Source organism: Esox lucius, chromosome 18, assembly GCF_011004845.1.
Source record: "Esox lucius isolate fEsoLuc1 chromosome 18, fEsoLuc1.pri, whole genome shotgun sequence".
Classification (NCBI taxonomy): Eukaryota; Metazoa; Chordata; class Actinopteri; order Esociformes; family Esocidae; genus Esox; species Esox lucius.
This window is the reverse complement of record NC_047586.1, coordinates 4,865,432-4,923,225: the sequence shown is the minus strand read 5'-3', so window position 1 is coordinate 4,923,225 and position 57,794 is coordinate 4,865,432. Positions and strand designations below refer to the sequence as shown.

General features: G+C 44.8%; 2 protein-coding genes across 5 annotated transcripts in view; both read right to left on the bottom strand.

Moving 5' to 3' along the window:
• Positions 1-6,054: 6,054 nt before the first annotated feature.
• On the bottom strand, positions 6,055-40,540 carry LOC105023108 (CCR4-NOT transcription complex subunit 2). Of its 2 annotated transcripts, none has more exons than XM_010892037.5 (15): positions 40,411-40,540; positions 26,571-26,693; positions 22,106-22,178; positions 20,757-20,901; positions 20,175-20,360; positions 18,276-18,355; positions 17,872-17,997; positions 17,601-17,725; positions 15,122-15,242; positions 14,757-14,913; positions 12,600-12,661; positions 12,450-12,499; positions 12,175-12,275; positions 9,484-9,628; positions 6,055-7,805 (listed from the first exon to the last, which is right to left on the bottom strand). In XM_010892037.5, the coding sequence occupies exons 1-15, from the start codon at positions 40,519-40,521 to the stop codon at positions 7,719-7,721; spliced, it is 1,692 nt and encodes a 563-aa protein (XP_010890339.1). In that variant the 5' UTR covers positions 40,522-40,540; the 3' UTR covers positions 6,055-7,718. The 2 variants fall into 2 exon arrangements, with proteins under 2 accessions (XP_010890339.1, XP_010890340.1); XM_010892038.5 differs by lacking the exon at positions 40,411-40,540 and adding an exon at positions 40,057-40,386.
• Positions 40,541-50,373: 9,833 nt separating this feature from the next.
• The window catches only part of LOC105023107 (myelin regulatory factor like), an 18,070-nt gene continuing 10,649 nt past the window's right edge, over positions 50,374-57,794 (bottom strand). For all 3 annotated transcript variants that reach the window (XM_020056020.3, XM_020056021.3, XM_010892036.4), the window contains exons 12-24: positions 57,463-57,681; positions 57,136-57,290; positions 56,539-56,623; positions 56,341-56,429; positions 55,548-55,616; positions 55,356-55,405; positions 54,704-54,877; positions 53,234-53,281; positions 52,401-52,485; positions 52,231-52,305; positions 51,335-51,443; positions 51,156-51,230; positions 50,374-50,984 (exon numbers count right to left, since the gene is read on the bottom strand). In XM_020056020.3, coding sequence (XP_019911579.2) covers positions 50,898-50,984; positions 51,156-51,230; positions 51,335-51,443; positions 52,231-52,305; positions 52,401-52,485; positions 53,234-53,281; positions 54,704-54,877; positions 55,356-55,405; positions 55,548-55,616; positions 56,341-56,429; positions 56,539-56,623; positions 57,136-57,290; positions 57,463-57,681 — 1,320 coding nt within the window. In that variant the 3' untranslated portion in view covers positions 50,374-50,897. The remainder of the gene's footprint in view (positions 50,985-51,155; positions 51,231-51,334; positions 51,444-52,230; positions 52,306-52,400; positions 52,486-53,233; positions 53,282-54,703; positions 54,878-55,355; positions 55,406-55,547; positions 55,617-56,340; positions 56,430-56,538; positions 56,624-57,135; positions 57,291-57,462; positions 57,682-57,794) is intronic.

Here is a 57,794-nt window from a genome sequence, read left to right as displayed (position 1 = left end):
CAACTAAAAACTTGACGTGAATGCTGTCGCTCTCTTCTCCGTAGTTTAGCTAGACACAAGCTGTTAGGCTTAAATAGCCACAGACCGATAACCTCCGCTTTGTGGATATAGACGCTATCATGGCTTTGGCAAGGTCCCAGGTTTACAAATATCGGACATAATCAAGGCTGTTAACAACATTACGCTGATTGGACAGTATTGATTCAAAGCATCGTACATATTGCACAGGCTGATAAAGTAGACCAGGTAGTTACTCTCAAAATATTAAATGACACAGATGTGACACGTCTCGTGGCAACTAAGATTGGTGTACTTATCTTAAAGGTTACAGGGGGAAAAAAGTAGCCATCATGTGGCTTTCATCATGTGTGATTTCAGCATGTATGGTTGTTACAGTTACGGTTCTGAATGATGCTCGGTGGCGCAGGTGCACATTCATATAGACGTGAGCAATAATAATGGACTTTCTGCAATGAGACAAACCCAGAGCAGAGGCCCAGGGCCAGTCAGTGAGAGCAGTTTAAATGCACTGGGCCCCACATGGACCTAAAGTAAATATTCCCGAACATACAGGGTTCTGCATCCAAGGACCCGTGGATATTTGGTGACGTGTTCTGCATTCAGGGATGCCTAGATATTTGCCAGTGGGGTTCTATATGGTGTTGCACACCAGTCCTATAAAGAATTGTTACTAAAATAAACTAAAACCTGCACATAGAGACCATTATGACCTCCAGGAATTATATTCATTGTATGTATTAAGAGTGATAGTTAAATGTTGTGTGAAAAGAATTGTCTGAGAAATTGTTGGAGCACACTTCAGGAAACTCTGATTTGGAGGATCTTTGAAGTAAGAAATGACAAGTTTAGCATCTGTAGTGTTAAATAATGGAAACTAATTTTATAAAAGCAGACGCTGAATAATATTTGCCTAAGGCAAGAAGGTTTTAGAGATGCAAGGTTAAAGCAACTTTACTGTACCTTCTATCTACACCATCAGCTTTGCTGTAATCATGCATCTGAACCTTGTTTGAGGGATCAGTTTTTTCTGATCTAAGAAACTCCTGGGGATTACTTTTTTGCACCCCTTTCACAATCTCTATGTTTCCTACCTCCTCAGGAAATCTGTTAATACAACACAGTCTGTTTCGTCCCAGCTTAAACAGACCGATGTGTTTTTAACATGTTTGTTCAAAATATATTTCCATAATGTTAGTGAACTGCAGGTAGGCGATGTGGCCTGAACAGTCAGCATTCCAACTGTTGGACTTATACCATAATGCAGTGGTTCTCAACCCACTCCCTCTGAGACACCCAGACGTTCCGCAGCTTAGCTGTAGCCCTGAAGTAGCCACTGAAATTCAACACTACTGTTGTTTGCTCCTTGGGGTTTAGGGCCGGGTGTCTCTGTAAAAGCACTTTGTGACAACTGCTGTTGTAAAAAGGGCTTTATAAATACATTTGATTGATTGAAGTAGCACAGCAGATTCACTAATCAAGGGCTTGGTGGACACTAGACAAGTTGGATCCGGTGTGTTACCTCAGGAGCGGTTCAAATACCCAGAGCGGCCGGGGGTCCCCGAGGAGTGCAGTAAATGAGCAAGGCTCATGCGGCCTTGTGTTCATGCCAGGGATGTGGATTTGAACCCAATCAGGCGCACGATGAGAGGGCACTGAGCAACATTCGGCCCATTACGGCTCGTCCTGGACCGGGTCGCGTTACATGACAGGGAAGCTCTGGGGAGGATGTCAGGCAGAGGTGCTGACGTTATTTATTCACTCCATCGATTTCTCAGTAAGTCTCTTAATTTGTCAGATGAACATAACGACCTACACAGAGGGAATGGACCTAGATAGACAGACGTTTGTGCAGGATGAGACCACCCCCCCCCCCCCCCCCCCCCCCAAATATGTAGAAAAATACATCAGCTAGAGGAAAACTCCTCATTTCCCATAATTACCCATAACCTAAAAGAGCCACCCCAAGGGGACCAAGGAGACCAGAGAGTTAAAAAGTGTGTCCCAGGTCAATACTATTGGACCTGGCCAGCATTATGTGAAATGCCAATGCCCTGTAGCGTGCTAACAGAGCACAGGGGGTTGCGGTCCGAATGGCAGCCTATTTTCTAAATAGCGCACTACTTGGAGCCCCAACCCACTGGTCTCCGGTCAAATGTAGTGCACATTTGACCGGATTTGCGATAGGTTGCGATTGGGACACCAGGACAGGGTTGTGTTGCAGTATTGATGGGTTGGCCGATTCTAGGAACATATTGCAAATGAGCTTGCAGCTATTTCTCGCTGTTATTTGGGTCAACAGTTTCTCCCCACAACCTGCTCTCCAAAGTTTTTTTGGGGCTCTGGTCATTAAAAAAAATTACACAAACAACCCAGTTATCGGAACTACTGGGGAGCGACGTATGGTGTGTGTGTGTGGTTTATGGGGGTTACACATTCCTGACAGTAGCCAAACCTTTCGTGAAATAGATCAAGTTTAAAATAGTGCCCTGAATAGATCAAACAACTCTCACCCCCCATGGTCCCCTCACATCCCCTTCTCGCATCACACAAGGCTGGGGAAGAGTTGCCCTGTCGGCCCAGCTCATCCCCATCGTTCCTCCGGAGGCTGTCCCACATAACAGCCTTCCTCCCGGTCTGTCAGAAGGCAGAGACCGAGGCAGGCTGATGGGCGGGGCCGTGAGGCTGCTCGGACAGAAATCAACGCTGCGGTTGTGAAATCCAGCACTTTTTATTTTTTGCTGTGCTGGCTGCTTGTCCCTAGCTGCGCTGACAGAATGCCTAATTTATCCTTTGGTTTTAGAGGCATGCATATCCAACGAAAAAATCTGCTGTCAGTGTACAGTGTATTATCAAACTGTGTTTTAGGCTCCTTACATTTTATGTAAGCCTTGTGGACACGAGAACATCCCCCAACTCATTTTTCTGTAACGTGTGTGTGTGTGTGAGGGCGCTCGATGTACAAGCCCATTCAGAAGAAAGATGGTTGCATGGCCTCGTTTTAATAATAAGACACTAAATTATACAGCGTGGAGTGAGTTGATGCTGAGAAGCAGAGAAAAGGCTTCAGTGGTTAAGAAATAAGAGGACAGTTAAAGGGGATGTTCACCAATGTTTTAATGTGACATTTTCATTGTCGTTATGGTTTTTTAAATGTACAGCAACAGTCCCTACTTCACACTGCAGTTAGTTGATGTGACAGGGGACTATGATCGGTGTAATATATATATATATATATATATATACACATACACACACACACTGAGGTGTCCTTTTGCTTTTTATGGTGTCCTGTTGGAAGTTATGGACCTGGACCATGCATTGGGCCTGATGCCTTGTGGCTGTCCCTGTCCAAAGTCCACCTGCTTGTGTTGCAGATGTAGTCGCTGCCTAACGACTGCCCACCTGGTCGTCCTTGTCCATGTGGTTTTGCAGCTGATCTGGATTCTGCCTAAAGGCTTCGGAAACAGCCCCTCTGTATTTACTGACTCTCTGGTCATCTGAACATGAAAACACAGTTGTGGTGCAGATAGGTCACATAATCATGACTGGCCACCCCCCCGAGAGTCTGGTTCCTCACTAGGTTTCTTCCTTGGTTTTGTGTAGAAGGTCTATAAAATAATCAGTTATACTGATTCAAAGAACGCATTTCGTATGGTTCTCTGAGTAGCAAGTATAGTTCTATACAGTACCGTTTGCTATAATAAGGGACCCCCCATTCCATTATACATTTTGGTCATCCAACACCAAGGGGCCATGCTAACATGACATGACATGTTCGTGCAAAAAAAATAGAGAAGGAATAGAAAAATCTTCAGGGGAACAGTTCACATTGAAGCACAAAGATATTTAAAATAAGTCCACAATAATTATAATAAGTGCACATTAATGACTGGAAGTATGCTGGAGGAGAAAAGGGAGGACAGGAAATGAACGGGTTGGTTGTTGAGGAAGAAAGATGGGAGAGAAGTGTACAAGAGGGCCATTTAGTTGGTCCTTCATTAGCCACCACTATATGAGAGGCTGTCCTTTCCTCTCCTGCTGCTGTGTACATAGTAAGGTCACAAATTGCACCCTAATCCCAATTCAGCCCTATGGGCCACGATCAAGAGCCCTTTAATAAATAGGTTGCCATTTTGGATGCATTAGAGTCTACTCAGAGGCTGGCTTCTAATGCTGCAGTCATATTGATAACCACCCTGATGGGAGAATAAAATATTAAAACAAACTGGGCATGAAATAAATATGAAAACTCCCAGCAGCCACTGTGAGGGTTAGGCGAGCATCGATTGAAGATCCTTAGTTAGTCAATTAGAAGGGAATTATGTGCCTCTCAAACAGCGTCGGTCTGTGTGCTTTTTAAAGGTGGCGAGATTTTTGTATTGCAGTGACAAGTTGTGTAACCAAATGCTGTAGTTTTAGCGGCGGTAGGTTCTATCAGCCACGCTCTCATAATTTATGTTGGCTTCCTTTTGACAGGTAGATCCAATTCGGATCGGTTAATCTCACTGAATGGAGGGGATGTGATTGGTGAAAAGACTAATTAGTTGAGGAAAATATCAGAATTGCTTTGCCAACCCTAATGTGTTTGCCTCAGTTTTATCCGGCAAGGATTTGGAATTAACGTTTTCAACGGCGGCCACAGAATGGTGTAGCTGTGAAGTCACTGATTTAGCCGTGCCATTGCGAAACCAGGATTTAAATCCTGCTTGCAGAATAATCCCGGAGTGCAATTGGCTGGGGTGTGGGGGGGGGGGGGGGGGGGGGCGGGGGTAGTGATATAATATGGTTTGTGATAGGCCAGAGAATGCATTTCCTTATGATGTGTAAACATTACACTCTAGACTTCCTGGTTAAGCGAGCAGTGTCAAAAGAACCACAAGGGCATTGGATGTGCCTCGAAAGACACATCTCGACATCGATTGTACTGAGCCTGCTGGGAGTTACAAAGATATTGGCCTTCATCACCGATATCATGAGAGAAAAACTGGGTAAAAGTGAAAACAAACTAAAGCATGTATTATAAATACTGAAATGTACAATTCTAAGATGAGCTTCCGTCTGCTTGTCATATTCTCTTAACTTAAAGATGAAGACGTGTTAGTATCTCCATTGATCTGGCATATGTTCATTGTTTCAATATTTTATCCAGGCGACTACTTTTATCACCATATTATATTTTTATGGGTCTCACCTTGGCTTTGGTATAAAAGTGCGGTCTGCAAATCAAACCTTGACACACAAGGTTCTAGGTGAAGTTTATCGTCTGTGGCTGTGCGTTCTGTAAAATCACCCACTGTAGCTGTGCCAATTCTCATCATTTAATTTCATCCCGTCTTGGCTGCACTTTTAGAAAGTGATTTAGGACAGGGAAAGAAATGGGTTTTGCCATAATACCCAAGACATGGTCTTCCTAACTTTGACGTAGTTTTTTGAGGTAATTTTAGATTACATGAATTATGTACTTCCTCTATACTGTTACAGGAGTTCATTTCCCTGAAGATGTCCTGAGACCAGCTGTGCAATATCTCAATGTTACACAACAGCTATGAGCCAATCCCCTTTCTTACCTAAGAGCAAAACACTCAAAACTCGTTCGCTACACGGATTTGAAAGGAAACGGAGGATGAAAATTTAGGTAAGACCTCCCACTAGCCCATAGATTTTTCTGAGATGCACCAATAACTTGAAAGCACAAAACATATACAGTGAAATTGTGCTTTTTGTCCACAAGGTGGCAGCGCACAACTAATAATTCTTCATTTTCACATCAAGTAACATGAACACCCTCCTGTGGAAGATCTTGGGGATAGTACCCTTGAATTTGAAAACCAATCTATACATTTTTCTTAATGCGTATTTTGTTGGGTAAAACGTAGCAACAACCAAGACAAAACAATCAAATAATGCATTGAATGTCCAAAAAGAATGCAACACACAAAACAACAAACACTGTGCCCCACAACCCCACCACACACGCGCACACACACGCACGCACACACACACACCACTAAAATCAAACCCCACACTGCAGCGTACAGGAGAAAGCCTTTTCTACTTTATTATGAAGAGAAGCAGCTTTTGTTTAAAGAACTTGATCAGAAAATACAAGATCAATAGGTTTTGTTTTCATTATCATAATTTTTTTTATTGGGTTTTTCTTTTCCTATGAAATGCTGCTGTTGAAAACAGCCAAAGTGAAGTGCCTCAGTCCACATCTTCCTCCAATCGTATCCCCCATCTAAGACGCTATCACATGGGTACGGATATCTTTTATTGGCTCAGAGATCCTATCTGGTACACAATTGGTTGTATGTGTTCGGTTGTTGTCCTTTAGTCGTTTGGGAGGTTGTCGAAATCAAAGTGCCTAGGCCAGTGGCCATCGTCACCCCTTTATCCACCAGCTCCAGTACAGTCCTGCTTTAATCCACATCACCCATGGTTGTTGTTGAGAGGCATGGTCCCCGGTAATCCTGTTTCATCCGTGTCGTATGATAACATCCAGAATTGTGTCACACCGTACTCACCTCCAAAAAAATGAGGTACAGCCGGGCAACATTCTAGACTTCTCGTTTTTTCTTTTTCTACCTTCTCCAAAATAGATGTCATATATATAATATATACACATTCGTACATACATATCTTTATTGTTTTGTGATGTGAGTCCCCCAGAAAAAGAATTAAAAAAGGAAAAAAAAAAAAAGTACACTTTTATTACAAAATTGCAATAAAGACTTGGACAGTGCTTTTCTCCCTTTCTCTGTTCTGTTCATCCTGGAATAAGGGAAGATGCTCTGAATCTGGAGACATGAATGTCCTGTCACTATAACAGTCACTGATTGGTTGATATTTATTGTATTGTGGCTAGGCAGAGACCTGCCAAAAGACAGTATGGAGAAATGGTGGAATAGGGGAGGAGCTGACGAATGAACAGGGAATGGGCGGAGAAATAAAAAGAGGAAAAAAAACCTGTGCTTGGGAGAGTTCCTGGATCGGTCAAAACTGTATTACGGCCTTCACATATTAATAAATCCACAAACATATTTTGTGTTCTTTTATTACGAAATAGTGCTACAATATGAACATTGCATTTTCTCCTGGCCTCTAGTCTGCCTTTGCTGTAGTTTGAGGTCTGATTGTATTATTCACGACACTGTCTCTAAACACTTTTCGGGGTAACTGTAAGACCTTGTCCTGTTGAGTGTGTGTTGAGTGTCAGGTCTGAGTTTACTGGCATGTGTGATGGTGAATTATTACATCACTGTACCTCATGACCAGAGAGGAGGTCTGAAAACATGAAGCGCAAATGAAAGGTTGAGAATGTTTTGAAAACGACAACCACAAAACGAATGGAAAAGGACCAAAATAATAAAGGAGGGAAATAAAACAAATGTATTAAAAAGAGATAAACGAGCGTCTGTTTTCGGTTCGGGTGAGGCTTTTCAGGAAGGACCCGCTCTGAACCAAAATGGCTGTTGGGTTTCCCTCCCTTTGGCCTAAAGTCAATAAGCCGGATCGATCGTCGAGGAATAAAAAGCAGGATGCCTGTTGAGCCAGCCACACCGGCGTTCGCTGTCTGCAGGTCTGTTTGAGTGGTTAACCAGGACTAGAACCGGGACAGCCAGGCCCTGATGGTGAAACCTGGGGAAGAAGTCAGCCATACTCCCATGGTCGATAGAGCAGGAGGGGAAGGAAGTCTCTCAGAAGGCTTGCTGAGCTGGGTTGTAGTTGAATGTGGAGGGCACATGGGGCCTTTCTTCTAGCTTGTCATATTCCAGGTGGAACTCCTGGGGCGGGGGTGAAAAACATTAAAAAGTTAGTTCAAGATTAGGCCCACCAATTCATCCAAGGTAACCATATGGTCGCATCCCTTGTTTCCATTGCCATTTTTGTGGAAGAAGCAAAGATCCTTTTGGATTTGTGGACCTTGGTAGGAACAGCTGGTCATGTTTAGATGGCAGGGGGCAGAGGATGATTAAGTGTTTGCCTTGGGATTTTTACTGATGCAGCACAGCCGACTCATATAAACAGCCTGAAGCATTGGGTAGTTAATCAAATATACCTACGGCCCTCTTTGGCCCAAACCTTCAGTAAAACAACTCCTTCACTATCATCAGAGCCTAGCTAACCTGACCTGAAATCTCTTGTCCTTAATACTTTTCCTCGACACTGGCTTTCTCTGCTTTTGAAAATACAAATGATGTCACTGATGTCAGGGTGGTTGCGATTGGTGGGTATCTGTTGGGCCCTGTTCGGGGCCTCCCCCGGGTAGGGCCACAGTGTCGCGGGACCCCCCCGTCTCAGTCCCAAGGTCTTACGCTGCTATACTATTGTGCTGGGGGATTGGGTCAGTTCTCCTTCCCCACCAAGTTCTCCTTCTCCACTATAAATCATTGTTGATATGAGGAATGCATTTTTTGAATTTTCCCAGTCTCCTCCCGTTTTAGAATTTAGGAGGACATGAGTTCCTGGTCCACACCTGCGGAGTACCTGTTTTGGGGGGCCCGTTGCTGTCCCTGTCCTTGTCCATCTGGTCATGCTTCTGACCTAGTCTAAATTTAAATAGACTCTGGATTTAGCCCACATGCATTTATAAATTATTCCAATTGGACTCTTAATATGTCACCGGCACAGCCAGAAGAGGACTGGTCACCCCTCTGAGCCTGGGTCCTCCCTAAGTTTCTTCCAAAATGTCAGCCTTCTTAAGGAGTTTTTCCTAGGCACTGAAATTCAACACTACTGTTGTTTGCTCCTTGGGGTTTAAGGCAGGGTGTTTCAGTAAAAGCACTTTGTGACAACTGCTGTTGTAAAAAGGGCTTTATAAATACATTTGATTGATTAATCATGATAAGCATCGGCCAGCTAAGACTACGCAGTTTTGAGGAAGTTTCAGACAAGTTTATAGCAGGGAAGCACCAAATAATCAATAAACCCGACAACGGCAATAAAAATGATTTTGCATAGAATAGCAACAGTGAATGTTGACCAGGCTACTAAAAATGTTACTTGGAACGACTGGGGACGGTGTATTAATTTGGTGTCACGCCATAAATTGCGTGTTGAATGGTGCATTAATAACGTTTACAGCAGCACTGCAAAAACTGCAATTCAATCAAGTTATGGAAAAATATGGAACAACCCTCATTTAACATAATAAATGAAACTAGCATTTAATCCTGGGACGGATCTTTGGAATTTGATTTGTCACAATAGAAATCGACATATTGATCAATTATCAACACGGCTGTTAGTTGCAGCCCTGGTTCCTGATATTACGGCTGTCTACACATACATGGATGCAGAAATGCACATCACACATGACAGATGACTGGCGACATTTTCAGCAACATGTCAGGACTGGCTTTTAAGACCAACGAGGAGGCTCTAGTGTCCCTGTTAGACTTGTTGTGGACTTTCTGACAGCAAGTCGTGCCTCGGAGACTTAACATCTTGGACAACACTTACCTTGGCTACTTTCCTCCAGTTAAGACAATCAAAGAAGTAGTAGGTCCCCCTCTCGTAGGCGTTGGTCTTGAGAGTGGGCTCCATGCCTGGTGCGCGAGTTATCCAAACCCGCTCCTCCTTGTGGTACCGCCAATCCCGGTTGAATCTGAGGTGAAAGGTCACAAGTCACCAGTGGACCCAGGGTCAAACGTCAGTGAGTCTGTGGCAATGGACCTAGTTCTTATATAAAAGGTCAGTAGAACAAAACTTGAACAGCCGTTCATTGGCAAAAGCTTCCTTGTGGGATTATTAGGTTGTCCAAGCACGGTTATCGTCAATCTAACATTTTATAATGAAGAAAAACTTGCTCATAACAATCGAGACAAACGACATGGTATAAAAGCGGAGTTAAGCTCAGAGGAGGACGCTTAGTGGGTGTGGGTGTGAGAATGTAAGTGGGTATATCCAAGTGCGTGTGTGTGTATATGAGAGTGCGTGTGTAGGTATACAGTGGATATAAAATGTCTACACACCCCTGTTAAAATGCCAAGGTCTTGTGATGTAAAAGAACGAGACAAAGATAAATGATGTCAGAACTTTTTCCACCTTCAATATGACTTACAACGTGAACAATTCAATTGGAAAAAAAAAACAAATCTTTGAGGGGGAAACATTTTATATAAAAACACACAATAATCTGGTTGCATAAGTGTGCACACCCTGAAACTAATACTTTGTTGAAGCACCTTTTGATTTTACAAACCCGATTCCAAAAAGGTTGGGACACTGTACTGATTGTGAGTAAAAAAAGGAATGGAATAAATTACAAATCTCATAAACTTCTATTTAATTCACAATAGAATATAGATAACATATCAAATGTTGAAAGTGAGACATTTTGTAATGTCATGCCAAATATTGTCTCATTTTGGATTTCATGAGAGCTACACATTCCAAAAAAGTTGGGACAGGTAGCAATAAGAGGCCGGAAAAGTTAAATGTACAGATAAGGAACAGCTGGAGGACCAGTTTGCAACTTATGTCAATTGGCAACATGATTGGGTATAAAAAGAGCCCCTCAGAGTGGCAGTGTCTCTCAGAAGTCAAGATGGGCAGAGGATCACCAATTCCCCCAATGCTGCCATGAAAAATAGTGGAGCAATATCAGAAAGGAGTTTCTCAGAGACAAATTGCAAAGAGTTTGATGTTATCATCATCTACAGTGCATAATATCATCCAAAGATTCAGAGAATCTGGAACAATCTCTGTGTGTAAGGGTCAAGGCCGGAAAACTATATTGGATGCCTATATTTCAAATCAACTTATTTTTCCCTTAATGTGATACATTTTCTCAGTTTAAACATTTGATATGTCATCTATGTTGTATCCTGAATAAAATATTGAAATATGAAACTTCCACATCATTGCATTCTGTTTTTCTTCACAATTGTACAGTGTCCCAACTTTTTAGGAATCGGGTTTGTATTACATCACTCAGTCTTTTTGTGTAGGAGTCAATTAGCATGGCACATCTTGACGAAGCAATAATTGCCCACTCATCTTTGCAAAAGGGATCCAAATCTGTCAGATTGCGAGGACATCTCCTGTGCACTGCCCTCTTCAGATCACCCCACAGATGTTCAATTGGATTCAGGTTTGGGCTCTGGCTGGGCCATTCCAAAACGTTAATCTTCTTCTGGTGAAGCCATGCTTTTGAGGATTTGGATGTGTGCTTTGGGTCGTTGTTGTGCTAAAGAATTTCTAACGGATGCCTGAAGGTTTTGTGCCAAAATTGCCTGTTATTTGGAACTGTTCATAATTCCCTCCACCCTGACTAAGGCCCCGGTTCCATCTGAAGAAAAACAGCCCCAAAGCATGATGCTGCCACCACCATGCTTCACTGTGGGTATTGTGGTCTTTGGGTGATGTGCAGTGCCGTTTTTTGGATGAAACATACCTTTTGGAATTATGGCCAAAAAGTTCAATTTTGGTTTCATCAGACCATAACACATTTTCCCATGTTGTTTTGGGGGACTTGATGTTTGTTTTTGCAAACTTCAGCCGGGCTTGGATGTTTTTCATTGTAAGAAAAGGCTTCCGTCTCGCCATCCTACCCTATAGCCCATTCATATGAAGAATACTGGAGATTGTAGTCACATGTAGCACACAGCCAGTCCTTGCCAGAAATTCCTGCAGTTCCTTTAATGTTGCTGTAGGCCTCTTGGAAGCCTCCCTGGCCAGTTTTCTTCTCGTCTTCTCATACATTTTGGAGGGACGTCCAGTTCTTGGTAATGGCTCTGTTGTGACATATTTTCTCCACTTGATGATGACTGTCTTCACTGTGTTCCATGGTATATCTAATGCTTTGGAAATTATTTTGTACCCTTCTCCTGACTGACATCTTTCAACAATGAGATCCCTCTGATGCTTCGGAAGCTCTATGCGGACCGTGGCTTTTGCTCTGAGATGCAACTAAGAAAATGTCAGGAAAACCCTACTAGAACAGCTGACCTTTATTTGTGATTAATCAGAGTCACCTTTCAATGATGGCAGGTGTGTAACGACGCCTATTTAACATGAGTTTGAATGTGATTGGTTCATTCTGAACACAGCCACATCCCCAGGCATAATAGGGTGTGTGAATGTGAGTGTGCGCGCGAGTGCGTGCGCACTTGTGTGTGAGAATGCGTGTGTGTGTGTACATATACGTACAGCTCTACCGCCGCTAGCAGCTGTAGGAGGTCTCCTCCGTTCATGTAGTACAGATAGAAAAGTAAATCTTCTCCATACCGAGACAGTTTTATTGCAGCAAGCTAAAAGGAGAGAAGAGGTAAAAGAGTGGGAGAGGAGAAATAAGTACGATGGAGAGAGAGAAGAGAGGGGAGAGACAGCATGTGGTTCGGGAGGGATTTGATGTCAGACCAAGTAGGGAACGGTCAAAACGTTGGCCAACAGTAACCTCACCCTGGGTGAGTCGCAGTACATACCTTGTCCCGTATGTGAATGTTGGTTAGGTACTCAGAAGGAACGTGGAAGTCTAAAAGAGAACCAACAGAGACGGAGTTTAGGTGGAGCCAGAGGGGACCTGGCAGAACGTACCCCACCTCCACATCACCATGGCTGGGTAGTCTACATACCGATGTCCTGGGGTCGACACGGCGCTGACGCCCACGGAGATGCAAACTTGGGGTACAGGTTTCTGTTTTACAGAGAACAGACGCATTATTTCCTGGACCCACGTATGGAAGACTACGTAATTTAAATAGGACACACACACACATTATCTGCAATATGTACAGCCCCCAAAACTCAACGCTGGACCGCGACACAAGATCCACTTATCTTTTCCATTCCAACCCCCTAATCAGGGATTACCAGATGTCCCACGTCACCAGGTGGACAAAATTATTGATCAGGTACAAGCAGTAGGGCTCCGGACCAAGTAGGTTAAGAGTTCAATACCCCTAATCTACAACATATTGATATGTATACAACATTTTTTTTAAAGAATGGGCCCAGGACCGGTGCAACTGCATCATGGGTAAGATTCTGGCCTACTATCATTTCAGCAAGTATCTCCCCTCTATCCCGGCGATCTTAAAAGGCATCCACACAGGGCCTGCAGATTGACCAGCATTGCCCGAGGACGAAGGAACGCTGACAGAAAGGCTTTCCTAGTCTCAGGAGGGTGTGCCCTGGTCGACACACGTGACGTCTGGTTTTCCGCAGAGTGGTAAAACAAAAAAAAGCGTAATGACTTGGTGTGGATGCCCAGGGTCAAAGCTGTCATCAAATCACCCCCTATCCCCGTACGGCCGGCCCCTATCCCCGTACGGCCGGCCCCTACCCCCCTACGGCCGGCCCCTACCCCCCTACGGCCGGCCCCTACCCCCGTACGGCCGGCCCCTACCCCCGTACGGCCGGCCCCTACCCCCGTACGGCCGGCCCCTATCCCCGTACGGCCGCCCCCTATCCCCGTACGGCCGCCCCCTATCCCCGTACGGCCGCCCCCTATCCCCGTACGGCCGCCCCCTATCCCCGTACGGCCGCCCCTATCCCCGTACGGCCGCCCCCTATCCCCGTACGGCCGCCCCTATCCCCGTACGACCGCACCCTATCCCCGTACGGCCGCCCCCTATCCCCGTACGGCCGCCCCCTATCCCCGTACGGCCGCCCCCTATCCCCGTACGGCCGCCCCTATCCCCGTACGACCGCACCCTATCCCCGTACGACCGCACCCTATCCCCGTACGACCGCCCCCTATCCCCATACTCCAGCCCTCCGTCCCAAGTGACACTGAATGCTGGTCTCCAATTGGCTGGTGAGGACAACTAGCCAAGCTCTGACCAAACAGCAGAGCGGGTGACCCGTAGGGGCGGGAGCCACATGCCGAGTAAGTATCTCGACTGCACAGGTGGCGACTAGCGTTCGGTGTATCCGAAACATGGGCACCTACAGAAGCCCAAAGACGTCCACAGACAGGTGTGGATGTGTAGATAAGGGACAAAGAGAGCCCTCTTTCCATCTCCCCCACACACGTGCCGAAGGAATTTCCTGTGACATGTGCAACAATCGTTCCAAACAAGGCTCCGCAGTCTGTGGCACATTAAAGGGGGAAGGGGGTGGGGGGAGGGGTGCGGTCAGGCTTTGAGAGCTTTGACTTGAGCACTAACAGAGTCAGACAGGGTGAGGACAAAGTTAGCAGCTATAACAGACTGTTCGTCTAATGGCTGGTGACAGGCAGCAGACATCTGTCAGGAAGAGAAAGATGTGACAGACTAAGTCTGGTGTCGCGCCGTTGGGCAGACCAACCCCCTCCTCAGGGACCACCAAACATTGGCCATATCTCATCTAATTAGGTGTGGCTTGGCGATAGTTGATTCGTTAAATCCAGTGTGGCAGTTTGGGGGTAAAGAAAATAAGAAGCATCTGGATGGAATCGGGAAAACCTTCACTAGAAGCCACACTGCATGCAGTAACAGATTTACTCTGACACGTTTAGGTACTTTCAATGGGACCCATCGAGGTAAGGTGACTCTGGTGTAGAGTAAACGTTGAAGGTTGAGTTGAGGTAAGAACCTTGAATTAACTTACTTTGGTGATTTGAGGTAAGATTGAGGCTTAAGCAGCTTGAGTTAACTTACTGTGGTGATTTGAGGTTAGATTGAGGCTTAAGCAGCTTGAGTTAACTTACTCCGGTGAGTTGAGGTTAGATTGAGGCTTAAGCAGCTTGAGTTAACTTACTGTGGTGATTTGAGGTAAGATTGAGGCTTAAGCAGCTTGAGTTAACTTACTCCGGTGAGTTGAGGTTGAGGCCTAGCGTCGTAAGGTCACTGCCCAGTGCCAGGTGCACCATACCCGGGTCCGTCTCTGCTGCCCGGATGAATGTTAACAAGCCAATCATCCCAAACTGGTCTGTCACCATGCCCCCGGGAATGTTCGTCACCCGACCTGAAAAGGACAAGACAGACATTGTCGCTGACGGACCAGGAACATGCCTGCGTTTTCACCACAACCGCGTGACCTCTCCTTAAGAGCTACTGGGTGCATGACATTCCCACCGCCTGGCGATAATACTTCACAAGGTCCAGACCAAGATCAAAACCAGAGAGGGAAGGAAAAACAGAGTTAGAGTATGGGAGAGAAAGAAACCTCTCACCGTCTGGTAACACCTGTATGCCTTTCTTCTGCTGGTTGTTGTTCTGGGGTGTCGAGCTCTTGTCTCCAGGGAACTTAGGGCCGTCTGTGGTGCTGGAGCTCCTGCCTGAAGAGTTGAGATTCTGGAGAAAGAGAGGAGAGATGAGAGGAGTTTAAAATCTAGAGAGAGAGAGAGAGAGAGAGAGAGAGATGAGGAAACTTCAATTCTAAATAAGACTGTGAGGAGTCGACAAAACATACCTGATATTGCTAAATTCTTAACGAGGCCAAACTAATATATTTCAGATTCATGGAAGTAGTGATCGGGGCCCAAAGAATGAACACAGTGCTGTGTCTGAAAAGGCCTCCTGAACGGAGTCTGAGAAAACGCACAAATTGACGTTTATTACGAATGTTAACGGAGGCACATTAGGTGGGCTGCTTTAATTAAAAACGGTTTTCTAGTTGATTGACCTTAAATCATATGTATCCCACAGGAAGCAATTGTATGCGTAATTCACCCTCAGAGCAGTGTTAGGAGTCACAGACCAGGAAAAAAACTAGAGAGCAGAGCAGGTGATCAAGAGAAAGACCTACACTGGGACACTAAAAAGTAGTAGAAACTCAGCCTTCTGGTAGAAGATACCATTAGACACAGACCTAGGATCAGCTTATAAATGTCAAAATCCAGCAGAGGGCAGTGCAAACGAGCCTACAGCCGGGGGGGGGGGCTTGTCTAGCTAATCCCTGCGGTAGGTCGGGCACGCACGAGCGTAGTCCTGGTCGTTCGGAAAGGCCCTGTTCTCCGGAAACTTTAAGGCTGAGGGAACGCTTTGATATCAAGCAGGGTGACGTGGCGAGACACACATCAAAGGGCTCACCCACACCTGCTTTGAAGATCTGGCAACAAAGCAGTGGCATAATTGCAAATTGGACAGAGATTTGTAGAAAAAAAATTGAGTGTGGTTAAAAGAAAATATATGGAGTGGGGGGGGTTAGAGAAGCCTTGGAAAGTTTCGGAAAACGTGTAAATCATCAGGCCACATGTGTGTACACGATGCATGTGCAACCTGTTTCAAGCTAACAAGCATTCCTGATTTTTTTTTATACCAGTTTCTCTCTCAACCCTATTTTCAACACCCCGGTTTGGGAAACTGACCTCAGATCAGCATCTAGTGACCACACAAGACATCTTTCTTTATACCCTTTTCCACATTGTAGAATAGTGTAGACAGCAAAACAACGAAATAACACATGGAACCGTGTAGTAAAAGTGTTGAACAAACCAAAAAACATTTATATTGTAGATTCTTCAAAGCAGTGGGCAACGCTTGATGACAGCTTTGCACACTCTTGGCATTCTCTCAACCGGCTTGAGGTAGTCATCTGGAATGCTTTTCAAACAGTCCTGAAGGACACCCCACATACGCTGAGCACTTACTGGCTGTTTTTCCTTCATAATGCTGTCCAACTCATCCTAAGCCATAACAGGCCCAAGTCATCGAATGCAGTACTTCATTACACTCTCTTTGATCAAATAGCTCTCACACAGCCTGGAGGTGTGTTTTGGGTCAGTGTCCGGTTGAAGAACACACGACAGTCCCACGAAGCCCAACCAGATAGGATGGAATATCGCTGCAGAATGCAGTGAAGCGTGCCTTTAACTCAAAATAAATCACGAACACTGATCAGCAAACAAGCCCAGACCTTCAGAGCTCCTCCTCCACGCTTCACGATAGGAAGCACACGAGATCCGTTCATCCTTTTTGGGTCTCACAAAACTTCAATCGGTCTAATGTCCATTTTTCATGTGTCTTGGCCAATGAAGTCTCTTATTATTGCAGTCCTTAACTAGCGCTTTCTTTGCAGCAATTCAACCATGAAGGCTGGTAACTCTAACTTATGTTTGGCGGTCCTCATGAGAACCAGTTTCATCTGCACTTGACAAAACTTTAATAGTGATGGACTGTTGTTTTTCTTTGTTTATTTGAGCTGTTCTTGCCATAATATGGCCTGTTGCAGTACAGACAGAATTATGGTCTTCTGTATAACCATCCCACCTTTTCACAACTGATTGGCTGAAACAAATTAAATAAAGTTAAGAAATTACAGAAATTTACTGAAATGCATTCCAGGTGACTACCTCATTAAGCAGTCAGACAGATTGAAAAAGGTGTACAAAGCGATCATGAAGACAAACGGTGGTTGCTTCAATTAATCTACAACATGAAATGTATTTTGATTGGTTTAACACTTTCTTGGCAACTACATGATTCCATACATGTTATTTCATAGCTTTGACATCTTCATTATTCTACAATGTGAAAAATTTAAATAAAAACACCCTTGTGTCTAAACTAAGAATGAAAGCAACCGTCAGAGATTCAAGTATTGTGACATTTGGGGCTTGTGACAACGCTTACAAAATTCGGGAAATCTGCCAATTACGACCTCCTCAATCCCAGAGTGCCGCAGTTATGGGTGTGGCCTCAGGCTCTCACCGTTTTGCTGTCGTCGCTGTTCGACGTGGGGTCCTTGTAGTTGGGCCCAGGCAGGGCAGGGAAGTCCTCGTTGTGGATTGAGAAGTCTTGGGACTGTTCGTTTGACGGCTTTGTGACCATTCCAACTACAGCGGCACGTGGCGGGAAGCGCAAGCGAGATTGGAGAAAGAGTAAGACTGTCAAATAATGCTCCACAGCGCTCAAATTCAAGCAGCTGAGGAGAAAACGGTTGTGCATATCTTTCTCCAGGGAAGCTGGTTTGTAGACGCACCATAGGGAGCCCTCCCAGCCAGCGGGTTTAGGAGAGGAGTGGGATTCCCGCTTCCTTCCCTCCGACTCCGGTCCGCCAGCGCCGGGAAGTCCGACAGGTCCAGGCCAGTCACGTTTTCACTCCCGTCTAGGGCCCAAACGGACAGAACAGGAGAGAGGTTTCAAATCAAAGCTCCAGTCAAGACAGCGGTTTGAGACACAGCCAACTCACTGTTGTCCCCATGGACAGTCATTTAGGGAGTTACACACTTCCAACCGAGCAACAGCTCATCAGTCACCAACTCACAACAAACCTTCAGTAAGCCCGTAAGTTACAAACTCAATAAAAACCTTCATATGACTACATTTGTTAGTGTCTCATTTAAGAGGTGTGGGGGGGGGGGGGGGGGGGGTTTGAAACTGTACCCGTTCCATTGAAGATGTTGCTCGATAACGAATTGTTCATTCCAAACGCTGGATTCCTGTTCATTCCAAACCCGGACATACTGAAACAAAGAGAGGAACACCAACAATTTTAGTAATATTTCAGACGTAGATTTTTCCCTTCACTTAAATTTCTGCTTCAATTGCATACAGAACAATAGAAAGACCTGAAAAAGTCAAAATACAGGTAAAAAAAAATTGGCTGTCTGTGGTACAACTATCCGTCATTCCTAGCGTGCGCTAGCAGGCTGTTTTGTCAGATGGGTTACGAGGCCACCATCATCTGGGGGGATTAGCCCAAAGCCATCTACTAATATCAGCAATGGAGGTACAATAGTTGTGGAGACAAATTCATAATGCCGATGGATTCTTTTTTTCTTTTTTTTACCACAACCATGTAGTAAAAACACAGAATACTAACTCTCTAATATGATTAGGGGAAGGGTAAAACGGGCATAGAAATGTTTGGTATAAGAACAAGGAAAAGTTTAAATTGATTACATGACCAATTGTGTTTTTCTATCCCCCAAACAAGCGACAACTTCAGGAGAATGTGGTAGACATCTCTCCAATCTAGTCCATCCACATGGTTTAAACAGAAAGGCGAACCATTGTATTGGCAAGCTGGCCAAAAAATCTCCAGTTTATCAAGAGACAATGAGCACCACAGAGTGGGCAGCGGGCTTGTATTGCCTGCATCGGCTGATACATTGTTGTGTTTTAGCCGTCTTGTGAGATCACAGAGGACCAAGTAAATAAGTTAATGATCCCATCATTAGGAATAAAAGGAGAGGATAAGAGAGACGCGGGAGTAAATGAGGCAGCGCGTGCTTTGTATTTAAACGGCCATTATTCATGCTATGTTCGCCCTCTCCACTCGCTCCTTCTCCCGCTCTCCTCTCGTTCCCACTTTCATTCCCCTCCCGCTCTCCTCTTCCTCGCAGAGTTCTCAGTCACAGCAGACAGTTGAGGACCATATTGTAAAACAGTGTCTTCTCAGGCTCAGTGCCCGTGTCGTAGGACGAGAGAGTAAAACACTTAGCTGACTTAGAGCAACGAGAAAAAAAATCATATCATGAAATAATTCAATTTAATTGAGACCAACTCCAGCATGAATGACTCTACAAGACAATTGGTTTCTAAAAATGTTTTTGTTACTGTACCAGAAACTGAACATTGCTTTGCCTGAGGTACTCTTGAAAGACCCCCTGGTCCAGTTTACCAGGTAGCATATCGTCTCAAGAAACATGGTCTTCAAGTACCCCCGGTGGAAATGCCAAGAACCCCAAAGGGTCTGAGTACTCCTGGTTGGGGAACTACTGTCCTAGACTATGATTAGACCAACAATTGGGGCAAATGGAACCATGAAGAACCTCTGTAAAGAATGTACAAGTTGGCAAGTGGCATTGTTTGTTTTCCTCTCATCACATTAGTTATTCTAGACCTCCAACCCTGTTCCTCGAGATCTAGTCTCCTGTGGGTTTGAAAACTGTACCCGTTCCATTGAATATGTTGCTCGATAACGAATTGTTCATTCCAAAGTTTCAACTCCAGCTCTGTTCCTGGAGATCTACCCCCCTGTAGGTTTTTAGGCCAGCTCTGTTCCTGGAGATCTACCCCCCTGTAGGTTTTTACGCCAGCTCTGTTCCTGGAGATCAACCCCCCTGTAGGTTTTAACTCCAGCCCTAAGAGAGATAGGCTTCTCTTCCCTTTTGGAAAATGAAACATACCTCAAAATACCATGAGCTTTTCAGGGACGGCATTAAATTACTTTGAACACCAAATTCGCACTGCCGTTTTATTGATTCAGTGGACACCCTTGTTCAAAGGGAGGAACAGTTTGCTGATCTCCAAGCATCATCAGCCCCTCAGTATTGTCACCTGTTTATCGTGAATGGTTGCCGGGACTGCTGTTGCTTGGGCATGCAGATGATGCTCGGCGAGGCCCTGTTGGGGCTCCCCAGACCCGAGTTGCCCATGTTGTTGGTCCTGACCCCCATGCTCCCCTGACCTCCGACCTGCTGAGAATGGTTCATCAGGTTTCGCGTGTTCATGGGCAGGATCCCCCTGTAGGAACGCGGGAATCAGGAAAGAGACAGGGAGGAGACTAAATTTATAACGTTGTGGACGAAGTAGCGAAAAGTAAAAAGATAAGTAAAAACACATTCAAAAAATTACAAATCGAAGGAAAACGTGAACTGTGAAGGAGGGAGGACAGATGTGCTTAATAAATAAATAAATGTAACAAACATTTTTATCAGCGGGTGTTTTTCTTGGACTACAGCGATGAGTCAGAGCCCCGCACAGTTTACGTGACTAACGACATCAGTGTGCCAGACCTCTTCCTGCTGGCACTGCCACAAAGAGTGGCCCTTTAAAGCACCCTCTGAAACCGACTGGTGTAACCGGGGCTTGAAACCCCACTCCCAGTGACCCGTTGCCTCCAGGAAAGAGCGTCCGTACCTGCTTGGCGAGGGCGGAGTGTGCATGGCGGGGGGCACTCCGGTGGTGGGGGTGACGTGGCTCGGCAGCTGGCTGCCCTGAGTTAAGCTGCGATTCAACTGAGGAGTGTTGTTGCTTACGCCCCGCATAGGGAACCCTAGTGCACCTGCACGGAGACAAAGGAGGAAGACGGTCCGAGTTAGAGACAGGCGAAGCCATGGTGAGCCCTGGCGCCGGGCAGCCAGCGTGCCTTGATTTGGGGGGGGGGGGGGGGGGGGCGTGCCAGGCTGGCTGTAGGCGGTACGTCAACATATTGCAACCCCGTCTCATATCGAACGCTGATTGGCGAATGGGATAACTCTGCTTACAAGACACGCTGACGGGAAAAGCAGCGACGCTGTTCGAACGATGACAGGGCTAATACGCTACTGAACCGCACAACGACGTCTGGGTCAATTCGGCCCTCAACACCGTCAATGCTGTTAACTTCCCGAATCGGAGATGGAATTGAGCCCAATCCTGTTTTTATAGAGCAGTGTGCCACGCTTTAGGGGGGGTGGGTATTAGCCTAGCTAATGGATCTGACCGGAAGGCCGTTTCTGTCACGTCCCAAATGACACCCTATTTCCTACACAGTGCAATATGGCCGACTAGAGGTCTATGGACCTTGCTTAATAGTGCACTATACTGGGATCCATTTGGGCAGCAGCGCCGGTCTGTTGTGCTTTCTGTGGAGGCAGAGTGGTGACGCCATCCTCTGAGGTATCTATGGCAACAGCCCACACACCTGCCCACGTTGTCCCTCAGGGCGGACTGCCTCAATGGGGTGTGTGTGTGTGTGTGTGTGTGTGTGTGTGTGTGCATGCTTCAAAGGGTCAATGGATTGCTGAAATGGCACCATCTTATAGCTGGAAGTTTGACATCGATTCATGGAATTATGAAGTAGTTAATTGAAGAGATCACAAATGCCTCATGAGCGGAGTCCAATTGTCGAATTTAATCAGAACCCAAAATAAGCTGGTCCAGGTGATAAAATTAAATTAAAAGAAACTGTACAGATGACAAAACCTGGTGAAAATGAACATTTACATCATGGACGTTGAGGATAGGCTTGTTTATGAATTTCTAAACACAGTTTAACCTCCCTATCCCTCTCCATTTTGCCAAAACTAGTTGGGGGTCTGTTTTATTATTACAATTATTATATCTGTAAAATTAAAGATCCCACATTGAACTTTCTTCCAAATCCCACAAAAGACATCGGACACATCAAACACAGTTCTCGTTTGTTAGCAGGTCTAGGCGACGGCGGGGGGGAACGATGACAGAGGCAGCTCAACACCGGGCCTCGTGTAGGGAGACATTCTTACTCTGTGGCCCGTATAGACTGGCACCAAGCTGCGACAGCTGACCCGACGACGATGGGGATGGAGACGCCAGCATCTGGAAGACAGGAAGCAGAAGATGCATTTTAGCGAGGGTTAAATCGTCCCCGCTACAGGAGAACAGTGGAGGTGGTGGGGGATGGAGGTGGGGGGGAGGTGGATCCTTTGACAAACAATTTAGGACAAAGCAACCTACCTTAAAAGAATCGGAGCAGATTTAAGACAAATGATACCAACCAATTTTTTTTTGCCCTGTTCCAACAGTGTTGAACTAGCCTTTTGGTACTTTTAATGGCTAACAGTATAAATCCCCCAAATAAAAAAATTCTAGCCTGTCAGTTTAAACAAGGATCACAGCGCTTAGGCCTCTTTTTTTTTTTATCCTACAAAATAAATAACATTAAACCCCAGGAGACATTTCCTTAACAATCACCTGAAAGTCGCAACACAGTCAACTCTACTTGAAAAGATTATTCATGTAATTTCAATTATTTATTCATTTAAATTTACTAAATGTCACAATGTGAAATGTTTGCTTTGTATGTATGCACACTTTCTGAAAATATAACACAGAGAATGATTATACAATTAATAATTTTTTTATGTACATTTATCCCCACAACATGGTCCTGTTTTCAGAGGATTGTGGGTACTTCAACATTTACCTTGATGACAGCTATTACACACAATATAATTGAGTAGATAATTGTTGAGGAATATCCTTTGTTTACTCATCCATATATAGCTGGTAAATTTAACAAACATTTTAAAAACTAGTATAATTTTCAGGAACTTCAAATAGAGGTTATATCTACTCAATAACATTGTGTGCAATTATGTTACTCGTACAGTAAAAAATAAATTAAAAATGTTTTACCTACAGTATTGTGCACAAGTCTTAGGCACCTGAAATTAGAACTAGTCATTTATTTGAATAGTACGTTTGTAATTTTTTAAAATTAAAACACTTACTACCCAAATAAATAGCCTTAGTACAACATTCAGATGCCTAAGAGTTTTGCACAGAACTGTGGGTCCAAAGGTACATTTTTTACAGTGAGATGGGTTGAAATACTACGAAGTCCAAGCAGAGAAAACAAAGGTGTCAAAAGTAACTTTACATGAAATTACCCAAATCATGAAAACCCAAACAGGTTTTAGATATAAAACATTTATTCTGTAAAAGGAGACAGATCCGTGACTCCAATACATTATGGCACAGCAGATTACCGGTGCCTATCAGACTTCTCCCAGGCTGACCCAAACCTAACCACGGGTTCCTTCCCTCCCAAGCTTAGAACTCTGAAAGCCTCCAGAATCCCGGCCGACTCAAAGAATACGAGGAAGGCTGGTGTCACATTCCATGAGCACGCCCCGTTACCTCGGGAATTTCCCGCACTGAGGAAAGAGTCTGTGCTGGGATTAGCACTTGACATGCTCCTGGGGCTGTCATCAGCCTGGTTAGTTGGCTCCACGAAGGGTACATTTCTTGCAGTCTTTTGGAGGTCCACATTGACATCTCCTATGCCCTCTTCTAGTGGCTGGGCTAGACTAAAAACTTGCTCTTCAAACAAATATATTTCACAAAAGCCCATTTCTTACACCAGCAGTCACGAAACACTTCTATACAGACACTTGGATTAGAACCTCAAAGAAAAGGCAATGGAACGTTGAGGCACAGGGGCTTGGAAATCCTCCCGGGATGAGCAGGAAACCAGGAAGAAACTTAGAGAGGAGCCAGGGTCTGGGGAGAGGACAGTACGCTTCTGGCTGTGCCACGGACACCGGTCATATGACAGGTGTCATAGCAACAGCACTCTATTGACTAAAACTAAAATGTCCCCCACAATATGATCTAAAACTTTATGCCCATACTCCACGGCACAAAGTATTCCCCGCTCATCCAACACGGGCAGCCTGAATGCAGTGTCGTATAACCGCAGTCCTAAGGAGTAAAAAGTGATTCATGCAACAGAACGGTCCACGGATGTTCGACAGATTTTCCTGAGGACGTGAACATTTATCAGAAAGCCACTCGCTAGGAAAGGGCACCATACTTACAACCAACATTTAATGTTCTCTATCCTTTGCCACCTTGAAACGGCATTGTTCGTCTGTTCCAAGCACTGAACGGGCCTTGCTCTAAGACCAGAGGAGAGAAGCTTTCTATAATTCCCACGCTCAGTCTGTTTCTCTCAGGGGAATGTAGCCTTGGAGACAGGACACCGTCAATACTACAGCATCTGTTGTGAAACTAGGAACACAACCAAAGTCTCTAACTATGTCATTGAAGGGTTCTTAAAAACTAGAGCCGTGCATTTTGGGAGCACGGTCAACGCGGTTTCTTCGTTACGATCGAATGACACTTCAACATTCTATGGACGCCATGTTAGTTCTGTTAGGGTCTCCAACCCAGCTCCAGGAGAGCTACTGTCCTGGTATTTTTCTCCCCTAATTTAGCTCACCCGATTCTAATAATTAGACGTTTAATAACTGAATGAGCTTGCATATAACCTGGGGTTGGAGTGAAAGCAACCAGGACAGTAGCTCTCCAGGAACAGGGTAGGGGACCAAACACTTCAAGCACCAAATAAGTGGGCTGCATGAGCCTATGGCATCAGAAAACGCAACACTCTCGCTGCGAGCCAACAGCCTCTGATTTACACATAGCTGAAGTACCCAGCAGAGGATACATCGTAAATGGCACCACATTCCCTACAAAGTGCATGTGAGCCCTCGTTGGTTACCAAACCAAGCCAAGTAGAGGCTCTACTGAATGCTGAGTCCTGGGCCATCGTTTACTAGTTCTGTTCTAATAAAAAAAAAAAGCAAGTAAAACCTTCTCTAGTGATAATTTGGAGAGCAGCTAAAACAGTTACCGAGCAGAATTACTTCTGGAGCCTTGGACAAATCCCACATTTTCAAGTGTTACCATCTTTAGGATTTTGTAAGGAAACCGACTCAACAAAGATATGGAGCTCATCGTTCCTGACCTCTTAAGACACATTAACACAAACGTCAATAGTTATCTGACCAATTAAACAAGACTTTAGTTCTGGTTTAACCAAGATGATAATTTATTCAGTGGAATAACCACCGTCTTGACTGGGCAAAGGGTAGACCCACTGATAGCAGATGGCCTTTTGGGAAATGTTTTTTTTTTTACTCAAATGTAAAATCTCTCCACCTACCTGGGGCACAGTTAGCACAATGTGAGTTGTCAAAAAACACGTCACGTTATTTTGTCTACTTTTAAACTGGTCTAAGCTCCCACTGCATCTCAGCTGCGCAGAAATATTAAAGCGGCTTAGAAAAGTCAAAACCCTGTAACCATTTGAAAAAAATATTCCAAAAATAAACGTGGCCAATGGCGTATCTCAGGCAACAGTATGACAAATCTCAGTAGGCAGTCTAAACAGCAGGCTAGTGTTATTTGTAGCGTTATTGGGGGAGTAACCTATTTTTCAGCATACTATACTATCGTCCAGGGAAGAGCTTCTACTGGCCGGCAAGTGGACATACAGAGAATCAGGCAGCACGCAAAAAGCTTTTGTCTTCATTGGCTGGGTAGACATGATTTCAAAAAGCTCAGAAGATACCTATACTAAGAGCCAGGAACTGATTGAGGTATTTGTCATCTTCTGATGTTAGCGAAACAAAACAATGATGTGTGACTTCAAATTGAGCATCATTTTTGACATTTGATCGTGTAAACAAACATTTGATTCCAGTCTAGCTGGGGCCTACCACTACATAAGATAATTTAACCAGCCAGTAGCCAAGAACACTAAATAGTGTTTTTACTTCAATTAGCCAGCTACTTTTATTAACACAATGAACAGGTTTTAATTTAAAAAAGACACAGCCTTGTCCTGCCTATTCGGCACATCGAAATCACCTGTATCACAACAACTTGTTGTGGGAATGCCAATCGCACGAGAAAATTCCAAGGTCGTCGAGTGAGCATGCACTCATGCACGCTGACCTGACTGAATTCCTGGCTGAACGTGGGAAAAAGGCAGAAGAGAACTGATCAGGTCACTTCGAGGAAGATATGCCGCGCTCTTGAACTCTCCAGAGCCCAATGGGAGTTGCTGCAAAGAGACAGTTCATCGAGCAAACCTCGGTTGTAGATGAGACTGATTGTATGAAAAAGTGCTTCCCTTTCCAAACTTTAGTCAAAATACTCAAACACGTTTCTGAGATTCCTAGATCACAGCAACGAAGCTAAAACCTGAAGACACCTGCGATCCCACAGAAGAGGAACAGATCACCAAACGAAAGGTCTGCTGATGATAGCTCCGTAGAGCCGCTGATGCTTTGAGCTCATCTTAGCTCCGTTTTTCATCCAGACCTGTTTCTCTGAGTGACAACTGACGAATTAGCCACCTCACAGCTGGGTGGATCTGGGATGGGGTCGAAGGTTGTATAACGTGCACGCATCACTTACTTCTTTGTCTGATCGATGTTGGAACATCGACGGCTGGCTGTAGTACATGTTCTCATCTGGGTAATCACTGTCGACCCCCTCTACAAACTTCTTTCTCGTAGCACTAAACATGCTGTTTGTCACCTGCAGTGGGGAGAGAAGGGGGGGGGGGAAGGGTTTTTAGGCCAACATCGCGTGACTAACAACAAGGAGGCCCAAAGACAGCCTATCACAGTCTGGAACTGGCCAGGAGGCCCTCCTCCTAGCAAACGCCTGGCCAATAGGAGCAAAGGTAGAGTTGGACGCAAGGTCCAGGATGGCTGAGTTACCCTTATGAGGAAGTGCAGGGTCATGGGAGATTGTAAAGCTGGTTTGTTAACACCAGCTGGCCTGACCTGCGGCGCAGCCAGGTTTTAGTCAGGCTGCTTTATCTTTCAGAAAACACATGGCTGTGAGAGAGGCTACTCAGCTCTATGAAGTGAAGATACAGGTTTTGAGTCTTAATCCACCTCGCACACGTTGCTCATCTAAATATAGTAAAATGGCAGTCAAGCAGTGGAACTTTGATGACCATAGCTCAGAGATTTGAATATGTTCTCTGTACAGGCTAGTATATATTTTTTTGCTTTTAGCCATCCATACACAAACAAGCTCAAAAAGGGCACCCAGACAAGATTGCGGAGTTCCAAGTGGCATTGTTAGTGAAGCCTACTTCAGAAAAAAATAAAATAAACACACACACACACACACACACACTTTCAAAACATAGATAATAGGGGTCTAACGGTATGCTAGAGTCACGGTTCGGTACGTACCAACATTTTAAGTTATGGTTCGGTACAGGGGTATAATTTTTTTTATTTATTTAAAATTTTACTGAACAAATCCTACCTAGTGGAGCTTCAACTGGAAAGATGTAATTTCCCCAAACGGGAGACCTTAAGGATACGGGAGGGTACTCAAGCTCGTTTGTGTCTGCCATATTTATTTACGAGGCTGCGTTACATGTTTTAGGCTACTTCAGTTGCTAAGTTACGGCTCCAAGATCCGTCTCAGGGGAAACTGGGTTTAGAATGTTAGTTCTGCACGCAAAAAGGTAACGGGTGTGTGGTCAAAACTTGACTATATTTCATTCGGATCACAACGCATACCGAACCAAACTTCCTGTACCCAACGGTACGTTACGGATATGTGTACCGTCACACCCTTACAGTGAACCGACACTGGAACCGTCGCCAGCCCTGACAGGCAAGTGAATAGTCCATCATCCACAGCCCTCCTTTTGGTCACTAGTTTGGCCGGATCTCAGACAGAAGTGCGACTAGACAATGAAGACCAGACACAGGGTTTTAGAAGAACAAAGACAAGACTTTGGAGCAGAGATGTAAGGGATGGACAACAACCACCAACACCCATCTATTCACTGGACAGTCAGGAAGCCATACCAACCATGTATGACATGACATTCATAACCACAAATGTCACGTTTGCATTCAATTTTGTTCTGTACATAAACTCTGGGACCAGGCATACGGGCCCAACTTTTGAGAAACACCGGTCACAATTAGGGCAAGAGATAGATCTAACTGCTGGCAAAGAACAAATACAGTTTTATAAGATATATACAGCTCTGGAACAAATTAAGAGACCACTGCACCTTTTTCTTTCCTTTCCAAAAAAGTAAAAAGGGAAGGTTTTGAGTGAGGAACAGAAGGGTTCAAATTAAGAGACCACTGCAAAATGAACGCTTCTGTTCCTCACTCAATACTTTACTTTTCGACTTTTTTGGAAAGGAAAGAAAAGGGTGCAGTGGTCTCTTAATTTTATCCAGAACTGTACGTGTTCATGATCTATTTATTATTCACATCTTAGCTTTTCACAACACTTCATTATAGCCAGGTAACAACCTAGCTCACACAATCTCTTCTAACAAACAGCATGGTTATCTTGTTAAATTTACAAAAACTGAATCCAAAAGGGCTGATTAATCTCTAAACAGTCTCTAGATCAGCAGGTTTCCTTGCAACTGATCTTAGTTTGGCAGAACTCTTAGTTTGGCAGAACTCTTAGTTTGGCAGAACTCTTAGTTTGGCAGAACTCTTAGTTTGGCAGAACTCTTAGTTTGGCAGAACTCTTAGTTTGGTAGCTGGGAAAAACATATCCAGCTTCATGTGTGTTGCGCTGGACAGTAGCATTCTAGTTTGACACATGAACAGCAGTCTCATCTATATTAGCCGGCTACTTTAACTTGGACAAATGATGTTAGCTTTAAACATACTTCAGAAGAACTGCTCATTACCACACAACACAAGAGAACTACGTGTAAAACCGGACCACTATGAATTCCACTTCTAAAGAACGTCAACGTTACACATTTTGTTTTGAGATTAAAATGCGGCCATCTTGTGTTTCGCAATGGACCAAATGGTCCTAACAACGACCACACCACAACACCGCAGCGCATTACTGGAGACCCACGAACAGACCTTCACCCTGAGGGGAAAAAAGAAAACCAAAAACATTTGATCAATTCTATCAATAAGGATTTCAACACCCTGCCGCCACAGCAGGGGAACCCAAGAAGTGACGAGCGACCACGATTCAACGCTTCCTCGCTCACCAAACTACTTTGGTTAAATAAGAAACACCCTCTCCTCCTGGTGATTCTGCTTCTGTGAAACTGCTGCCAGTCTGTTACCAACCGGCAAACAACTCAAAAACAAGTCCAGCAGGACGCCTGCAATCCTGGTGCCAGTGTATCACACAACAGCATAATGCCATCCTGGGAGCAGCTCACAGCGTTAGCCGATACTGCCAGTTAACAGTCCTAGCCAAGGCGTTGATGAAAGTACTGATGAAAGCAGCAACCTTAAGTGGAAATAATGTTGTTGAATTTATTTTTTTGGTGCAGTCATTTTTAGAAGAGTGAGGTCAAGAGAAGTTGAAGTGAATGGATTACATTAAGAGCTCGTTGTCCACTTGGGGGGGGGGGGGGGGGGGGGGGGTCATGTACAGTGGCTGGTGTAACAGCAGCTTCTGACAGGCAAGCAACACAAAATCTCCGGTAAAATAAGGAATACGTAGCCCACTGTATGTGAATTGGGTCACAACTACACTAATAAAAAACCTGTAGCACTCAGAAACAAGATATAAACCCATAAACACCACAGATAGCCCATTGGGAGTGTCTCTCCAGGCCTTCTCCAGTGACCTCTGCAGGGATTGTGTTCCCTCCCACTCAGAGCCTGATCACAACTGCTCAGGGCTCCTGAAAGCACCCTCTCATCTTCTTTCAATTCTCAGGGCTCCCTTCTCTCACTCTTTATTTCACCTCTCAGCTGTTGCAATTTTTTCTGGTCATCTGACTATATTGTGGGTAAAAATCTAAGTGCCAATGCCAATTGAAACTTGGCCACAAGAGGATCTTCCAGCAATAACTTTAAAGCTGATATGCAGAAATCCAAATAGAAATAAAGAAACGGTTGGCTGACCACAAAATCAACATTTTACAAAGACCATCTCAGCTTTCAGACCTGAACACCACAGAAAACTTGCGGTTTGAATTAAGGGAGGGCAGTCAATAGGCTAAGGTCAGATCTGGAAACATCCTGTATAGGACATCTACGTTCCCTCCAATTCTGTGCTCCAAACCATTATGAAACCAAGGAGAGGGTTTGTTATTTGGCCCCTAATCTTTGGGGATTTCTTTTAATTAACATCAATGCATAAAAACAAACAAGCACTTCCTGAGCACGTGTATTAATAGAAGATTATTCACCCAGAAAAGGCAGATTACAATACAGCTCAGTGTTTGTCAAAATTCTTTTTTTTGCCATCTGCCTGATACTGTAGGCAGATGTTTCTCATGTTTTACAGTAACGCAGCCAGTCAACACACCTGCCAGTCCGACTAACTGTGCAATATAGGAGAGGAAAGTCAGTGAGTGAGTGAGTAGACACCACAACTAAACACCTTCGGTCCTGACAGAAAGACAGACGCTCCACCAATCAACTGGCTGGAAATAAACCAAGATGGACGCCGGAGGCACTTACAGATGAAGTGTCAGGAGTCATGGCGAGTCGATGTGGCCCACTCAGAGCCCATTTGCTAGAGTCCAGCCTGGCTCGCTGACAAAAGTAGAATGCCCTACTACAGGAAGTAGAATGCCCTACTAGAGGAAGCTATGCTGGGCGGAGGAAAAAAGAAAAACTCCCAACTTCCCGGCAGAACGACCTGTCTTTTTTGATCAGAGAAATCTGGAGCTGTCTAGAACGGTGTGCATGCTATGCATGAAAATGTGCATGCTATTTTGATGGGGAGACTCTAACAGGACTTTTCTTGGCATCCGGCACATTATATCCCGGTCCATTTATTACTGTTCAGAAAAACAGTAGGTGAATGTGGAGGCCCTCCATGGCATCTGCAGAAGTCATTATATCCTGTTTCGGAAGAGAGAGAGCGCCTGCTTTTTTTTCCCTTTTCTTAAAGGAACAATACTGTTGAATCTTTTACCCCGCGTTTCAAATGCGTGATTATGGCCGTGTGCTGATGTCACAGCAGGTGTCGGAGCCGAAATGTGTCGTCCAATATACAACTTGACCAGCCATTCTACTTCTTACTACAGTGCCAGCTCCACCAGTACCCCTTGGCCAGGACACATGGAGAACGTATTGCCTTGTATGGCATATTACATTTTTCATTTAAATAATGGAGAGAATGCAAGCGATTCCTACGATTTTCTGCAACTTTCTAAACCCATACAGTTGGTTTTGAGAGGGTGCTAAGAGGAAATGAAAATGGGATTCTCTCACTGATGTGACATGTCGACAAAATTTGTCAGTTAAGCTCCATTGGTAATGTCACCTCAGCCGACCTCAGACCTGACCTGTGACTTCACTAACCAGCGAGCGTCCCTCAGAGCAGAACAAGAACATGACTAAGCAGCCTATCCAAGCAAGTCATGCCAAAGACGTCTGCTAGGAGAGATTGGAGATACCAGACCAGTGTTTCGGCTTCCCAATACTGTAAGCAGAAGTTTTTCAGGACAGCAAAGCTCACGGAGTGAGTACAGTTATACACTCCTCCCCTCCACCTCTATACATCCCCCCTCCCTCCCACTCCACCTTTATACAGTTATACACCCCCCACTACACCTCCCAAACAGAGGCTTCTGCACCAAATATTAAGTTCTGCTTTTCTGATGTATCAAATACTGTCATGTCATGTAATAAAATGCTAATTAATTATACACACCCCCCCCCCACTCCACCTTTATACAGTTATACACCCCCCCCTCCCCCTCTATACATCCCCCCTCCCCCCCACTTCACCTCTATACAGTTATACATCACCCACCTCTTTTTACTGGTTTGTGGCTTTTTAATAAGTTGACTGAAGTTAATAATTCCCATTATTTTACCCCTCCGAGCACAGCGCATTCGCCCCTTCTGTGGACTAGAAACACAACTACTTCATAATCGGACAGGAGGTCGGGACGATGTTCATATTGAGAAATAAGATCCCAGAAACAACACAGTAGTCGAGTCACTCATCAGATGCAGTACAATGTCGTGGGCTTGGCACATTCTGGCCTCCAGGCGACAGAAATCACCAAGACAGGGGGAGACCAACCCGTTGGAGGGTGCCATATGTGCCCACGGATGTACGAAACGTGGCCATCTGTGCCGTCAACCACGATACACCCTGGTGGTTCAGGAAGATCCCTGCCTCAGTGGGCCTGGAAATAAACCAACATACACACCGGGCCGAACGTCCGCAGATTTTACCATTATTCAACCCAGGGAAGTGGATGAAGAATTCATTCTTATTCACGGCAACGACCTGGGGGGACGGGGACGCAGGGGTTAACGACAGAGCATTCACCTTGTCGGGCGACCTTTCGGACACTAGTGAGACACTACCCACAAGGCAACCTGGCTGACCCAAAAATAAAAGGTGCAATTGGTCAAGGACCTAATGGAAGCATAACAGTCAAGGACATCAAGTATTTTTTTCTATACAATAAATAGGGGTTCTTTGCAGTTTTTTTCTAGCGTTGCAAAACGCTTCACAATCCTCATAGGTCAGGTAAGGCTAGATCACATGAGGCTGTTCAGACGACGTACGCATTCCCGCTGGAACGCCAATTAGCAAAACGCCACTGATGTCAGACAATGGCAACAAAGAGCCAACCAGTCCCGTTGGCACAGGAGGAGACGCGATGAAGGCCGGTACTGTGTAGAAGGTTTACACGCTGTCATGACAGAGATGGTGAAACGCTGGATACAGCCTAGTGTAGGAAATGTGACCCGGATATTCTGGCCCTCCTTGGGGACAGCAGGGTGGGAGTGAGCGTGTCAGGGAGTCAGGCAGACGAGGAGAGACACAGGAGAGAAAGGAGAGTAAAGGAGACAGGCAGAGAGCGAAAGAGTGATCACTTCTGCTGTAGTAAATGTACTACCAACGTAAAGACGCAGCCCCCGAGACCAATGAAACCTTTTTGAAAAAACTGTAATGTAGCAAAACAAAACGTAAAGACGCAGCCCCCCCCCCCCCCCCGAAACCAACGTAAAGAGGCAGCCCCCCCCGAGACCAACGTAAAGACGCAGCCCCCCCCCCCCGAGACCAACGTAAAGAGGCAGCCCCCCCGAGACCAACGTAAAGAGGCAGCCCCCCCGAGACCAATGTAAATGTAATGTAGCAAAACAAAACGAAGAGATCTGCGGACCGAAGACTGTAGAAATGTGCCCCAGTTGCGTTTCCATTCTGTTACACACATTTTAGAATCTGGGTCAGAAGAGCACAACAGCGCAGCGCAGGGGAGTAACAGCTGTTTGTTAACACCAGGTGACAACATCAAAAGTATTCCCCTCTGGAGGCAGAGAAAGAAAACAGAAAGGAGCATATCACTGGAGAGGACTGGGAAGGCTCTGCATGTACGCATATAAATATAAAAATACCTAAAGTGAGTAAATCCGCACTGAGTTTGCTTGTCTTGCCCTGATACTAAAAGGCATAGAGAAGTGGGAACCTTTCCAGTTTTATTCTTTACAGACACACTTGGGGTGGAACAGATGGGTTGGAACAAGTGTTTCCCATTGAGCGGAAGGACACAGATTTCTTCCTTCAGCAAAATTAAGCTCACAATCGCCAACAGCAGCCAGCACAGCGGTAAAACCGGGAAGAGAAAAGCATTCACAAAAATGCTACTTCCAGGTTAACTAGGTTAGTACGGCAAAAACCGTACCCCGCTCCAAGCCCCCTTTACCGTGGAGTCTCCGGTTTAAAGCTTCCACCAGCAAGTATGTTGGCTTTATTCACAAGGACACACTTTCTACACTATAACTGTGGTACAGCAGACAATTACACCCAAGTAGTATTAAGACAAAATAGAAGCATTTTCCGATTCACAACAGCGGAGAGTTCCGCCCACCGCGCCGTTAGGAGAAAGACACGGTAAACGTCGCTTTGGCCAGACCACTGACCTGGAAGGTGTACGAACTCAAATGTTGTTTACCTGGTAACTAAAGTGGCGCTCTCAGTCAAACAAGTGCTGTTGCTGGTGATAGGAGAATTGTTGTGGAGCCAGCATGAGATTTCTTTGGTCGCATCCCAGAAACACTTTCTGATTCTGTGTCTACATGGGGTTGGGGCAGTCTACACACATCTCTGCTCGTTCCACACCAACACACACTCAGCGAGACACCGTCGCTACCTCACCTGCCAGGAATATGGACCCCATAACCTTAGGAAGGCAGCGTGCAGCAACCTGGTAACTAAAGTGGCGCTCTCAGTCAAACAAGTGCTGTTGCTGGTGATAGGAGAATTGTTGTGGAGCCAGCATGAGATTTCTTTGGTCGCATCCCAGAAACACTTTCTGATTCTGTGTCTACATGGGGTTGGGGCAGTCTACACACATCTCTGCTCGTTCCACACCAACACACACTCAGCGAGACACCGTCGCTACCTCACCTGCCAGGAATATGGACCCCATAACCTTAGGAAGGCAGCGTGCAGCAACTAAGATTGTCAAAATATATATTGTAAATAAACCTCAATACTTAGGATTCCTTTTTTATGGCACTGTACAGAGGTTGAAGCAAATGGAGAAGCTGCTGTAGAAAGCAAAAACCTAAACTCACCTAAAGGATTATTAGGAACACCGTATTAATACTGTGTTTGACCCCCTTTCGCCTTCAGAACTGCCTTAATTCTACGTGGCATTGATTCAACAAGGTGCTGAAAGCATTCTTTAGAAATGTTGGACCATATTGACAAGATAGCATCTTGCAGTTGATGGAGATTTGTGGGATGCACATCCAGGGCACGAAGCTCCCGTTCCACCACATCCCAAAGATGCTCTATTGGGTTGAGATCTGGTGACTGTGGGGGCCATTTCAGTACAGTGAACTTCATTTCAGTTCATGTTCAAGAAACCAATTTGAAATGATTCGAGCTTTGTGACATGGTGCAATATCCTGCTGGAAGTAGCCATCAGAGGATGGGTACATGGTGGTCATAAAGGGATGGACATGGTCAGAAACAATGCTCAGGTAGGCCATGGCATTTAAACGATGCCCAATTACACCACCACCACCAGCCTGCACAGTGGTAACAAGGCATGATGGATCCATGTTCTCATTCTGTTTACGCCAAATTCTGACTCTACCATCTGAATGTCTCAACAGAAATCGAGACTCATCAGACCAGGCAACATTCTTCCAGTCTTCAACTGTCCAATTTTGGTGAGCTTGTGCAAATTGTAGCCTCTTTTTCCTATTTGTAGTGGAGATGAGTGGTACCCGGTGGGGTCTTCTGCTGTTGTAGCCCATCCGCCTCATGGTTGTGCGTGTTGTGGCTTCACAAATGCTTTGCTGCATACCTCGGTTGTAACGAGTGGTTATTTCAGTCAAAGTTGCTCTTCTATCAGCTTGAATCAGTCGGCCCATTCTCCTCTGACCTCTAGCATCAAGAAGGCATTTTCGCCCACAGGACTGCCGCATACTGGATGTTTTTCCCTTTTCACACCATTCTTTGTAAACCCTAGAAATGGTTGTGCGTGAAAATCCCAGTAACTGAGCAGATTGTGAAATACTCAGACCGGCCCGTCTGGCACCAACAACCATGCCACGCTCAAAATTGCTTAAATCACCTTTCTTTCCCATTCTGACATTCTGTTTGGAGTTCAGGAGATTGTCTTGACCAGGACCACACCCCTAAATGCATTGAAGCAACTGCCATGTGATTGGTTGATTAGATAATTGCATTAATGAGAAACTGAACAGGTGTTCCTAATAATTCTTTAGGTGAGTGTATTTAGCATCAATTAGATTTTGAGTTGTGACAGGTGTGAAGAAGTTGATTTAATATTTAGTTCCAATTTACAAACTGTTACAGATCCATGGTGTTGCGAGGTTCTTTCCTACACATTCAAATTTAAAAACAGAGCAGAGCCTGGAGGAGAAAAGGCCTAAAAATACACGTGCTTGATCCAGAGATGGTACTTCAGATTTGTGATGTGTGGATCTGGCGATTCACCTCAATTATTGGGTTCACCTCTTTCATTCAGCTAAAAACCAAAATGCGCCCAGAGTGGTGAGGCAGTGTTCAGCTTTGGAACTATCACTAAATTAATGTTGTTAGCGATCGCTCTACACAAAATGCAAATGCAAAGCAAATAATTATATTTTCCTGCGCATTGTGATGTGCTCTGCTGCAAATGTTATAGCCTAGTAGTTTTAAATGACCTTCCTCACGTAGCAACGTGTTTATACGCTCAGTTAATTCAGTTAAAAATGTACAAGGACAATTCATCTTATTTTCAAACATTAGCCTAATATGCAATGGGACAACATATATTTAGATCCATGCATTTTAATGCACATTATCTAAATATGACATACGGACGGAACTGACAAAAGTCGACTTACAATATTAGTACATTTTACACAGGCTGCATTAATAGACCAACGCCGAGTGTTTTTTCCTTTGGTCGATCAGAGTTGAAGCAACAAATATGTTGCGAAATTAAAATAACGATGCATTGGTGCAAAACAATTCTAAACCAGGTTTAAACATACTGAAATTAAAAAGCAAATCAGTTTCAGTTAATGATCTGCGCCAAACTTTCTCTCTTCAGCTCCAATGACCTACAGTGGATATAAAAAGTCTACACTCCCCGGTTAAAAGCCCAGGTTCTTGTGATGTAAAAGAATGAGACAAAGATAAATCAAGTCACAACTTTTTCCACCTTTAATGTGACCCATAACGTGAACAATCCAATGGAAAAACAAACTGAAATCTTTGAGGGGGGAAAATAAAAAACACAATAACCTGGTTGCATAAGTGCACACCCTTAAACTAATGCTTTTTAAAGCACCTTTTGATTTTATTACAGCACTCAGTCTTTCTGAGTAGGAATCTACAAGCATGGCACTTCTCGACGTGGCAATATTTGCCCACTCTTCTTTGCAAAAGCGATTCAAATCTGTCAGATTGTGAGGACATCTCCTGTGCACAGCCCTCTTCTGAAATTCCTGCAGTTCCTTTAAATGTTGCTGTAGGCCTCTCAAACCCCTCCCTGACCAGTTCTCTCCTCCCCTTTTCATCAATTTTGGAGGAAAGTCCAGTTCTTGGTAATGTCTCTGTTGTGCCACATTTTCTCCACTTGATGATGACTGTCTTCACTGTGTTCCATGGTATATCTAATGTTTTGGAAATTCTTTGTACCCTTCTCCTGACTGATGCACTTGCCTCTGACGCAAGTGTTGAACAAGCCTTTAAAGATCATTCCATAGGGGTTCAACTGGAGCAGGTGCTGAAAATTAAACTCGGGTCAGCACTTTCAAAACAGGAAAAACCACCACCGGGTCCCCAAATTTATTTTGGTTGCTTTCATTTTCCCTCTTTCAATTTTCAAATGACTGAGCAGGCCTGATGTTTAGGCAACCAGAAAAATCTACATTTCTTTATTGGCTATTACACATACAGAAAGTGGTTACACAACTTCCTGTTTAGGCTAAAACTCGGTTTTCCTCAAGGGGATTTTGACCAAACGGTGTGACCTCACTCTCATTCACGTGCACTGTCCATATGTGAGGGCTGAACCAAAAGGCCAGGCCAGTCACACCCCTGCTCATTGGTGGCTGCTCGTCCGCCCAGCAGTCTCTGTTGACTCCTAAGAAGCTGTTCATGTGGTTCAACATCGTTTTATAGATATGGGGCCTCCCAGGCTTTCTCCACATCAGATAGCCTGCTTTTAGAGCACACAAACTCAAACCTGGACCTGCACTGAGCTCCACAGGCCTTTTAATCATCACTTCATAATCATCAAGAACGACAACAGAGGCAGGCACGCACTCACGCGCAGCCGTGCAGGTTCAGACAACAGAGGTATGCACGCACACCCAGACCACAAAGGCACACACAGACACATACACGCGTGCACAGACAACAGAGGCAGACGCAGGCACGCACAGACAACAGAGGCAGACGCAGGCACGCACAGACAACAGAGGCAGACGCAGGCACGCACAGACAACAGAGGCACTCACGCGCAGCCGCAGACAACAGAGGCAGGCACGCATGTGCAGACGCAGACGCAGACCCCGAGGCGCGCGCAGACGCAGACCCCGAGGCGCGCGCAGACGCAGACCCCGAGGCGCGCGCAGACGCAGACCCCGAGGCGCGCGCAGACGCAGACCCCGAGGCGCGCGCAGACGCAGACCCCGAGGCGCGCGCAGACGCAGACCCCGAGGCGCGCGCAGACGCAGACCCCGAGGCGCGCGCAGACGCAGACCCCGAGGCGCGCGCAGACGCAGACCCCGAGGCGCGCGCAGACGCAGACCCCGAGGCGCGCGCAGACGCAGACCCCGAGGCGCGCGCAGACGCAGACCCCGAGGCGCGCGCAGACGCAGACCCCGAGGCGCGCGCAGACGCAGACCCCGAGGCGCGCGCAGACGCAGACCCCGAGGAGCGCGCAGACGCAGACCCCGAGGAGCGCACGCGCAGACAGAGGCACACACGCGCAGACAGAGAGATACACCCGCACACACAAAGCTTTGTTTAAATTTTGGTCTCTATCTCACCCACACATATCAGATACAGTTGAGTCTCGTGGTACTCAACTGCAGCAAATCTGGGACCATGCTTGGACTAATGAGAAATGATGGGGACTTGAAAGCCATTACCAGCTGTGGGTCACAACAAATGTTGTGGATTAAAGAGAGATTAAGACAAAATCCTCAACACAGTCACAGACCAATCAAAATGAACAGTGCAACCGTCACATAAATAACCTACTCGAGACAAGGCTTATTTATATCTTCAAGAGGAGCAATAATGAAAACGCAGTAGTGGGGCAGAGCACCACAAATCATAAGGCTTCAATAATTGCAACAGTTGCCTATTTAAAACCAATAGTTTTTCCATAACTGGGCACAACTGGGAGTGTATCAGTACCTGAGGCTTACGTTTCACATCAACGACGATTATAAATGCTGACAGTCAGACTACTGATGATTCAGACAGCCTCAAACAACCCAAAACGTTATACATAAACAGCTAGTCTTCACGGGAACATACAACACATTATGGCTAAAATGCATTAGTTTAATGATTTCCAGCAGACCTTAAATATTGACTGATGTCATTCAAACAAACATAACAAAAGCAACGTTGCATTAAAAAACATTAAATGTGTTAGCAACACTTAACGGTTTTTCACAATGCCATTTCAAGCAAAGCAAATTGCACACCGTTCTCATTAGTCGTGAGCCTTCCTAACTTTTAATAACTTTTCTGTCATTTATTAAGTTTAGTGTTGCTTACTAAGCTGGTTCGCAGTAAGGGCAAGATAAACATCTACATTCATTGATAACGACTGAATGAAAGTCGGTTGACTCGAACCTTTACAGTAGTACCCTCTCAATATGAAAGTCCAGTAGCAACATTACAGTAGTACATTGAGTAGCAGTGTAGTTAACGTAATGATATTGTTACTGTAGTTAGCTAGCCATTTAGCTACAGAAACTGATGTTCACCCAATGCCAACCAACTGTTGGTAGCAAATTCGCTGGCTAGTTAACAAATGGACGAATAGAAACGTCAGTACGGCTGAGCAAAGTCAGTTAGCTAGGTAAACATAATCACACTTAAAGCAACATTAACAGACTTAACGTTAGCTAGCTAGCCTCTACCGATATTAGCAAAGTAGCTACAGTAGTAAAGCAAGCTTGCCAGCGAACAATCTTCTCAGTATGTTCACTGATCTTAGTAAACATAGCTAAACTAAAACCCAATAACACACGTTAATAACTTGCGATTGTCAAACGGATCAGTGAAAATGTGTAAGATTACTTGGATAGTCTAACTAACCAGTCTATGTAGGCAGGCTAGCTAGCTGTAACACAGCAAGCTAACCCAAATACGGGCAAGCTAGTTTAAATTTACTAACGGTATTTAGCTGGACAGCGTAGTTAGTAAAACTGTCGGTCGGTTTTAACGTTACCTGCATCGAAATAATCTCCATAAGAACGGGCTAAATCAGCTAGCTGTCTGGCTTCCAACAAGGCATCAGTCGATTTTCAAACCTTGGTTTAACTGTTTGACTACAAAAAAGGGGGAGGGCTGCTGTTCAGGTCGGGCCTGTTATGTGCCCGGGTTCTCTGTCTCTCAATTTGTACAGCCCCAGACAAAAAAGCAAAAGCGATCAAACAACCGTTCGGGTTACACCTCGCACATTAACCAAATTTCTTTTAAACCGGCATCTCTGGGTGTCGAAAGAACTACGGTTCGACATGCAATGCTTCTTCGGTGGAACAGCAGGGGCATTTTTGAAGGAAAAAACAGAGAAAAAACTCACCGCATTAATTTCGCTTCTCCTCGCAGATCCAAGATGGCTGTGTATTCTACAATCGAGGATGCTGGGTGTATAGCCTTTACCCTCTGACCCTGTCTCAGCCTCCAAAGCCATCCTGCTGCTACTGTTGCCAATGAAGAATAGTGTCTACATATAATGTACCAATATATATATATTTTTTATATCATCTTCTACAATAAACGTGAATGTTCTTTTACCGATAGCCGTAGATATTATATTAACGACGCATACAAAAAAATATACTGATTAATAATAACTTGTGTTTTTCTTTTATTTGGTCCGGTCAAAAGGATAAATATTACAGGTACATACTTTCTGAGTGCTTTGTTAATACATTAAATAAATGTGTAATGTACGTGGCCGGTCTAGAAGGGAGGTTGATTATTATGATTAGGCCTGTGATCATGGGGATAATTATGATAACTGACCACCAATCAAATGCATCACAGTTTAGAATATTGGAAATATATTTCAAACGAATTCTCGAAAGCATTCTTTCCCACAAAGCTAAACGTCTTCTGCACTTAACTTAATTACCTATACCACAGCACGTCCTTAATTCATTCAAATTCATGTTCCTTGTTTCCATGGACAGATGCCAGGTCGTAGTAAATTTTGCATAGCGAGTCATGGTCCTGCATGCTCCCGTACAACAGGGATACAGTACATTGCATGCCATGCTATGTGAGTGTGTCTTCATAGATCATGGCTTACTTTCTCCCTGCACAATTTACTGAAGAGGACTGAAAGATAGAATGGACTGATGGATAGAATATACAGTAACAGAATTTATCAATGAATGGCCCCACTTTTGGTGTGCCCTGTTCATTCGTCTTCCTGAATAAGCTTACAACCAGGTATATTCACTCTGTGTTAACAGAGCCTTCACAGTGTCTATCATTTGACCATAGAACATAACCGCCGTTCCTCATGTCAGGGCTACTGTTAATGTTACACAGATCAGGCTTCAGGTCACCCCAGCAGCATTGACAGAACAGAATTACAATAGAGGGAAATCCTATACTGTTCTCTCTTTCCAACCAAGACATGCCTCAGTGGTCCTGGAGAAATGAAGGAAGGATTAACAGAGGAGGAAGAGAGTGTGTCAAATGAATCCAGCCTAGGCAGAGAAGGTGTAATTGCTTGTGGCCAGAACCAACAATTAATTAATTACTTCACAGGAGCGTGCATGAGCATGATAAGCAGATGAGATTGGGGGGATGGTTTTCAAACATTTAACTAATGAGTGTTTTTCTTAGATCTAGTATGTCTTCCAGTACAGTTAGTAGAAGGCCCAAGGTATTGGATTGTCACTGAACCCTTTTAATCCTCATATTTTTCTCCAACATGGAGTTAAAAGCCGTCAAATACTTTGGTAGTGGAAATGTTCACCTCAAAATATTAAGCAATAAATAAGCCAATTTATGTCGTTTTAGAAAAAGCTAATTTAGAGAATGAAGAGAAATTGCGTGAGGCGCACTAAGGTTGTCATTGGTTGGATTGTGTCAGAGTTGGGGTCTCCCTCCCCAATAAACACCAAAATTGACTTATTGTGTGTCCTGAGCAACAGCGAATCATTTATTGAACATCCATAACACCTTTCATGGAAGCTCAAATTGCTTCAAGCCGCACAGTATGTTATGACAGGTCGACCAGGGGAGGCCAGGTCCTGAGAGGGCCGTAACGTGGCTTGAACCGGGAGAGTCGACCAGAGTAAACAATGGTTAGAGTCAACTGATAACCCTCAGACCAAATCTGAACCAATCAAAGAGGTAACGTACTGTACTGCTTGGAACGCCGTAATGTTTAGAAATCGATCACATAGTCGACCTTCCCTTCAGAGGACACACATTTTGCAACCCACTGTTTGAGTGATAAGCATTGCGACAACCAGACATGGAGTCACGTCTGTACCGACCAGAGCTTGTAACCTGAAATGAACCGTCACTATCGTGTGAAAGGTCTCGTGGTCACGCAGAGCGGATTCATTTTACAAAGCAGTTGTAGAACTCATCTTTTGTCTTGTGTTTGCAATGTGCGAGTAAAGGGGGATGGATGAACAGAAGTGTGGAGTAATAATTAAGAAAAATATGGATTGGGCAAAGGAGATGAAGGGATGGAGGGCTGTGTGATTAACAAACTGCCAATCACAGTCCTGCCCTGTGCTATGCTTCCTCTAAGCTTGAACTGGGCTTAACCACACTGGGAGGAAATTAATTCACCCTGAATGGGCATGAAGGTGAGATGAGGTGCGTCAAATTCAACCACAACTGAGAAGATTCGTTTGACACAGGGAGGCACCTGACGTTTTGTAAAACATTGTTTTATTTGGTACGGTATCAGAGCCGGTTCCATTGTAACGAGTTAAAAAGCAGAAGACATTTGTGACAACAAATCAAATGATTTCAACAGGATATAATGGTTTTACAACTATGTCACAAGGCAACTTGTAGTCATGTACATTACAGATAATACCATTGTCAGAAATATTAAAGCAGAGCGAGAGAATCTACATAATTTAACTAATTTTGCAATTTGATACAAATGTATATCTAACATGATGAATTAACGATTGTCCTGGGATAGAAAAACTGATTAACTCTCAGACTGCATCCTGCTTTCCTCCAGACTACAGTAGGCTGGTGAGGGGGAGGATAATGACTGGAATGGAGAAACTGTTATGGAATCCAGCATGGACACCATCAGTGTGATGTGTTGACTGTTTCATTCATTACTACACCTCCGGAATAAATTAAGAGACCACTGCACCTTCTTTCCTTTCCAAAAAAGTCGAAGGAAGGTTTTGAGTGGGGAACAGAAGGGTTAAAATTAACCCCTAAAATTAAGGAAAAGGTGCAGTGGTCTCTTAATTTTAACCCTTTCGTTCCTCGATCAAAACCTTCCTTTTGAACTTTTTTGGAAAGGAAAAGGTGCAGTAGTCTCTTAATTATCTCCGGATCCACATAAGCCTGTCCTCCCCAAATAAGCTTCCACCAGCCACCTCTGTTTTTCATTTCATGGGGTCCATTTCTTCCTCTTGTTATAATATCCTTTGCTTTTTGCAACAGTCTGAATGGGAAGACAGTAGATGTACATAGGAATATTCTTGTAATAGCTAGTCACTACTGGCCTGTCGAAACAGAAAAAAACAAATATTTGTACCATAAATAGAGAAGTCAAAGTACTACCCGTGATTGATTAAACACCAGAAATCCTGTGTAATAAATCAGTAATATACTCTCTATATCACAGTGCTTCTGTTGACTGGTGGGAAGTGTGTGTGATGAGTACCTTTTGAGGCGTTGGCTGAGCTGAAGGAAGCAAAGACTCCTCCAGCGTAGTCTGTTTTCCTCCTGACGTGTCACACTGAGCATCCTCTGTCGCTCCGCCTCTTTACGAAGACCATCTCTCAGCTCTTCCTCAATACGCGCCAGCTACACAGCACAGGGGGAGAGAGTTTTGTGGCTACATTCAATAGTGGGTATATCATACTTATCATGCAGGGTGTCTTTGTTGACATTACAGTAGTCAGTGGCCAAAGCCATTGCGACCAGCATGTGTCTTGCACAAAAAGGCCATCTGGTCTGGCAACTTAACAACACAGCGTATGATTCATTATACATTTCTTTCTCCTTTTCTATATTGATCTATCTCCCTCTGTCACTCAATGAAAACAGGAACATGATATTTCACAATACCACAAGGCAAAAGACAGTGGTCATCCAACTCATAGCTCAGACCCTGTTAGGCTCTGACTGTATTGAAAGAACTGAGGCATTCTTTCTTTCTCTCTCTCTCTCCCTCTCTCTCCCTCTTTCTCATACTAGATCATTTGATGATTGGTGTATGTTGGGCTCATTTTAATTTGCATTTCAAAGTCATCCATTGGTCCCTGGTGCCGGATCGAATCTATAGTTAAGTATATTTTGTGGATTTCATTCAGTTCCTCCCTCTTTCTCTGTTCTTTTTAAGGGACACGTGCTGCCTTTAGCATGGCTGAAAGGAGAGATGATGACAATCACTTCAGACCCCCCCACCCCCCCACCCCCCCACCCCCCACCAGCGGCACTCTGCTGTGATCTGATAGCTGTGAAGATGTCATCGCTGCAAGGCCAAAGACTGACTAGCGGTCTCATCACACACAGGAACAAAACCATGCATAGGCAGGCTTGCAGGTACACGCACGCACAAGCGCATGTACACACACACACACACACACACACACACACTACTCACTCACTCACTCCTGGCCCCATTGCATCTCATCTCACACATCAGTCAGCTGTGTGATGTTCAATTTGAGCCTCCCTCTCTCATTGTCTCTCCACCTCCCTCACTCCCCCCGCCATCTCTTTCCCGCCACCCATTCACCACAGGAAAAGAAGTTTCGCGAGGGAATTTTCATGATTTCGTTCCTCACGAGGACTCCTCGAGTGTAATCTCCGCTCAAAATGGAAGACTGCAGCTTCCAACACGTCACCTCTTCGAATAGATGCCTCTTGTCCTCCACTGTCCTCTGGTGCTCATAACGAGCGGGCTCGGCTGGATATTCCCCATCTTTGCCCTGCATCCGAGGAGCGTTATCCATGGGCATCATAACACGTGTCCTGGAAAAGGGGAATGGCATAATTTCTATTACTCAGTATGTATTTTAGTTTCATTAGGCTAATCATTTCCCCCCCGGGATGTTTCATGCACTGTAGCGAAAGCAAACACAGTGTACAGTGTATTTAAGGTTTGATTTCCACTTAACATTTCTAATTTCTGTAATTTCCACGTGCATACGAACGTCCGACTTGTACCTCGCGGGTGGCGCAGCACGGAGACGACCACCACGTTCTAGTTTCAGCATTTTCTAGTACAACGTCGACAGATTGACTGACTGACGCAGTGGCTGCACAAATGACAGGAACTGTGAAATCAACCAATTTCAAATTTCTTCCACCCGACTGTGGGCTGTTTTCTGAACAGATTTGTTTACTGAACATTGAGCCTTCGACTAAGTAACGGATCCCTTGCCTGGAGGAGTTGCGGCTGCGCTTCGGTTGCCACGGAAAATCTGAGTAATCATCATTAGTAACAGTAGATAATTAACTCAAGCCCTTCCTTTACTAGAGGAGAGATCTGATAGAGGTGTATCCTTGTCAGGTTCGGGGACATATCAGCGCACACAAGCACACACGCCTTGGCAAGGACGAACTTAGGGAGCTTACTTTACAGATTCGTCCAAACACAAGTGTGATGGAGCACCAAGGGTCGTGTTACCGTGTGGAAACGACACCGGAGGCGTGTAGCTTGAAGTGGCCTACAAACCTCTTGCCTGAAACGAAGCATTTGATATCAGTCCACGGCCGTTCCCTAAGTGGCGGCCTCTCCAGCGGCTGATCAGGCCATTTTCATCCACATTTCAGTTCATCCCCTGGGAGGCTGCATGCGTCCGGGTGACTTCATCGCGGTGTCAGTGCAGGAAAGATTGGTGTGTGTTTTTTCTACGACAACTGCGTGTCCCAAAAGGCTCTCCATGCCCTACGTAGTCCACTACGTTTGACTAGACCCCCCCCACCCCACCCACAGGGCTCTACAGAGGGTCCTAGCGTGTCATTTGGGAAGCAGCGCTGGCAGTTTAAGGTGCACAGTGAACGGTAAGGAGACCCTCTGTTAAAGCAGCAGCAGCTCATGACAAAGTAACCAAACGGCCACTATTAAAGTGAGGTCATCACACCATTAGACCGCAGAGAGCCTCCAGCTCAGGGGCGCCTGGCAACTGCTCAGTTCAAATAAAAACTTCACTTGGTAGGGCATCCGCCAGAAGATATATGCAGAGGTGGTGTGTGAGTGTGTGTGTTTGCCTGTGGGTGTTTGCGCAGTCCGTCGCACAAGGCCAACCTAGCACACACTACCCGTCTAATGCAACGCCAGTCGGCCAGTTTAATGGCAGCATGGAAGTTGCTTGGCCCAAGCGAACCAAAGCCTTCGCCGGGCACTCCCACCCCCAACACCACTGCTCCGTTGTCTGAACGGGAATGAGAAGAAACAAGCCTCTGCTGGTGTACGGGGCCCGACAGATTAGCGCCCTGCTGGTGTACGGGGCCCGACAGATTAGCGCCCTGCTGGTGTAGAGTCATCTGGATGGGGCTGTTATTTATTAATTTTCTTGTACGGAATAAAAGTCGTTTGTGTGAAAGTCAGTGGGATGCAGACACAGCCAGGCTTAGACTGTGGGGAGGGGTGGGGTGACAACTAGGCTCAGACTGGGGAGGGGGGATGTGACAGCCAGGCTCAGACTGGGGAGGGTGGGTGTGACAGCCAGGCTCAGACTGGGGAGGGGGGATGTGACAGCCAGACTCAGACTGGGGAGGGGGGATGTGACAGCCAGGCTCAGACTGGGGAGGGGGGATGTGACAGCCAGACTCAGACTGGGGAGGGGGGATGTGACAGCCAGGCTCAGACTGGGGAGGGGGGATGTGACAGCCAGACTCAGACTGGGGAGGGGGGATGTGACAGCCAGACTCAGACTGGGGAGGGGGGATGTGACAGCCAGGCTCAGACTGGGGAGGGGGGATGTGACAGCCAGGCTCAGACTGGGGAGGGGGGATGTGACAGCCAGGCTCAGACTGGGGAGGGGGGATGTGACAGCCAAGGGAGGGAGGAATAGAAAGTATAGGAGTCACCTGAAACCCTCACCTTTCCATCACGTCCTTCTTCCCCTGATTCTGTGTATGGTGAGGCCCTGATGTCAGATCCACCAGCTCCTGCCAAAGAAAAACCAGGAGAGAAGGGGACTGGAGCAACCAACCCCAGATAAGCATTTCTTACGTGGACAAATGAGCCAGCCACCAGGAGTACTGTCCATTTCCATTGAGCAAGTCAAAAGTAGTCTAGTGAGAACCTGTTGTACCACTACTATCAACACAGCTGTAATCCTCACGCTGGCGTCTGGTACTGGCGTTCTGTACTGGCGTTTGGTACTGGCATTTGGTACTGGCGTTCGGTACTGGCGTTTGGTACTGGCGTTTAGTACTGGCGTTTGGTACACCTGTGTGTGACTGATGGAGATATTTGCAGACAGAATTTAGTATGCTGTGGCACACCAGTCCTCTCTTCAACTGTTCACTGTGAGCCCGGAGCTACCTGAGCTCGGGATCCAACGCACATTTTGGCAAAGGGGCGAGTGAACCTTGCGCAGTGTCCCATGATGATGTTGTTACGCCGCTGAATATTGTGATTTTTGTTTTATATTGAGATGCTTCATTGTAATAATCCAAATATCTTGGTATTTTCAGATATTTCTATTATTTTCAAACACAGCTGAACTAGCCAAGTCCACACTTTTTCCGAACAATACAAAAACGGATGAATAAACCCAGTGTGTCAACTCATCTTCATTGTAACATTATGGTCTTACTCCATCCCCATATGGATGGCAGGAACCAGTAGAGATCTTTATTCATCATACATTTGCAAAAACAAATTCTAATTGGCCATTTTGGTTGTCCTTTATAATTTCAAAGAATTCTATGCACAAAAATTCTGTGAAAGTGACTAAACCCATTTAGCGGTACATCTCATCTATTTAGCAGCCATAGTTACACCGTTTAATGTTCCATTCGCCAATTTCTTAAATAATCTCTGTGGCAGTAACTCACCTTGGCATCCGTCTCCGACTCTTGCCGAGACACTCTTGCAGGTTGTCTCAAAGGCACCGGTCAGGCATCCCAGCTCCAGCCTAGTCCAACCATCTCAGACCAACTCTTTCCTGACAGCCACAGCCTTGCTACAAGTTGCCTATCTAGCCAACCAGTGTGTCGGCTATTCTTCAATAATGCATCCATCTCTTCTACAGTTTCCATTACTCCAAGTGGAGCAGGAAGATCTTTTTCCTTCTGTCCTGGTTACAGTCACTGTCCTTCCTTAACCGCCATTCTCTACGCCGTCAACTGTCGCCTAATTAGTCTTTCGGAATGTTGTTTGAGTTGTGCGTGAATAAGACATGAGACAAATACACACCAGTACACCGGGGGTTGTGTGTCAATGTGTTTCACTCTGTGTGTTAGTTGCATGGACCGGACGTCGTCGTGTCTGTTGATAGACATTTTGCCTCAGGTTTGATTGAGTGAATTAATTGAATAATTCATGAAACAAACAAACGAATAAAGGAATACAACATTGACAGATGATACGGGACAGCGGAATTAAGCCGTGCTGGATGGTCCTGTCTGACATCTCTAATCTACTCATTACAATCAGCAGGCATCCTCCCTCCAGTTACCACCACATCAAACCAGCCCCACTCTTTTCCACCTCAAAGTGGTTCAGCCAGGTGTGTGGTGCACGGCACGGGCGTGTGCATGTGGTGTAACCAGAGCCGTCTACAATAACACCGCAGAGAACTAAGGATGGCGAGTCAGGCCGACCCAAATCTGGTCCTGAGAAGTTGTTGAAGGATGGAGTTGTTGGGTGGAGTTGTTGATGGTACAAATTGACAGTTCATTTTACAAAAGCCGTTCGGGTCTTGGTTATCAGCTCTGTTCTTTTGTCCCCATAGTAGAACCCTATGAGGTTCCAGGTAGAACCCTTTGTTGGTGAAAGGTTTCAGCTTAAAACATGTTGGTGCAGTCAGTGCTCAACTTGGGCCGGAGCTGTCCAGAACGGAGCTCCAGGACCTCTAATTTAAATAGCGCTCTGGATCCTTTTTTGGGGGGAGAAAAGCTGTCTGGAATGCTGTACCCACAATTAAACAAATCCGCAAGTTGTTCACCTGCCCGGATTCACATCTAGAGCCAAAAAGGTTGTTTAAGGTAGAATGACATGTGATTTGCTTTAAAAAAAAATATCAATAAAAGGTTTTATTGTTATAACCACATAACTATCTTGTTATAAGAACAACAATTTATTTTTTTAATTTGTTTTACACTTTACGGTTCAGGGGTTCTGTTGAATAGCAATAGAGAAACAGAAAAACTAGCAGAGAGAGCTACAGAAGGTAACTGGGGAGCAATAGAAAAACAGAGAGAAAATGGGGAGAAAGACATCGATTTGAAAGAGACAGAGAGAGGGCGAGATATAGGAGGACAGAGAAAGAAATGGGAGGCAGAGTAAATGAAGAGAGGGGCAGAGATGGGGGATAGAGTGTCTGACGTCTGAATTACAGTCCAGGGCTTGGATCTTGGCCGTCTGTCCTCCCAGACATCCTTCGTTACAGCGCCATCAAAGTACGGAAGAGGGTGAGAGCGCGTATGTGTGTGGTCGGATCAGATCTAAATCGACAGCGGACCTCTGAGAGCTGCGTCTGTACCCAAAGAACAGATGGATAACAGTGGAGCACTCATTCCTGAACCTAGAATCCATTCATGAGTTTATGCCCCCGCAGACACACACACACACACACAGACACACAGACACACACACACAGACACACAGACAGAGACACAGACACAGACACACACACACACACACACAGACACACACACACACAGACACACACAGACACTCACACACAGACACAGACACAGACACACACACACACACACAGACACACACACACACACACAGACACACACACACACACTTTGATGCGGCTGTGACACAGGAAACCAGATGGACCAAGACTTACACACACACAATGAAGGCCGTGCACTGGACAAACCCTTCTCTCTGTCTCCCCATTGGAATGGATTTCAGATTAATTAAATTGTGAAGGATTTGTGTCGGAGGCGTCGGAAACACCGTGGGTCATTTCTGCCCCAGGTGACAACGATCCCTCTGTCTTTTTAGTGTGGATGACGTCAAAGGAGGCTGGGATCACATTCTGGCACAAACACCCGCTAGCCATTCGCTAAACAGCTGTGTTGGTGTGTATTTTTGTCCTCTAGGCTACAGAAGAAATTCTGGATTTGCATCTGAATGGTCACATTTACACTGGATGGAAACATCTGCGACACAACGGCGAATTCAGTTCTTTATTTTACATTTCCTGACAGTGACTATCTGGTAATTAGTAGGACATTATGCAGCGGCGCTGGGTACTCTCTGGCGTGTTGTTTTTGGAAATCTGCTTTTTTTTTTACTATCACTTTCTGAAATAAAATGGCCAGCTAACTATACGGTCAAGTGCTGTATATAAGTATTATTCTCAGGCTGTCTGTGGGCCAGCAGTGTGACAAGATCAAAACATTGTTTTAAAGAGATAACCTGTTAAATGTTATTACCTCCTACTAAATAATATGATCCTATCCTGTTCAATTCCAATTTCTTTTCATAATAGTGCAAGAATTGTCACAAGATAAAAGTGAATCACACCACCATAACCAACTGCTATTGTGTATCAATAAATATGCTCTTACACAACAATCTGATCTCCAATCAGGAAATGGAATAGAAAAAAACGTATCCCAAGTGTACACATTATTACATCACGATGTAATCCATCAACACACTTCATTGGACACTGCCATGGCAAGTCTTCTTCCTCACTCACACCTGCGGTAGAAGTTGAAGTGGTAGTCTGTGAACAGCGCCCCCATGAAGCCACGATCGGTATTGCAATCTGCCTGGCCCTAGAAAAAAAACAGTAGTTATTGATACATACATAGATTTGATTGTAAGGATGCCGTAAGCATTAAGACATCAGGTGAAGGAGCGACATCAAGTTGCCATGTGACAGTTGTGGATGTCCGCAGTAAATAGACAGTGTTCAAAAACAGATCATGAATATGTATAGTCCTCACAGCCACCGCAGAACGGAAGTGGTAGAAGCTCCTGTAGAACGGAGACACTGGGAGAGGCCATTCGTGGATTAAACCCTGGAGAGACAGAGATTGAGAGGGAAAGAGAGACGTTACTGTGGTGACACTCTTCTGATGAATTCTCTATGATCATCGCTGTGAACGCTGGACTGTGGCTCTACCTGTGTATTCATGAAGGGGTATTCTTCGTTGGTTTGATCCCAGTCCTTAATGACAGAGCATTCTGTCCTTTCGACATGACACAGATGGACAACCAGCAGCTCAATAGTGCTGGAGTGAATGAGAAGAGGCCTCTAGTGGTCAGTTAGGTTGCTTACAGCAAAATCCACAGCGCAAGTAACAAGAGCTTTGTGACAACTCCTTATCATGAACAGTATTTTTTATATTTTATATTTTACTTGTTTTGTGCTACCTGTGATCGTTTTGTTTTGTCTGTTTTGTGTAATTTGTTAATCACTGTATGTCTTGTTTTGTCTGTACTTTTTTAATAATTGAACCTAACCTGTATGTGTACACGTGTACACAGGGCCCAGCTGTATAAGAGACCTTGGTCTCAGTTTGTGTTCCTTGTTGAAATAAAGGTTTAATAATAATAATAATAACTGCAAGGTGCCCCTTCGGGTCAAACTTTGGGGGCCCTAAGACAGACTGGGTTCTAATGTCTGATTTAGACAAAGCTTTATACTCACACTTTCCCCCCACTGTCTGCCTGTAATATAATCCGCCCAGTGTGGATTGAATGTCTGGGCAGATACAGACTAGAATACACAGAGGACTAAATTCCCCATAAGAAACTGCCTTTTACACACTTACAGAGTCTAGAATCAATGCCAGTTTTTTATCACTGGAGTGGGCTGCCACATCCTATTGAGATTACAACTACAGGGACAGCTACACTCTCAGGAATAACTGGACTTCAACTTTTCAAAGAGGGATCTACAGAGAACCCCAATGGGATCTACCTAGAACCCAGAAGCGTTCTGCAAAGGGTTCTCCCACAAAGAACCCCTTCAGAATCCTTACTTCCTGTGTGTGTTCTCTAGCCCCGGCTACTCACTTCATCTGGATGGTGATGCGCATGTTAGTCGGGACGAACTTGCTGATGGGGATTTGGAAGGAGTAGTTCCCGGGCCTAAATGGAAACACGAAACACTCTGGTAAGTTTCGGATTTGCTGTACATTCTGAGCATAATAAGAACATTTTGCTCACACTGGTTGAATACATACCCACAGTTTCCCCGTTCACAGTATTGATAGTCAATGATCTGCTGGGTTTCTTTGATGACAAAGGACTTTATCGTTGTGTTTGTCCCTGAAGTTAGAACAACAGTGAAACAACATGATCTCAGTGATGGTTGTGGCAACTCCCCCCAAATAAGTTTTCTTTGGGGGGGATCAACACCCCAATGCCGCCGAAGGTGATTTAAAGGCAACCTGAGCCCCACCCTCAACTTCAGCCCCACCCCCAACCTGCTTCCCCTTTAAGCTTGTACAGCAGAACCTGCTTCCCCTTTAAGCTTGTACAGCAGAACCTGCTTCCCCTTTAAGCTTGTACAGCAGAACTTGCTTCCCCTTTAAGCTTGTACAGCAGAACCTGCTTCCCCTTTAAGCTTGTATAGCAGAACCAGCTTCCCCTTTAAGCTTGTACAGTAGAACCTGCTTCCCCTTTAAGCTTGTACAGCAGAACCTGCTTCCCCTTTAAGCTTGTACAGCAGAACCAGCTTCCCCTTTAAGCTTGTACAGCAGAACCAGCTTCCCCTTTAAGCTTGTACAGCAGAACCAGCTTCCCCTTTAAGCTTGTACAGTAGTGTCCCTGAAAACTTTCCAAAAACCTCTGAAAATCTACCTTTTTTAAAAGTATCTGATATAATGACTTTTTCTTCCCTTCTTGCACTGACTTTGCTGTTAGCTAATTCGTTGAGTAAAATGTAGATATTAATACTGGGTTGTGTGTTTGCCCCACCTAGCTATATTAAGATGAATACACAAGCTGTAATTTGCTCTGGATGAAAGAGTATGCAAAATGACTAAAAGGTAAATGTAAAATTAATATGACTTACAATCTCCAGCACCTTTGATTTTCTTGCCGAATTTGTCTTTTCTCCTATCTAAGAAAGAATTGGAACAAAAAAGTATAATTATCACTCAAACAGGACAATTTAGATGCATTAACATCATAATATGTACAACACCGTTCCCAAAAATGTTGGGACCTTGCGTACAATGCATATAAAAACAGAATGCAATTATGTGCAAATCATTTGTCCCTATATTTAATAGAAAATAGTACAGAGACAACATATCAAATGTTGAAACTGAGAAATTGTATTGTCTTTGGAATAAAACGTAGCCATTTTGAATTTGATGCAAGCAACATGTTAAAAAAAATTTGGGACAGGTGCATGTTTGCCACTGTGTTGCATCACCTCTTCTTTAAACAACACTCTGTAAGCATTTAGGAACAGAGGAGACCAATTGCTGTAGTTTTGAAAGTGAAAAATTTTCCCTTTCTTGCTTGATATAGGATTCCAGTTGCTCAACAGTTCAGGGTCTCCTTTGTCGTATTTATCGTTTAATAACGGGCCAAATGTTTTCAAAGGGTGACAGGTCTGGACTGCAGGCAGGTCAGTTTAGCACACAGACTTGTTTACTACATTCAAAAGCCACCATCACAGATGTGCAAGTCACCCATGACATGTGCACTAATGCACATGGTCCATCCTCGCTTTAGTCCGGAGGACACAGCGTCCATGATTCCCAAAAATAATTTCAAATGTTGTCAGACCACAGGACAGTTTTCCACTTCGCCTCAGTCCATCTTAAATAAGTTTGAGCCCGGAGAAGGCGGCAGCATTTCTGTAATCATGTTCACACCGGTTTCTTCTTTGCATAGTATAGTTCTAACTTACTGTGCTCACAGACAATGCTTTTCATAATTGTTGGTGAGCCCATGCAGTGATGTCCACTACAGAATCCTGTCTGTTTTCAATGCAGTGCCACCTGAGGGCCCGAAGATCAGGGCCATACAATATTGATTTTCGACATTGTCCATGGCGTACAGAGATTTCTCTGGATTCTCTGAATCGTTTAATGATATTATGTAAAGGTAAGTTATGAAACCCCCAAACTCTTTGCAATTTTACACTGAGAAATGTTATTCTTAAATTGTTGCACTATTTGCCTGTGCAGTCATTCACAGAGTGGTGAACCCCTCCCCATCCTCACTTCTGAAAGACCCATCCTCTCTGGGATGCTCTTTATTCACAATCATGTTACTGATCTCTTGCCAATTAACCTAATTAGTTGTGAGATGTTCCACCAGGTTCTATTTTGATATGTTGTTTTTGTACTATTCTATTGAATCTAGGGTTTAAAGGATTTGCACATCATTGCATTCTGTTTTTCTGTACATTTTACACAGCATCCCAACTTTTTGGGAAATGGCGTTGTAAAGCTGATATCATCATTCAAGGTTACTGAACGGTAAGCTAACATGAATTAAGAAATGAATCCTATCTAGAGTAAATCACCTATTAGAGAGTCCCGGATGTGGCGCAGCCTTGGTACAGAGAACAGCGCAGGAGATGTGATGGTTGGATTATCAGTGGTGTGGCTAGCAGGACAGCAGAACACCTCGTTGCAGTACAGCAGGCTACAGAAGTTCACATCAGGGGGCCATGGGCCAGGGGTTGGTGTTGGTCTCACTACATAAATAAAATCACAAACAAAGTAATAAGTATGTATACAAAGTAATATTTCTGGCTTAACAACCAGTCAGAGCAGGGCTAATGGTTTTTCTGGCTAAATGACCAGTCAGAGCTGGGTTATTGCTATTTCTGGCTATATGACCAGTCAGAGCTGGGCTAATGCTATTTGTGGACAAACAACCAGTCAGAGCTGGGCTAATGCTATTTCTAGCTATATGACCAGTCATCGCTGGGCTAATGCTATTTCTGGCTAAACAACCAGTCAGAGATGGGCTTATGCTATTTGTGGCTAAACGACCAGTCAGAGCTGGGCTATGCAGGGATAATAAATATTGTATGAGAAATAATGGTAAAGAAGACAAAATAAGAGGAACAACCGATTCTAGCTCAATGAAACAGACAAAGGACCTGCTGCACAGCTAAACATCATTTTGACTGTAATTGGTGGTTATTTGTCTGAGACACAGCTGCTCACCTGATGTCGACAGGGATGTTGTGGGGTGGAGAGGAGGGACAGTGATGTTCCTGCAAAATAAAACAATAACATCATCATCACATCATCTCACACGTCCTGGATAACATGTCACGGACGCTTCAGAAGGGCTCTTGTCACCATCCACTCAGTATTGAAACGATTGCTGCAGTAACGTCTAAACCAGTTTCTTACGGGCGTCCGGGAACCATGTTGGCGTCTTCCCTCAGAGTCAGCATGTAAAGGGCTGTGATGGCGATCGAACTGTGGAGTTGACGGACAGACGTCACGAAGCGTTCATTATTCACACGACACATTCATAGACTTAACGTGCTAAGCAACACAGATGGGGCCTTGTAATTCAGGTTCACCAACCATGAAAAAGGTGAAAGGTTGGTTTATGAAAAAAGTTAGGGATACTACACGTCTGCCTCACTGATGTTTCTACACAGTCGCGCCCTCCTCATCCAATCTTAGAGTCGACTTGTGATCTCACAGTTGATACAATTCACTTCATTCGATCAAGATTAAACAAGAGATGTTGTTCGCCCCTGATTCTGTGGACCCCCCAGACGTATCACAAACTAGCTGTAGCCCTGAACTGGCTCACCTGAATTCAAAAAGTCAAGGGCCTGAATATTATTTGTGTTACCTCAACCCGCTAAGGTTCAGTCGTGCTAGCTCTAGAATACACCTACACTGAACAGCTGGGGGTTTCCGGGAGGAGCCAACTGAGAAAAAAGTATTTGAAAGGCAACTGTCTTGTGCTTACAGAATCACAGTGTTAGAGGAACGTTGAACCAGAAAGTATCTAAAAATAAAACAAATGTATTGTCTTTTTAACGATAAAAACATCACTTGCTCATAAAAACACTTTGTTGGAGGTATGTTGTACCAGAATGGGTTTTTGAATAAAGCAGCACAGACTTTCTGTTTGGCAATTAAACAAATAGAATGTAGACTCTTCCCTTGTAACAGGCAGTCTTACCAGAAAGCCATTATGGATACCAGAATGATGATGCTAAATTGGAAGAACTTGTGTTGTAAGCAGTGACTGTACTTCTTTTGGAACTTTGCCTAAAGGAGAAAACACATCAAAAAGATGTATTGCAGTAGCCAATTCATTTGAACAAGACGTTTTTAGCAGCTTTTGTTAGAGATGAATAATTCTGCAGTTTTGACTCACCTTCCCAGATTTAAGTGTGGTAGTCTTCTGCGCTGTTGGTGATGATGAGGGCGGCAATGGATCGCCGTTGTTTCTGTTGATTTTCCTGGGTTACACAACACATGTGTTTTCATTAAAACGGATAAGTAATCTTATCAAGTACAATCTAATCTATTGCAGATGGACAAACCCCTACGTGTTGTCTATTCAAGTACAAACACAGTCTTTCCTGGGCATCGGGTCAATGAACTACAGCCATTACTCCACCATTCCAGTACCAAAGGCACAGAGCAGGAGGCATAGGGCAGTTTTGCAAGATAGATAATGTGTTGATCATCCCCTGATAGCAGACTGTTTGGTCATAAATTGTTTGGACATATTATGCAACACATCCCGAGCTAATCCTTCCTCAGGCCTTCCCTTTTGTCTTCGCCATGGACATGATATACAGAAGCAAAGTGTGAAAACATAATTTCATTGGTAGATAATTACGTATGCGTAGGTCGCCAAAGAAAATCCCTGTCGCCAAAGAAAAACTGAAGGGCAAGGGATCTTTAATGGAAAATGCCTGAAATAATCCATAGCAAATAGCACCCCCTGGTGGTAAGGTAACGTTACCCTTTGGTGCTGCTGCCGGATCTTAGGCTGCCTATGTTCTTCAGCTTGGCCAGTCTGGTGTTCCACACCTCCAGTTCCTGGATCCGGTTCTCCAGGTTGTCCGTCAGCTTACAAAGCTGTTTCACTGCCCCCACATTCTCCATGAAGATCTGCTCCTGGGTGACGGGTGGGAAAAATCGCGTGGAACAGGGTGGAGCAGAAATGGTACGGTGAAACAGTCAACTAACGACTTTGTTTAACGCGGGACCATAACTCGACATACTGATAATTGGACTGGCAATGTGTGGTCAGGGCTTCCGACTTGTGGAACGAACACCAGACACTTACTTTGTCCACCATGAGGAAGTTTTCAATCGTCCCCCCGTCGCTGAAGGTAATGTCCCCCACCTCTTTGACAGCCTCGGGCAGCAGTTCCTTCACCTCCTGGGCTATGATGCCCGTCTCATGTATGTGATCGATGCCCATTTCCGAGGCAAACTCTGGCTTATAGTCATACTCTACTATCCTCATCTGGGCTATTCTCTTCAGCTGCTCCGTCGAATCCACCTAAAGAGTTGAAACATCGCGCAATACGAGTGAAACGCGAATTCCTGAAAGTGGGAGGGTCACCCCCGCAGTGGGAATCTACTTGACTTGAAACTTGACTCGGTGCGCCGGGC

Coding starts and splice junctions, on each gene's coding strand:
- LOC105023108 (XM_010892037.5), bottom strand. CDS start 40,521: ATGGCTTTGGAGGCTGAGACAGGGTCAGAGGGTAAAGGCTATACACCC. Junction 17,998..18,275: donor CAACATCTTCAATGGAACGG/GTACAGTTTCAA, acceptor TTTGGGCCCTAG/ACGGGAGTGAAAACGTGACT. Junction 9,629..12,174: donor CTGCTAGCGGCGGTAGAGCT/GTACGTATATGT, acceptor CTTTCACCTCAG/ATTCAACCGGGATTGGCGGT.